At 46.2% G+C, this 67011-nt stretch overlaps 2 protein-coding genes across 5 annotated transcripts; both read right to left on the minus strand.

Annotated features, from left to right (window-relative positions):
* Nucleotides 1-10311: 10311 nt before the first annotated feature.
* Nucleotides 10312-13989, minus strand: RTP2 (receptor transporter protein 2). Its single transcript, XM_004745501.3, has 2 exons — nt 13720-13989; nt 10312-10828 (listed from the first exon to the last, which is right to left on the minus strand). The coding sequence occupies exons 1-2, from the start codon at nt 13881-13883 to the stop codon at nt 10312-10314; spliced, it is 681 nt and encodes a 226-aa protein (XP_004745558.2). The 5' UTR covers nt 13884-13989.
* Nucleotides 13990-34139: 20150 nt separating this feature from the next.
* BCL6 (BCL6 transcription repressor) lies at nt 34140-57129 on the minus strand. Of its 4 annotated transcripts, none has more exons than XM_004745234.1 (10): nt 57025-57126; nt 46327-46365; nt 45296-45467; nt 43533-43754; nt 40938-41909; nt 40197-40381; nt 38662-38829; nt 37439-37569; nt 37173-37310; nt 34140-35354 (listed from the first exon to the last, which is right to left on the minus strand). In XM_004745234.1, the coding sequence occupies exons 3-10, from the start codon at nt 45454-45456 to the stop codon at nt 35211-35213; spliced, it is 2121 nt and encodes a 706-aa protein (XP_004745291.1). In that variant the 5' UTR covers nt 45457-45467; nt 46327-46365; nt 57025-57126; the 3' UTR covers nt 34140-35210. The 4 variants fall into 4 exon arrangements, with proteins under 4 accessions (XP_004745291.1, XP_004745290.1, XP_004745289.1 ...); XM_004745233.3 differs by lacking the exon at nt 57025-57126 and adding an exon at nt 52357-54808; XM_004745232.3 differs by lacking the exon at nt 57025-57126 and adding an exon at nt 47531-52349.
* Between the last annotated feature and the right edge of the window lie 9882 nt (nt 57130-67011).

Raw genomic sequence — 67011 nt, forward strand, 5'->3', positions numbered from 1 at the left:
GATTACAAGTAGGCAAAGAGGCAGGCAGAGAGAGAGGGGACGAAGCAGGCTCCCTGCTGAGCAAAGAGCCCGATGCAGGGCTCGATCCCAGGACCCTGGGATCATGACCTGAGCCAAAGGCAGAGGCTTCAACCCACTGAGCCACCCAGGCGCCCCTGGTTTCAACTTCTTAAAGTTTGGTTTGCACCAATGTTTCACCCTCTAGAAAATACATGGGCTCACCAGTCCCTAAACTGGCCATACACTGTAGTCTCTCTTAAACTGCTCATCCTGGTCCAAGTGTCTGCAGGACCTGTGTGCACATTTCCTTCTTTCAATGTCTACTTGCTCCTCATAGAACATTTCCCATTTCATATTTTCCAAGGAAAAAATGAATCCAGAGACAGTGCCCTCTCTAAAAAAAAGTACAAAATTATGAATACAAAATTCTCTCCTATCATCAGGGAGAAAGTGAATAGAGATTCATAGAACAAAATTATTGAGCCTTATTGAGCATAAGGGATCCTGAGGTGGGTGCTCTAGAAAACTGCCAAGCAGGAAGACAATAAAGATAAATGTAAAATGCTCCTCATGATCAAGAAATTTATAAGGCAGCAGGAGATTCCAAGATATGCTAATAGCTGCCATTCGAGATAGTGTGGATTTGTTAAGTGTAGGCTCACAAAACAGGGTGTGAGAATGTGCTGGATGACATCCTTAATTCTGTCTCTAGGCATCTGAGACAGCTTCCTAAAAGATGGGCATTTTTTGTTGTTCTTGGACTTGAAGGAGGGGAGTAAACTAGTTGTTGGTGAAGAATGAGGACCAGAGAATTGCAGCCTTGGACATCAAGAATGCCAGGGATGCATGGTGAGTTTGGGAGGCAGCACTTGATGCTATGTGACTGAGGCTCCAATGTGCAGACTAATGAACTAGGGCCCTGATGTGTTCCTGGTGGTCTGGTTCAGTTCCTAGTGACCCAAAATTCAAAATAGTCATGGGTGGCTTTAAGAGCTAGGATGTTTATTTCTCTCGTGCATAAAATTTCAGGTTGATGATCCATGGCTGATAAGGTATTTGGTGGTATTAGGTACTAGGTAACTTCTGTCTCTCTGTCATGTGTGGTTTTGGCCTCATGACCACAGATAGCAGATCTGTGTTGAGGCAGCTGGCTTAACTCCCCCCCCCCCAAAAAAAATTAAAGGTGAGGAGAACAAAAGACACATGGTCATCATAGTCATCATCTGTGGGAATAACAACAGATCCCAATCCATATGTTTTGCTTTTGGTGTGCCTTTGACACACTCTTATTGAAAGGTGAGTTATTTACTCTCTCTCTGAAACTGGGAAAATTTTGTGATTGTTCTGATTGAATATGGTACGCTGACACTATGTGATTGCCAAGCTAAGTCACAAAAGAAATTTTAAACTTTGCTTTCCTCACTGGGATTCTCATTCTTGACACCTTCAGCCTGGTGGCTCAATAGCCCACATGAAGGAGACTCTGGACTCCATGAAAAAAGTTACCCAGCCAGCCCTCCATGCTTCAGCTCCAGCAACTGAGTGCAGCTGCATGAGAGACAGCCAGTCGGAAGCCCTCAGTTGAGTTCTTTCTGCCCTCAGCAGCCATGAAAGATAACAACTATTACTATTGTTTTATGCCACTAATTTTCTCTTAAACAGCCATCTGATACCTAAACACTGTCTTTTAAGGAAGTTTCCCCAATGCTTTTCATTCTGTGTAACTTACGTCCTATTGGCCAGAATTTAGTCACAAAGACATAACTTACCTGCAAAAGGTCTGAGATAAGTAGGCTTTATTCTAGGAGGTTGTATGCCCAGCTAAGAGCCTACTACTGTGGAAAATGGGACAAAGGATTTTAGGAGAGAACTAGTGGTCAGTCACACCTAAGAAAAGAACTCTTTGAAGGACCAGAGATGCATGAATACAATGTACTAATTTTTTTTAAAAAATGGTTACTTAATGTCACCTAATATGTATCTAAATCTATAAGGTTATTTATTTACTATCTTGATCTAGTGAAAATTCAAGTAAGTTTACAGGAGTAGAATTTTAAAATCCAAATTAGAAGTTATACCTTCAGGTTCAAGGTGGTACATGTCAGCCAATGTACCTATCCTCCGAAACTTTTAAACTTTCTAAATTCCCTATGGCATAATCAAATGTAAAGTAGAAAGAGAGAGATATCTGTATTCACTGGGAACCACAAATGTTACATTCCCAAAATGCTGAGAGATATATGTATGATACCATGGTAAGCCCAATGCCACTGAATGCGGACCAATCTGTGGATCTCCATATGCAAAAAAAAGTTCACCTCAGCACTAAGAGGAAAAGATCACCTCTCCTAGCAGAAGAGTACCTATTCATCTTTCCAGGCTTGGAGTGGCAAGGGCAGTGGAAGGACAGTCACAGGGGGCAAGTCTCCACCCCACTTCTGGAACTACACCAGGTCGCTACACAGGAAGCATCTAGTCACTGCTCTAATTTTGGATTAAACTTGCAGAAAAGTGAAGCAAGGGAATACCACTATTAAAGTCAACTTCTAATAAGGTATTCCTGGCAGTCAGCGAGAGAAGCAATTCTACAACAACAAATTGATTTTCCACAAAATACAGAAAAGGACAGTTTTGCCATACTCCTATGGCCATGCAGGGTAGCTACATCTAAGGGAGACTCCTTCCCTATCAGCCCCTTGATAACATGACCTCTCTTCCAGTAAACCAAACTTCTAGGAAATAAGGCATTTTTCTTCTCCTTTTGTCAGAGACCAAATAATTTGAAGAGACACGACACAGTCTATAACAGAACACTCCCTCCATCTCCCTGCTCTAAGCATCGGGGGAGAAAAGTCATTAATTATATGAAAAATTATAGTTCAAACACATAAAGACAATCTAAAAAATCAGAATAAATGTCTCCCTCTCCTCCGTGGATGACGTTACTACAAGAAATAAAACAAAACAAGCAAAACCTCAGAAACTCTCTGCACTGTATTCTCTACAAGATTTGTGAGGCTATTGTACACACACACACACACATACACACACGTTATATCAGGCAATGTAAAAGAAAGGAAAAATTAGGTTGATAACAAAATTTTTCTCTGTCTCAATAAGCTCCAGAAGACATTGAAATGATGCCACCAAGTTTTGAGACAAAATAAATAAATAAACAAAGTATTGTGATCACAGAATATAATCTTAGCCAAGCTATTCTGGGGAAATAAAAGCAACAGAAATCTTGGACAGCCAAACCAACCACAGCCCCTCTCTGAAAATACTTCTCATAAAAGTGCTTCAAATGAAAGGAAGAAAATAAATCAAAATAAAGACCTCAAAAGTTGGGTGGGCTTGCATAAAGATGGTGAGGAGAAATAAAATTTTAAATTTAAAAGTCAATTTCTAAATTAACATTATGAAACATACTGCATGTGTCTAATACAGTTCTTGAAAGAAACCATATAAGCCATAAAGGATTTTCTTAATTTAGTAATAAAATATTAGCTCATTCTAACAAAACTGGAAATCCAAGTTGGCAGGGAAGAGGGTATGTGAAATTTGTCCCTATTCTACCAAAAGAATTAATAGCTTATGTAACATTCTTGAAATAGATTCAAGAATATGGGTAAAAATACATTTTCCAAAAATGTGAATATGATCAGTACTAGAATAGACATTTGTTGTTAATTTTTTTTTTCTTTTTAGAGGGGGAGGGGGGGGGCCTGAGCAGGATGGAGGGCAGAGAGGGATGGAGAGAGAGAATCTTAAGCAGGCTCGACACCCAACATGGAGCCGATTGTGGGACTCGATTTCACAACCCTGAGACTGTGATCTGAGCCAAAATCAGGAGTCAGATACCTAATCTACTAAACCACTCAGGTGCCCCTGTTGTCTAACTTTTTATGGGAAATAAAATTGTTAAAAGTCTACCCATACTATAAAATAGTTTGTTAAAGGATTACAAAGCATGAAATAGAAATAATTTTTACATGAAGTTGCACTCCTTAACTTCTAAATAAAGACAAATACATATATTTCATTTTTATCCTAAGATTTAGAAACACCCTTTTAAAACATCTAAGTCCTTAAATTTTATTTTACTTGATTAATTGTTCGGTTTTCTGAGTTAAATATCTCAGAGTCAGAAAAAACTCTTTCTACGTATTTTTGTTTTTGAGTTCACAGAGACATCCGAACACCCCATGGATACTAGAAGAAGTGATATATAACCTCCTTGTCAATTTCCAAAGACCACAAGAAACACACGTGTTACCAGACAAAGTTGGGTTTTTTGATTGATTGCAAAGATCAAGGATGCATTTAGCAAACTTGAAGCATCTCAGTAAGAGGGCATTAGAAAAGACACACTGTAGCACTGGGGCATGTGACAGGTGGGGGAAGGTTTGTGCAAATGGGCAGCACTCTGGAATGGATATTATAAGAAAGTGGGGATAATTCTATGATGGGATATCTTAATTACTCTTATCTACAAGGCCAGGAGATATGACTGGTAAAGAAATAGTGGCCATTCATATTGGCCACGATGGGGGGTTGTTTGGTCATCTTTTGCAGTTTGAACAATGTGCATGCTTCTGTTTTTATTCAGATACAGTTACAGAGTGGTCTTATGCTTGACTCAGCATCACCCCAGAAAGATCCAGTTGAGGTTGGTGTTTTATGAAGTGTTTGTGTTCAACAGGTGAACACCACAACCAGCTGTGAATGTTAGGGCAGCTCCCAGATGCCAGAGGCTGCTTTTCTCTTTCTCACCTTTTATATAAGCACTTACTGATGTATAAACACACACACACACACACATCAAAAGTTTTGCATATTTCATTCTGTTAGAAACATTTTCTTCTGTTAGAAACATTTATTCTTGTTCAATGTATCTATAATGGATATGGACATATGTATAGTCAAATATTTAAGGAAGTAATTTGTTTGAATTATAGTTATAAAAAGGAGTAAAAAAGGAAAAATCATTTGTACCATAACTGTCCTCAGTTGAATTTAACATATGTGAACAATTGGGACCAGAAACAAATTGCCTACTTTCATTGATCATTAAAATAGTTAATTGACCTTATTTCAGTATTGAATAAACAACGTTTTCTGTTATGTCACTGAAGTTAATAGCTTTGTGATCTGCAGCCCAGATTCTCATTGCCCGCAGAGCACTTGAAGACATCCTTCATGTCTATCCCTAAAGCGGAGGCTGAGAGTCTTCTCAGCTGCTGGGGAGAGAGAGAAGTGTGGATGGAGATTGCAGTGAGGGGAGATTAAATGCTTCCTCTCATTCACAGGTGGTGTCAGGTACAGCACCTGCAGCCATTCTAATGCTTCTAGGAGGCACCAGGGTAAGATTGCTGTTCAGTATTATCTTTTCATTTTCTTTTAAAGACAAGTTCTAGGGGCACCTGTGTGGCTCAGTCTGTTAAGCATCTACCTTTGGCTTAAGTCATGATCCCAGAGTGCTGGGATCATCAAGTCCTGCATCCGGCTCCCTGCTCAATGGGGAGTCTGGTTCCCTCCCTTCCTCAACCTCTCCCCCTGCTCATGCTCTCTCTCTCTCTCTCCCTCTTTCCCTCTCTCTCTCTCTCTCTCTCTTTTGCCTTCTCAAATAAATAAATAAAATCTTAAAAAAAATTAAGACAAGTTCTAAAACTAACAATAAAATGTTTACCATAAATCAAAATATTCTTCCCTCACTCCTTACTTGAGCCAAGAAAACCATTTTTACCCAATTCCAGGCTACCTTGTTTTCCACAAGGTAGGAAAGTCAGATACTAGTTAGCCTTTTTGCTAGCCTTGTTCCCAGATTCCTCTTGTGCTCTATCCTCCTGACTTCTTCTTGGTACTTGGTTGCTTACTGCTTCCTGGATATGAAATGGGTTATTCCTGTCTCCCTCCCTGGGGCTCCCTAGTCTTGACCTCCCAACCACTTCCATACATCCTTCAAGACATACCCACTGCATGACTCCTCTTCTAAGAAACCAATCCAAGCCCCGAGCCCCTGAAACATGATTAGGTTGTCTTCTCTCCTAGCATAGCATTGATTAGCGCACATTATGGGTCCTCCAAGTCAGAAACTGTCTGATTACCTTTGTGATCGTGGAACTTAGGACAAGCAAGCAATCAAATAGAGTAGATGTATATTGACTTATGGAAGAAAATATAACTCTATAACCATAGAATATACCCCAATACCATTTTTTCTGGGTTTTTTAATGAGTTTATACTGATCCATTCCACTGTATCCTTGGACTAGTACCCAGATCTTGAGTCTTGGCATCACATACTTTTGCATGCTTTACTGTACTCTTCATCAGGGAGTCTGCAGACTGCCAACCAGCAACCAATGCATGCTATCTGTGCTTATTCAATGGTATAAAATCACCACAAAGATGTACATGGGGGTTACAGAGCATTGCCTTCCTATAACTCCTAGTACTTGTAGGATATACACAGATGTAGTTGTAGGATATACACAGACACCAAAAACTAATAATAAGAAGAAACATCTCTTTCCAGGTCACAAAGGCCACATGAGAAGTGGGGTACAAATATTCATTCCCCATAACAGCATCAGAGGCACATGATCATTGGGCTAATCTTACACTGAATGTCTACGAGAGGTCTCCTAAACTTCCTGTCATCTATTCCAGTAGACATTTTTCAGACTTCTCTGTTACCACGTTTCTAGAAATCCAGCCTCCCTTTCTGTCTTCAGTTATTGGTCTGAAGTCCAGATGGCATCCAGATGTTAGAGGGTGGCTCTGCCCTCTGGGCAAGGTGCTGGGGGTCTCAGTACCTGTCATGTTTTAAGCCATACAGGCTTATCTCGTTCTTCATTTGTTGGCCATCTGGGTTCCTCCACTAACCAGCTCCAAGCCTTGCAAAACTAAACATCTTGCTCAGACTCATTTTCCCCTCTGTAAGTGAGGATAATTACAGTGTCTATCTCAAGAGTTGCTAGTAAGGGTTTGAGATTATACATAATAGCTGGCAAAAGTTAGTATGTACTTCCCTCCCAATTTGGGGGTACCACAGTCCACAAAACATACACAGGATGGTTCTTGGTGGGAGGGAAGGTGTGGGAGATTTTACTGCATCCAAGACAAGAAATTAGTCCATCAACCTTCTGATTAAGCAGTTACTGTGTGCCAGGTACTGAGGAGAGGTAAGTGAAAAACAAGTGACTGTGGTTAGCAGACACATGTGCAGACAGCAGTGACAACACAACATGACAAGCACAGTAGCAGAGGCCGTCCCACGGGGGTGAGATGCGAATGAAGTCTTCACACAGGAGCTAAGGCTCCAGCTGACCCTGAAGAAAAGGCTCCTGAAAGGCAGATGGGGACAGGGTTCCTGGAGAGTGGACATCTCAGTTTGAGGAGCACTGGCTTGTTGGGACTGGCAGGATAACATCGTGACCGAGAACTGAAGTTCTAAATCAGAGAGACCCTGGATTTCAACCTTACCTCTGGGACCTACTCACTGGGTTCACATGAACCAGCGTCTGAGCCTCAGCCATACTAAAGATGATAATAGTGTCTGCCTCAAATGGTTGTTTTCAGAACAGATGATGTACACAAAGTACTTAGCATGGCACCTCACACACAGTAAATTATAATAACAACTGCTTATTGAGCTCCTTCTCAATGAATGTTCTTGTATTATTATTATTACCTAGAAAACGAGGCATGCCTAGCTAATGAGACTAAGTTTTGTCCATTAGCAGGAAAGATCTCTGGAAGAGTTTAAGCAGTGAGCTGACTATATCTGATTGATAGAAATCACTAGAGAGTGATAGAGGGCAGGGCAGACTGTCTGAGGGGACGTTAGAAGTTTGATGACTATTAAGGAGGCTGCAGAGTCAAGGAACACCAAAGGATGAGTCTGGGCAGCCAGAAGTGGGAAGAAAGAACGGAGACCAAGCCAGAGGAACTTGGGAAGAACAATCAACAGGTCATGTTCATTGATCCATTTGTGCAGGGACGGGTAAGGAAGGCAGCCAAGGAGGATTAGGAGATAACTCCTAGATTTCTAACAAGTGGAAGGAACAAGTTTGGATGGCAAAGTGAAGAGATCAGTCTTCGTCATGCTGAGGGAGCTCCCAGGGATCAGGCCACTTGGTCTGTGGGCCTGGAGCTCGGTGGCAGTGCTCCTAGAGCTACAAAGACTGGGAGTTCCCAGGCATGAGAACCTACCACGTGAGCATGTACATGGTACCCAGGAAGACCAACAGAGAGCCCCCAGGGGAACCCCGGTGTGTAAGGGAGGGGAGAGAGAGGGAATATCACAACAGAGAGGAAACAGAAAGGGGAGGATGAGGCACAACTGCCGTCACAGAATTTTCCAGAAGGAGGTATAAGATGCAACATCTAGAGCAGGTGAGACAGGCAGAAGTGTGGCTGACCCCCAGAAGCCACCCTGTGTCTGCAGTTGAGCAGCACCCCACGGGGCATACACTCTTCCCAGGCCCAGTTCAGCATTCTCTGTAGCTAACAGAAGTGAACACAATGTCTCGTGCCCCCAGTTCACAAATGCTCTGGTCTCCTGTACCTCTAGTGTACCCACCAAAGAGAGGTAGCTTCTTCCAGACGGCCTACCTTTCTGCGCCTACAAGTCCAGAGGGGAATTCAGACAAGACGTCAGAGCCCCCCTGCTAAAGCTGGAGAATAAAGCCAGCCTGATATCAAGTGGCCAGGTGGGACACAGTGTCCAAATCAACCCCCCTCTCCAAATGTAGCTAGCTGGACACACCAGCCTTGAACCTCATCATCACTTCTTAGAAACCACTTGGGATAGATGCTCTAAGGGTGGGCTATGGAAAGGTGTGAATGTCAGGAAAGAATGAGGAGTGTGAATAAGAGAGTTTCTGTTTCCTATTCCAGACAATAATAAACACAAGGTCATCTCACACCGAACCATGAGTCAAATTGCCCAAGTCACAGCTATGCCTAAGAAAATGGGCATAGCAAATACATTCCCCCTAATGGGGCAGTCTCATGGACTGGGAAAAGGAGAAGGTGCTAGCAGACAGGTACTGTCTGCCTCCACTACTCATGCTTCCCCTTGGTCATCACTTTCTCTAGATGGAGACACATAGGTCCACTGTACCTGAAAGATTCTAGATCTGCTTAATATGACACTTCCCAGGAACAGGATAGCCATAGAATTGGCTGAATGGTACTTTTATTCAAGATGGCAGAGGAGTATTTCCCTGCATTGTGTAATTAGTGGTAATTAGCTGTAGCTCACACACTCCTTTAAAACACAGAAATATATTCTCCAAGACACCCCCCCCCATACACCCCCCCCCACACACAGTGAAAGCAAGAGAGATTGAGTGCCATCATCTTGTAGTGGATTTCAACAGGGTCCTCCTTCCCAGGAGATAAGTTTAGACAAGACCGGGACCCACAAATCCCAATCCACTGAGAGCCAGAAACACAGAGATTACAAATTTATTTGTGTATCTCTAACACACCTCATCCCTACCTGTCCCCGTCCCTAGAAGGCTCCATGATACATCCTTTAAACCTGTGCCCCCCTCTTATTTTTATGAATTCACATACATTGAAGTGAGATTTTCAATCTCTAGACTAGTGCTGTCCTGTAGAAATTTCTGTGATGATGTTCTATGTCTACATAGCCCAATATGGTAGCCACTCACCACACATGGCTACAGAGCACTTGATATGTGGCTGGTGCAACTGAGGAAATGAATTTGTAATTTTATTTCATTTTAATTAATTGAAATGTAAATAGTCTCATAAAACTAGTGACTACCAAAGTGGAGAGTGCAGCTCTAGCACCAAAGCCGAAATCTGAAACTTTCAGAATGGTGGGAGCAGACTCTCCAAAAGAGGGACTAAATCAAGATGCACTGAGTATTGATGTATGGGAGGGATCACTGCTACTCCAAGGGGAACAGTGGCAGGTCAGAGGCTGAACATGAACCTGAGATGAGGCCAGGGCACGACAGGACCTACTAGGGTCCCAATGGGGTGTGGGAGATGGAAATGGAGCGACAGGTGGGGTAGAGATGGGGGCGGAGGAAGTGGAGGGAGAAGAGACCTCCCTGTGGGTTTACTACTACCACCAAGCCTAAATCCAACTTAGACCCCCCCTCTGTAAATTTTAATGGAAGGACCATTATATATCCCCGAGAGCAAACCTCCCATTTTGCAGAGGAATAAACTGAGGCCAAGAGAGAGCTGTCCAAAGCATATGTTGACTCTGCAGAAGAATCACAACCAGAACGGTTTCCCCCACTCCCAGCCCACATGCGCGGCTCCACTAAAAGAAGGAAGAGCCGCGGAAGGAGAATTGCAGGTAGACAATGAGCAGGCAAAGGGAGGCCCCGATGAGGCACCAGCGAAGGGAGAAGAAGTTAAAGCCCGAACCCTCCTGGGTGCTTGGCTTGGAGGCCCCTGAGAAGGTGTAGGTGGTCGCCTCCTCCTCCAGCAGCTTCTCGCTGGGCTTCCAGTGCACGATGCCCTCCTGGCAGGCCTCGCAGAACTCGCTGCGGTGCGGACCCCCGTCGGGGCGGCTGGCCACGTGGATGCGATACTGGCCGCCATCTTCATCGTAGCACTGCTCGCGCAGGCTGGTGATGAGGTTGTCCACCAGGCCCTCGATGTTCTCCTCCAGCATGCTCGACTCGTCCAGCCGCGCGGTTCCGCACTGGTGGCACAGCTGCTTGAAGACGCGCATGCGCACCGAGCCCGCCCGCTGGGCGCGGTCCAGGTACATGTGGAAGAGGATGACCACGTGGGCTGACTGCCAGGTGTGCCAGCACCAGGAGCAGTGGAACCTGCGGGGAGGGGAGGGAAGGATGGAGAGGGTCCGCCTCCCTCCCAGCGACAGCCTGCCCTGGAGGAGCCCAGAAAGAATGAGTCCTGCGTGCCTGTGCCTAGAGGTAAAGGCTGTTTGTTGGCTGTCCCTTGGGTTCCTTAGCGCTCCACACGCTCTGCCTCCTCTCAGTGAACTCACCTGGGACTCGAGCAGTGTCCTCAGGAGCCTGGTACTGGAGCCATCTGGCTTCTAGCAGTCTCTCCAGCCTGCACCCTGCACACCTTCCTGTGGCCTCAGCAACCCTTGAGCCTAATGAACTCAGGACATGCACCTGTACCTGCATAGGGCTCAACCCTCAAATCTGAGCCTTATTTTTCATCTGTGAATTGCAGGATGATGGTGTCCAATAAGCTCCTTTCACTCAGACCCCCTGTCTCTACCTGTCTCACTCATGCATCCTGCCTGCTCTGGGGAGGAAAGGAGATGCTTGAACGACTTGAGCATGGACCACCAAGGATAATTCAGAGAATAACCTCCAAGAATCCACCAAAGAACCCACCAGACGGACTGGTGGAAGGGTGATGGACCATGGATGGGTGATGGACCAACAGGGGGAGGACTAGAAAGTTTGCTCCCTGTACCTTAACAAAGAACACCCTCTTACCCATTGACAAATCATCCCTAGACCCCACACTAGCCTTGCCACAGAGACTGGAAAATGGATGCTAGTCTTCAGCCTCTTCCACACACATGCACAGGTGCACAGTTACATACACACAGGCCACACTTGAGACAAAGTGGGCCCCCTTGAGTCCCAGCTTTAAGCTTGGTGGGAGGAAGTGGTCTGGGACTCATAGCCAAGCCCCACTCCCTCAAGTGTCCCTTGCTCACCTTCAGTGATGGAACACTCGTTGCCTCCAGGACAGTCCCTTCCTTCCTGCGAGGAACCTCTTCCAGAACCTGTTAGAACTGCTTTACAGTAGAGCGTCTACTGGGTCTGCCCTCACTGACGACTCTCTCTGGGTCCCCTGTATAATGGCCCAAAGGACTTCTGATGAGGATCTCAATTCAGTGCAACAGACACCACTTAGTACCTATGTAATGCCAACCACCACACAGTCCAGGCTGTGGAGTAGAGATGAAGCCAAACCTGACCCTGAGGCCTGGATCCCATGGACAACATAAGCACAGAACACTTTCAGTATAGCCCAAGGCCAGTATAGCCCACTGGCCAGTGAAACAGCCTGATTGGTCCCCACTCATATTGGGCCAGAGCTGTGGGACACCAGGATTAAGCTTACAAGGAGACTTACAAAGAGAGTGAGCTTGTGTGTAGAGTAACATAAGAGCTGCAGTTCTGAAGGCCTGCCTGAGGCCAGCTGGGAGCCACAGGTCACCAGCCAGGAACAGGACTAGCGGAGACTTGAGGCAAGGAGCAGCCACAAGTCTGTGGAGCTCAGCCCCTAATCCCCCAGGCCCCTGGGCTCCTGGGCCCAAGTTCCCAGCCCTTTGCAACAGCCAACTCAGGAGCTTTGTGTGTTCTGTCTCCTTCTTTTACAGCTTTTTAATCAAACCAATGCAGAGTTGTTTCCTCTCCCTCAAGCTAGATCTCAGACCTTCAATTTCTAAACAGCAGATCTAGTGCAAGGGACCTTAAAGATCATCTAGTCAACCTCATTTTATTGGGATGAAACAGAAGCAGAGAGAAAGAGAGCTCTCCATGTACACACAGCCAGCCAGAGACAAAGCCAGGACCCAGTGTATAACAGGTGCACAATAATGTTTCCAGAATTGATGTGAATTGAAATAAACCAACCAACCTCTGCCTCTCTGTCTTTTGTCCCAAAGACAAGTTCATTCTAACATTGATAGGTCTTAGAACAAGAGTACAAACAGAAGCTCCCCACCCCACAGCCTGCCCCCTAGTGCCACCCCCATCAGCATGCCTCACCATAAAACATGCATGAATAACCCACTCTTTGTGTTTAAGTTCTGCGTATCCACATCCCCAAAATATAGCCACCTGTTGGCCTCCCTGAGGGCCCCGGGAACCATCTTTCCCTGAATCAGTGGACTTGGGGAAGAGGCCTGCATAGGCCCTGAAGGTGAGTTTGAAGCAGCTTGGGCAGGGAATTCTGTGGTTCTGATCCCAAATCACAGTCTAGAAGAAGGAGAGGCATGTGGGCTTCAGATGGATATGTCCCCTTAGCCTCAAGGACTCCTTGCACTATGGAAAGCATGAGATTCATATGAGGTATAGGACACTGGACTTTAAGGACCTAAGGGAAATTGTGTCCCAAGCTAAGTCTTTTTGTCGCAGGCCCATAGACAATAGAGCTGGAATGGTTTTAACTGGTCACCTAAGGCCAACTTTCTGGTTTTGTGAATGTGAAAATTGGGGGGAAGGGAAAGGGAATTTTTGCCAGTTCATAGAATTAGTTAGCCATAAAGGCAGTTTCTAGAACATAGCAGGTAGACAATAAATGTTTTTGTACTTAGGTCAAATTAGACTAAGTTGACTAAATAGACCTAGGAGCAGAGCACAGGCCACAACCCTAAGCTAAAGGTTTTCCCAGTGGACCTCATGGCCTCTTCCCCTCAGTCCCCATTATTCTTTAAGAGATTATGAAAATGTGAAAACATCTAAAATGTCAGAGATTGTAAGGACATTTTAGCTCTTTGTTTAGTAGAAAACCAAGACCCAGAGACAGAAAACAACTTGCCAAGGTCACCCAGGGAGTCAGTGGTACAGCTGGGATTAGAACCTAGGCCTCTTTGACCCCCTTGGAAGTTCCTTCTCTGTCCTCTAACTAGAGCTGACCTTAGGACCAGGCTCCATGGATCTCTCTGCCTCCCCTTGGAAGATGCCCCCAAGGCTGCCTGTAGACCCCTCCCACCTGGGCTGCTCACCTGCCCGAGGCATGCTGTTCCAGGTACTGCTTCCAGCCTGGGGCCAGCTCGTTGGGCTTGAGGTTGGGATCTATGATGAGTTCCCAGCTATCAGCTGGCTTGGCCACCTCCATCTTCTCATAGAAGACCTTCTTCCACTCACAAGTGGTCAGGCTGGTAGACATGGTCCTGGTCGTAGGAAGGGAAACTTGAATTCTGCCTGAGTGAGCACACAGAAAGAGCCTAGATTGATGCAGAGCAGTTCAGTGTTTGTGGTCTGAAAATACTCATCAGCAGGACTAGGTGGAAACAGGACCCAGCACTATCCTTTGTCACCCTGGTACCTGTTTCCATGGTAGCTGGGCTGGGAGCCAAGAGCCAGGCCTGGGGAGGAGGGAAGTCCCAGGAGAGAGCTCCAGGGACCAAAGCTGGGCTGGGAAGGCAGGGTTGGGTGGAAGGGGCAGGCTGGGAGGCTCAGACCCAGATCACAGCCACCCAGGCATTCAGGGGTCTTCCCCTCCTGCTTCCCCTACTGTTTCACCCCACTGACCTTCCAAGTATCTTATGCACTGTGTGCTATAGTGATTATGACACCCTAAGGAGCCAAAGAGAAGCAAGGGCTGAGGGAATGCAGAGCCTGCAGCTCACACGCCTCCTTATATGTGGGGACCATCATTCGCTATTTATAATTCATCAATTGCTTGACCTGTGTGCTGGCCAAAGTGGGAATTAACTCCCCTCCTTTCAGATCCGGAAACTGAGGTTTACATGGCTCTAAGAGCCTCATCCAAGACTCAGATATAGGCCTTCCAAAACCAAACTCATTTATTCATTTATCAGAGTACTACTGAGCTCTTAACACGTAGGGATTGGGATAGGAGTAAGATGCCCTTCGCTCAGAAAGATCTCAAGCAAGTTGTGAGATAGAATGCAATCTGACATGCTGTAAAAAGCACAATGATAACATTTCAGATTCCTAGAGTCTTAGAATTGTTAGAGCTTGTGTTTGGTTTCTGGTCCCAGGCCATACAGAAGAAGTTGCTGGAAGAACAAGTTTGTTCTATGCTGCAGGTTTCTGGATCTCAGCTATTGCTGAGAGATGCCAGGCCATGAAGCACCCACAGTTCCCTAATGCTTGATTTAAATACTTTAGAGACTAGGAGGGAACCTGACTCCAGATTTGCATAATCCACTTGAAGGCACAGACAACAGAGGGAGGCAGCCAGGGCAGGGAAATAACCAGGTGGTTTGACACTTGTCCAGGCTCTGAGCAAATCTGCTTGGCCTCAGAACCCAGTAGTTTCCCTCGGCGGACTTCCATCTTCCCACCTGCACAGGGAAGGCTGGCTAGAGAGTATCTAGGGTCTCTTCTAGCCATAATCCGCCCTGATTCTTTTATCTGGAAACCAGATCCCTGGAAAGATGGAGGCACACAGAGGAACAACATGCAACATGGAAGAGGTTGGTTGGAGCTGTAAGAGACTGTTCAGTGTTGAGTTCCAGTCTTGGCATTTGTCTCCAAGTGGTTTTTGCATGGGGTGAGGTCAAGGACAATACCACTGTATCATTTCTTAGAATGGGGAAATGTTCTCCACTAGCTTTATGGTGAGGATGTCAGAAAGAACAAAACTATGTCTTAGAGCCCTTGACCAAGAGCTCTAGAAGAGACGTTTTCTAAAAATATGGTTTCTTCATTGACTTCTTTATCTCTTGCCGTTGAATGAAGACACCTGAGGTTCAGAAATGGGAAACTAACTTGGCTTCTCATACTGGGCTCATGACTGGGCTGCTCATACCTCCCTGGGGTCAGCTACCAGCCCAGGTGAGATGGGGGACATGTGGGTTCCCTGGAATTGAAATGAGTTGAGGAGCTTATGGCCAAGGCTAGAGCCACATCCAGAATGAATCTGAAAACAAATGACAAAGAAGAAAAACCAAAAAGATAGAGGGTGAAAATTGTCAGGGTTTATCTGTTTGTTTTTACCCAAATGATGCAATCCCCTTAGGTGTGTAATTTACATCAGGTGTAATTTAGAGTGGGAGCCCTCTAAGCAGAGACCAATATAATTCATCTTTCTGTGCAACAGCCCTGTTTCCTTTCAAGAAAAAAATGTGCTTATGATCCAACCCAATGAACAGACTATCTCAGTTTTTTGTGATGGCACTGAGTTGTACCAGAAGCCACAAATTAGGAGCTCATAATGTAAGAATGTGTGCAGCTGTGGCCACATCACATACTGGCCATTTCATTATACATCGCTGCTGTCTTTTTAATCTAGATAGTATTTTTTAATAAAGGAAATTTTATTCATTTATAAAATAAATTACTATGCACCTGTATTGTGCAAACAAAATTAGCAAAAAGGAGAAGGATAAAATATCTAGTCTCCTCTCTAATTTGGAATATGGGTTGATAAATATTAATCAATACTTTTGAAAAATGTTCATTACTCAAATAATACAAGGGATGGCATTGTAGAGTCTGGAATTTGAAGGTAATAAAGAGTTGGGGGGGTGGGTAGTATCACTTGAAGGCTTTTGGAAACTGTATGTAACCCTTATCCCCACAGGTTTCAGTGCATGGTCTTGAGGGGGGATATATCCCCTCTACCCACTCTAGGCCCAGAGAAGAACCCCTGTCATTGGCAGCCATTGTTACTGATGGGAATGTGTTGTTCTATAGAGGTGTTTGAGGGCCCAAGAAGAAAAAAGGAAGTGAAATAAAAGTGAGTTAGTGTAATTATGTAGGATAATGGAACATAATAAAGAAAAAAAAAAAGTGACCTACTGGTTCCGGATAAGAAACAAATCCAGAGGAAATGCAAATTATGTCCCGTCTTCCCCCAGCTCTCCACAATTCAAAGATCCATGGAAGGTGCTCCAGAACAAATGCAGGGTTCCCAGGGAATCTTTTTCAAGGATGGTTAAGAAGGCCTCTCCATCCCCAGGATGCGGCACTTGGAGGCAGCCCGGCCCAGGCTCTACTCTTCAAGAGGAGGTGGACTCTGAATCCTGGGAGCGGTCACACGGTTGGAACAGCTCTCAGGACATACAGTGAAACTGCTTCTGGAAGTATTTCATGTCATGCTTTTATCAGTTGGCACCAATCAGAATAACTGCAGGCAGCCTAGATCCTTTTCCTGCTGGTATTCAAGGATCCAAATTCTATGGGCCATGCTGTAGATACCCCGAAGTCTGTATTCAAGGCAACCATATCTACTGTCACTTTTTTCAGAACCTTATTATCCTAGGCAAAATTTTCATGAAGAATTGTCACACTATGTAAGGGAAGTACATAAACAAAAAAGAGTGCTCCCTGCTAGGGGAAAAAAAAAAAAAAAAAAGAGGATGGGAGTCAACTAAGTGAGTTAGTGGTTAGGAAGGAAGAATACAGAATTCTCTGCTGAAAAGAGACAGTAGAAGTCGAAGGGTCTGGAGAGACTTTCAGTAGATAAAGCCTATGCTGAATTCTGTCCAAGAGGTTGAAGGCCTCCATCAGAGTTCCTTAGCTATTCTCAGGGAACCTGCTGGTTTCTGGTGAGCTGAGGCGCAACACACACACACACACACACACACACACGTAAATAACTAGAGCTCCTCTCTGGGATAATTCCAGGCATCATGACAGAGTGATGAGGAAGCCTGGGGAAGCTTATGTCAGCTGTTAAAGCTTCCCTTCTAAAATGACATTCATCACTTTTCCTCACATTCCATTGACCAAAGCAAGTGACACAGTCAAGCCTGCAATGGCACAGGGAAATATATCTTGCCAAAGGTGAGGTGGTAGGGGTTGCTTTATGGAGTGGCCCTGAATATTATGAACAACAATAAAATCCATCACAGGACCCTCCTGAATAATGGGCACCCTCCTAAAACAAGGGAGCTGAACTGGTTCTATGGTGCAGGGTAGTTACAGATATGACATATAATTTTTAAAGACCAAGAAAGCGATTGTCACCATGTCAAGATAGTAATTGTCTCTGTGCAGATGGGGAAAGGTGACTCTAATAGGGGATTATTATATATTGGGGATGGGAGGGTTTCTAGGGGGCTGGCAAAGATTTTTCTGACCTTGGTGTGTGCTATGCAGGTTTTCTGTGCATTATTATCCCTCAAATTGTATGTTTATGTTTTATTACTCCCCTGTATATGTGACCCATGTCACAATATAAAGAAAATGGACACTACCTCTGCCTTTCCCCTTTCCTCAGATTGTCCCAAAGTATCAGCGTCTAACAATGGCCCTTCTGAACATTTTCATGAAGATGGTCATAGATCATAAAATTGAAAGAGGCCTAGAGAAACCATCATGTCCTTACCCTGAGAGAGGTTTTAGGTAGATGAGCAAAGGAAGGTCAAAGAAAGAAATTATGAGACAGAGTATCTTGTAATAGTAAGCTCTTGGTAAATGTCCCAGGATCTCGAATGCACTTCTCAAGCCCCTGCCGCAATATCAGTACATTCCCTCCAGAAGACTGTCTTATTCATCTTGTGTGTTTTCTCCAGTGAGTATCAAAACCTGAAACTCATAGTAGGTGCTAAGTAAAATCACAGTTTAAAAAAAAAAAGATTTTATTTATTTATTTGACAGAGAGAGAGATCACAAATAGGCAGAGAGGCGGGCCAGGCAGGGGGTAGGGGAAGCAGGCTCCTGCTGAGCAGAGAGCCCAGCATGGAGCTCAGTCCCAGGACCCAGATATCATGACCTGAGCCAAAGGCAGAGGCTTAACCCACTGAGCCACCCAGGTGCCCCTAAAATCTTGTTTAATGAGTGAGTAGAGGCAAGACTTTGCTGTCTGTATCCTTTACATTGGAGGCTGAATGTGAATTCTAAAAACATAAGAACCATATAATAAGTCTCCACAGACCCAATAACACATAGGCATTGTAATTTCATTCAGTCCATAGCAGCAAAGATTTGTTTAATATTCACGACATGCTAACATGAACGTTAGTGCAGAGAGGGACACATTAACACATGATCTGTCCATGAAGGTTCCCCTCAAATTCTGGGACTGATGGGGAATTCCAGCACTTCTAGCTTCTTGGAATTCGGTTTACAGTCATAAGTCTAGTGTAGGATATCATGTTTTCTGTCACTATAATCTCGACATAATGCCAGTTATAAAAAAGAGGGGAGAAACCCTAAATCTACCCAAACTTACCCTCAAAGAGGGTATCTAATTTTTAAATAGACGTCTTACTTCCCTCAGACATATCAGACATATTGGGCACCCTTTTAAGAAATATCAGAAACCATAATCTGTATGCTGGGGCTGGAGATCAGTCATGTGCTGGGGGTGACGTTATTCATAAACCACTTAAGGAGATGAGCTTGAAAAGATATATTTCATTAAGTTGTAAGTTCATACTGATATTTTCCAATGGGGTTTTAACATTGTTGCAAAAGCATTTTTATCCCAACTATAATTTCAGCTTTTTCTTCTTATAAAATGATGCTATAAGTTACTTAAATTAATATAAATAATTGTTTTGTCTGTCAGCTAAGAGTTCATTAGCACTGGATACTACCATTAGCACTGACTGTAAAAGCACTAAATGATTAATAATTAGATTAGATCATTAATTTTTTGTATGCCCCACTGATTATATACGCTCAAATCACTTTATTTCAAGTGAGTAATGCATTATTTACACGTTGGTGATTTAATCACTTCTATGACACATTGCGTGCTCTGGTTTTATTTATTCATTCAACATTCAATAACTATTGAGTACGTACGTGCTAGGTCTCCATCCTTTTCTAGGTGCTGGGGATAACACGGTGCAAAAAAGACAGAAATCCCTTCCTTCATGGTGCTACATTCTATGGAGAGAGATAAACAATAAAATAATACTGTGGTAGTTGCTAATAGGACAGAATTTTTTAAAAAGTCAACAGGAGAGGGAGATGGAGAGTGTATGGATGGAGAGATGAGAGAGGATTACAGTTTAGACAGTGTGGGAGGGAAAGGTCTCAAAGGACTGCCATATTTGAGAAAAGCACGAAAGAGATAAGCAAGGGCGTCCTACCAGTGGGCAAACGCACTCCAGGTGGGGCAGACAGCAAGTGCCAAGTCCCTGTGCTTATTTCCTGAAGCCACTGAACAAATTTACCACAGATTTCACGGCTTAAAATAACAGAAATGTATTGTCTCACAGTTTGAGAGGCCAGAAGTCTAAAATCAGTATCACTGGGCCAGAGCCTAAGTGCAGAGCCACATTCCTTCCGGAAGCCCGAGAGAAGACTTACTCCTTAGCTTGTGGCCTTATCACTCTGGTCTTCGAGGTCAGCATCCTGGAATCTCTCTCTGGTCTGTCTTCACATTGCGTTCTCTTTGTGTCATAAAATTTCTCTCTGCCTCCCTCTTATATATGTGATTGTATTTAACCATTCCCTACCAATCATCCAGAAAAATCTCCCTGTCTCAAGATTCTTACTGTAATCACATCTGTAAAGACCATTTTGCTATGTAAAGTAACATCCACAGTTTTCAAGGATAGGATGTGACTGTCTTCGGGGGCCATGTCTCAGCCTCTCACAGTGACTCAGTGGGAGCGCCCCTGTGTGTCCAGGGGAACAGTGGGCAGGCCAGCGCGGCCCAGTGGCTTGCTCATAAGCCAGTGTAGGAGTTGGAGAGACGGACCATAGAACATCAGGCAAGAGCCGGCTGGCACACGGCCTGCTCGGTCTTCACAGGAGCTGGCAAGAAGACTTGGAGAAGCAGAGTAACAGGACAGAACTTAGATTTGAGTAGAATCACCCATACCCACTCTAGGAGTGGACTGCAGGGGACAAGCAAAGATGCAGGGGAAGAAATTAGGATACTCTTTCAATATAAGAGAAGACAGATTGACAGCCATGGGGACAGAGTGGTGGGGTTGGACTCTGGTGAGAGGGCCAGATTCTGTACATATTGTAACAGGGTGTACCAAAGATTGAATTTGGAGTATGTGAGAGAGACGGAAGGGTCAAGGACGACCTGGGCACCTGAAGGGCTATCACGGAGGGAGGAAGAAGGAGGAACAGCTTTGTGGGGAGATCAGGGGCACAGTTTGGAAGATGCTAAAATCTGAGAAAACCAAGCTGTTATGTCAAGTTGATATTCACATGTAGTTTGTTTAATTTATTGTACTATAAAGGCTTCAGAATTTTAACTTGTAATCCTTACCTGGCAAATGCTTCCGGTTACTGATTTTTTCGTTGGTCACAGCATTCCGTTACTGAGGGGAAGGAAAGATGCTCAGAAAATGTAGTGTTTCCCCTGGTGATGTACGAGGGCCTTGCCCATTCCTTGTCTGTAATGGCAAACACACACTGACACGTTCAAGGTTTATCTATGGGAGTCCTCGCTGCCTAAACCCTACCTGGTTCTCACGGTCTAGAATGGACATAGACCTTCTAGCATTGCTGTTGAGAATCTTGCAAGTGTAGCACCCAGAGCTCTTGGCTTCAAATGTGGGGCAAACTACCAACATTATAGGCCGAAGAAAAGGTAAGACAAAGACATGTGCTCTCGAAAGATGCCTTTTGGAATGTATCCGACTCGACCCCACATTTATGAAATCCTTTCTCATCTTGCCTTCATTTTAAAGATTTTACATTTATCTTTTATGGCACTACCAAGGGTTTCCTCTGAGTGCACAATGTATTTGGATAAACACGTGCACCACACATATTTAAAAGAGGTTTCCAGAAGGAATACTGCATGAATAAGGCTTGAAGAACCAGCCATTGCAGTTAAACAGAGGAGGGGAGTAAATGTATTATAAGCAGCAGGAATGGTCAGCAAAGAATTCAAGAATAAAGTAATCTAGAATCATTCTGGACACTCTGAATCATCTAGTACATGGCCATCACAGAGAGGAGTGATACAGGTTGAGGCCTGAGAGGTGTGTGGGGCTGGGATTGTGAAGGACTTTTCAAAAACATTTTATTATTTTTATTTTTTCTAGATATAATTGCTCTCCATTACTGTCGAAGTGTAGGTGTACAGCATGACACTTTGACTTGCGCATAGTGTGAAATGATTACCTCTGTAAGTTGAGTCAGCATCCATCATCTCATACAGATACGATAAAAAGAGAAAGCAAAAAAAGAAAAGGAAATTTATTTTCCTTGTAATGAGAACCCTTAGGATTTACTCTCTTCACAACTTTCCTATGCATTATCCAGTAGGGTTAGCTGTAGTCACATGCTGTCCCTTCTACCCCTAGTGCTTATTTCTTTTCTGCCTGCAAGTTTGCACCTTTTGACCATTTTTCTCCTAGTCTCCTTCCCCCTCCCCCTGCCTCTGGTAATCACACATCTGATCCCTTTTTCTGTAAGTCTGTTTTTCTGTCTCTGTTGGGAACTTTTTTATTTTTTGTTTTAAGATCTACATATAAGTGAGATTATATAATATTTGTTTTTGTCTGGCTTATTTCACTTAGCATAATGCCCTCAACATCCCTCCATGTTGTTGTAAATGGCAGGATTGCCTTACTTTTTTTTAATGGCTCAATAATATATTTACACGCCATAACTTCCTTAGCCATTCATTTATTTGATGGACCCTTGGGTTTTTTCCATGTCTTAGCTATTGTAAATAATGTCACTATAAACACAGGAACGCAGGTATCTTTTCCAGTTAGTGTCTATGAAAGATCCTTAAACACCGTGTGAAGAGTTAAGATTTTGTCTTAGAGGAGATACAGAATGACAGAATTGTTTTAAGACTGAAGTATGTGATCATATTTGCCTATTGGTAATCGGGTATTCCAAGCCCTCGAGCTCTCTCTCCCTTTTCCCCATAAATTGGCTGGTGTTTCCAGTACTGTTCTCTGGACACTCTGGCTCTGGGTTCTGATCTACTTAGCTTCTTGCAAACCCCGACCCCCCTGCAGGAGGGTGGCAAGAAGCTTCACTCCATCAGACCATAGAGTGTTCTGTTATGCCCAGCCAACTGAGACCTACTGGATTAAGAGCTAAGTAAATGGAGAAATAAACAATCTATATTGCTTATACAAGAAAGCATTGAATACTCCAAATTTGAGTATTGCATGTCTTTAATGACCTCATTTTGTCAATGAAACTTCTACGACCATTTTCCTAGATGAAATTCCTATGAACAAGGAATGAGTAACTGTTATTTCTAAGGCAGCATTTGTCAAAGGGACACAGACCCTCTCAGGAAATAGCCATCAAATTGCCTTAAGTCTTCCACTTAGTTTTAAAAAGATGATACAGAGGCACAGGAAAATCTTTTTTTTTTTTTCAAAGATTTTTTTTTTTTAATTTATTTATTTGACAGGGAGATAGAGACGGCACAGGTACACAGAGCAGCAGGCAGAGGGAGAGGGAGAAGCAGACTCCCTGCTGAGCATGGACCCTGACAGGACTCAATCCTAGGACTCTGGGATCATGACCTGAGCTGAAGGCAGACACTTAATGACTGAGCCACGCAGGTGCCCCAGCACAGGAAAATCTTAATGCGGATTCATGCTGGTAGGCAGGGGAAAGAGGGAGTTTAAAAAGAACATAACAAATAATATACTCAAGAGTACATTCTATGATACAGTAGAAACTGCCGGTGCCAGATGTATAATAGTTACTTAATCTGTCTCACTCCTTTCAAAGGCAATTAAGCAAAATCCAAGAGGGTTAAGAAACTCTAAGATTCAGTCCAGAATGGTTTCAGTGTCCAACGGGACCTACTGATGGAAACTGGTCAGAGTACGACACCAAGCTCACAGGTAGCTGCTATTTCCACATGGGAGCCCAGGTCATTCTTCCAAGAGACTGTATGATGCAAGAAGTAGCAGAAACTGCAACGCACTTCTGGAGGCCGCAGGAACTGGGCGAGGAAACGGCAGATTATTTCCTCATCTTAAAAATTCATTGGGAAGAAAATCCTAATAAAATTTTATTATAGTTAAAATGAATAGTGATAGAACACTGACTTTGCTTCATGTGTATTTCTGAATATTTTACGTATACTCATGCATTTTGACACACAAGAACCCTATGAGGTCGGGAAACGAAGCACAGAAAGGCTAAGTCATTTACTGGTGGTTGCATTGTTACTAAGTGACAGTTCTAGGATTTGAACCCAAACAACATACCTCACTGACTGGATGCATTTATCCACTGAGCTTTTCCCTGGATCCAGTTTTAAAAGTAACAAACTCATTGTAAAATTTCAAGCAATACAAAAATATAGTAACAAAGAAGCAAAAATTCCACATGCTCTTTACCCCACCTCTCCCTGCCCTTGATTTTTGTGTCAAGTTATTATGGATAAAAAATTTAGAATTTAACTTGATTGCAGAATACATTTGATTAAGAATGGATCCTAATGTTTCAGTGTCTATAATTTGTAAGACATAGCATCGGTGTCTTTCAAGGGTGGTACATGCTGATTTATGAGACAAAGAGCCTTTCGGCAAGTCTGTGTTAGTACTGGGCGCCCAGCTGAGGCCAGCAGCACACCTCCCCAGCTGCCTCCCATCAGAGTTCACCTATGTGACTGCAAGGCAGCAATCCTTCTGGGGCACCTGAGTGGTTCAGTCATTAAGCGTCTGCCTTCAGCTCAGGTTATGATCCCAGAGTCCTGGATTTGAGCCCTGGGTCCTGGGATCTGAGCCTTGGGTCCTGGGAGCCAGCCCCGGTCCTGAGATGGAGTCCCAAATCAGCCTGCTTTTCCCTCTCGCACTCCCCCCGCTTGTGTTCCCTCTCTCGCTATCTCTCTCTGTGTCAAATAAATAAACTTAAAAAAAAAAAAAAGAAGAAGAAGAAGAAGCAAAAAGCGATCCTTCATCAAAAGAAGGAGGAAAGGGGTGCCTGGTTTTCTCAGTGGGTTAAGCCTCTGCCTTCAGCTCAGGTCATGATCTCAGGGTCCTGGGATCGAGTCCCGAAGCAGGCTCTCTGCTCAGCGGGGAGCCTGCTTCCCCCCTCTCTCTCTGCCTGCCTCTGCCTACTTGTGATCTCTCTCTGTGTCAAATAAATAAGTAAAATCTTTAAAAAAAAAAAAAAAGGAGGAAACTGTTAAAAGTTGAAAAAGCAGGGAATTTGTGGTGTGAGGTCATGTTTTGGTAACCCATGATCCTCTCTAAATGTGACTCCAGTAAAAACCAGAAGGCCTTCGCAAATATTTCTGAGTTTCTGACTCAGGATTTAGGAAAATCGAGGCAGTACCCACCATTGGGACTATTTTTAAAAGGTGTCCATTACCAAACAGTCACTGACTCCACGAATGCAGTGTCAGGTGAGGCTCTGAGGCTATTGGGATGACCGGAAAACATGGCCTGCCTCCTGGACTCGGTCCAGGCCTCTCCTTTGTTTACAGTCTTGAAGCAATCACACCTTCACCTCATGGCCTCCTGTCCATGAATGCTTGCTCCCTTGCTGGGAAAACTTCTGTCTTCTTCTTCTCTGACCCACAAGTTGTTTAGAGGTAGAAGTTTAAAAATTTACAGACAAAAGAAATTTTTTAAGCCCCCATTTTATCATTGGTTTTTCCCTTAATTGCATTGTCTTGAGAGAATGTGGTCTATATGGTCGCAATCGTTTGACACTTTCTGAGGCTTCTGTTGAATTACACTTTTCTGTGTTTAGTTTTTAAAAATTTAGATTGAATCCATTTAGAAAGGGAGCATACTCTTATAAATAAAGGCTAATAGAGCAAGATATGGAATTTAATCTCAGCTCTGCCAGTTATAGTCTGAATAAAATTAGGTGACTATCTCAGACTCCACATCTGAAAGTAGGGGTATTGATAGAAATCATGGCAGTGGGTTTTTGAGGGGATCAATGAACTCATAATTGTATTGGGCTTGAAACAATTCCCAGCCCATAGTGAATGTTCAATACATGTTATTTACTATTATTATGTCATTATTTTGCTATTATTATATTCCATGTATATAACATTCTTTTTTTTATTAAAGAGTTCTTATTTGTTTTAGAGAGAGAGAGAAAGAGTGTATGAGCCAGGGGAAGGACAGAGGGAGAGAGCGAAAGGAAGTAGACTCCCCATTTAGTGGGGAGCCCTATGCAGAGCTCAATCTTAGGAACCCAAGATCATGACCAGAGCTGAAACCAAAAGTAGAATGCTTACCAGCTGAGTCAGCCAGGCACCCCCCTATGTATGTATAATGTTTTGTTGTTGTTGTTGTTGTTGTTTGCCAAGGTGTGTTCTCCAGCATTTCTCTTTATTTGTTTATTTATTTATACTAGTTTCAGAGGTAAGTGTAGCGATTCATCAGTTGCATTTAAGACCCGGTGCTCATTACATCACATGCCCTCCCTTAACACCCATGACTCAGTAACCCCATCCCCCCACCCACCTCTCCTCCAGCAACCCTCAGTCTGCTTCGTGGAGTTCAGGGTCTCTTCTGGTTTGCCTCGCTCTCAATTTTCATCTTATTTTATTTTGCCTTCCCTTCCCCATGCTCATCTGTTTTGTTTCTTAAATTCCACATATGAGTGAAATCATATGGTATTTGTCTTTCTTGGACTGACTTAGAACATTCTTAAATGACAAAATTATACAGATGAAGAACAGTGGTTGCCAGGGGGTAGGGCTGAAGGGAGGGGTAGGGCTGAAGGGACTGTGAAGGAGTAACATGCATCTGTGATCTACACATGAGATAAAATCACACACACACACACACACACACACATGTGCGCACGCGCGCACACACATGCACAGGAGGACATGCAAAAATGGTGAAATCTGAATAAGATCAGTAGATTGTAGCAACTATGTTGACTTCCTGGCTTTGATGCTGTGCTGCGGTTACCTAAGATATTACCATGGAGGGAAACAGGGACTTCTCTGTACTATTTTTGTAACTTCCTGTGAATCTATAATTTTTTAAACATAAATTTTAAAAGACTTCCTGGAACATTGTGAATGTTAAAGAAATGTTATTTAGCATTATTATTTTTGTCGTAACAGTTTTTCAAGTTTTTGTGCATTTAACATACATTAATTTTGAAATAAAATAGTGTTATTTTTAACATAAAGATTTGCAAGTTACAAATGTTAAATATATAGGAACTCGGAGTCCCTTGTGAGCTGTTAGGTAGGCTGGAGTTTGTGATAACTAGTGTTTCATCCTAAGCACCTTCTGAACTGTGAAAACGTTGGGAGGCATGCTGGAAGCCCCAGATCCTGGGTCTGTGAATGTTGATCCAGTGGATGCAGAAAACACTGGAAACAACAGATGAGAAAAGGCGGTTCTCCAGAAATTATTGCCCTCTGTGGTCTCCATGAGTGATTTCTACTCCCAGGACACCCCTATCAAGAGCAATCTCTGTCTCCCTGTTAGTTAGGCTGGAAATGTCAGGGTCATGGTTTCTAGAAGGGACCTTAGAGATTCTCCTGTGCAGTCTTCTCATGTATAGTCAGAAACTGAGGACCCAGGGGAAGCAGCTCTCTGACCAAGCCAAGTGACCTTCAGTCAAGGTCAGAGCTGCTGGCCCAGGCCAGCAGGGCTTGGATGATGTCCCTCCCCGTCAAGTACCCAGGGTCACTGAATATGATCGAGAGAGGAAAGGTCCAGGGGGCAATCCCAGGTCCTCAGCATGGAAGGGGAGAAGCAATATGCTCAGGGTGCAGCCAGTCCACACCTGGTACCAGGCATCCAGAGCTCAGGGCAACACTGTGATGCAGATATGGAGCTGCGTGACATGCCCTGGGGGCTTCCTCTCTAACATTCAGATTTTGGGATTTTGACCCAAAGAGAATTCTAGCTCTGAAATTCTTTTTTTTTTTTTTAAGATTTTTATTTATTTATTTGAGAGAGTGAGTGTGCTTGCACTAGTGGGGGAGAAGCAGAGGGAGAGGGAGCATGGAGCTGGACATGAGGCTCCATCTCCAGACCTCCAGATCATGACCGCGGCTGATGGCAGACGTTTAGCTGAGCCACCCAGGTGCCCTTCCAGTTCTGAAATTCTGAACTCTCTCCTTAAACTGTGCTGTGTAGTTGGAAAAGCCATGCACTGGGGTGCATGAAGAAAGGGGCCCCTTTTTGTAAATTCAACAGCCGACACACAGAGGTAGCCCCTGTGCTAGCTGAGGGCCTCTCTGCAAGTTGGAGGGTAAGAGCTGCATCCACAACTTTGTCACTTACTAACCCCCCGTGTGTTCTTAGGCTGTCTGCTCTGAATCTTTTCTTCCTTCATGGTCAAGGTTGTGGTGAGGATTAAGAGAGCTCTTGGCAATGACAGCCCCCCGAGATTCCTAACGTTCAGTTCTATTTATTGCTACTGTCATCTCATAAGCCCCTTCTCCCTCTCCAGTGTTCTATTAGGGATCACTTGCTTTTGCCTGAGAATGGAGACCTGAACTCTTTTTTTTCCCCAGGACAGCTGCAAACCTGAAACAAAGCAATGACTTTCAGAGTGGAAATTCACACGCCCAAGTAGATCTCTGAAGGAGAGATTTGGGGGCTACAGGACCACAAATCACATCTTAGAGGCCACCAGCCGATCCCATGGGATGGTTTCGCTGAGCTGAAGAAGGGACTAACAGAAAGTGAGCAGGCACAAAGGCCCAGGAAGGCAACTAGAAGACATAGCACTAACACCATAGACACCTTCCCACTTCCCTGGAACCAGTAAGCAGGGCATGAGCCTTCCCTGCGGTATACCCTGCCACCTTGTGGCTGTTTGCTACACTGCCTCAAACGTGTATGTCCCGAAAGAGCAATCAGACCAACTGGAACCCTAATCACCCCTCACTCTCTAGCTCCATCCCTATGACGGTTCCGGCTGAGGAAATTCCTGGATGGCTGCTCCTGAAGGGGTTCCCGGGATGGAGTGATGAGAGAGTAGGAGAAAAAGGACATGCTAAATAGAGGGCATGGTGTATACACAGACTCAGCCTGGATTGTCAGGGAGGTGATGCATTTCTCCACATGACTGGAAGACAGGGGACCCAGGTGAGACACAGTTGTACTATCAGGAAATGATGTGTGTGAAACCCCAAGTCAGGGTGGGCTGGGAAAAAGATGGACAGAAGCCACCCCTGGAATGCAGCTCAGTTCGGGGATACAGGAACTGTCTGGCTCTATACAAAATGGCCCCAGACTTGTGTGACCATGTCCTTCTTTCTTGAGGGTCATAGCAGACCCCTCCTCCTGACATCTTCCCATGACCCAAACGAGTTTCTAAATGGGATGGGACCTCAGAGCATCTCGAGCTTGAAAGGGGACCTTAGGGTCACTTAGCCCAACCCTTTCCCCACATCATTGCTGTCAACTGGTTCTCTATCTTCTGGGAACTCACCTCAGCAGTGAGTTCAGGAGCCCACTCAAAGCCCCTTTCATTCTTACACATCCGTTCAGAAATCCTTTCTTTCACCCAGTGGAGTTCTGCATTTTTATAATTCCCAGCGATGGGTCCAAGTTGTGTTCCTCTAGGGTCATACCAAGGAAGTGATAAGAAATATGAAGCTATTTGAAGAAGGCAATCATTTAGAGGCTGCACTAAGGTTTCTGGTAATAGAAAATCATGGCAGCATAAGGCAGGGGTTTTAGTGGAAAGAACACTGGCTTAGGTATTTGGGGAGCTGGGTCCTCCCCCTCATAATGTCTTTGCTTAATGTCGCTTGGCTTTCTTCTATGCATGATGAAAGGACTGGATTAGATTAGAGATTCCCAACCCTGGCTGTACATGAGTGTAACAGGGGGAGCAGTCAGCAGAACACGTAAATGCTCCTTATGGCGAGAGCTGCTGGATTAGACTCTTAGTCTCCAGTTCTTGTTAAGGGGCTTTTATCAAACCTGTAATAGTCTGGGATACACATTCTTGGCAATTCCTATTCCATAGGGACCTATGTGAAACCAGATTTTTCTTCCTTATGCTTAACCAAAGTGTGGTTACTGAGCACAATTATTGTGTCCCCTAATGTTTTTCTGATGTGAGACCCGCCAATGATATGAGAAACATGGTTGGGTGGAAGAGAAGTGCAGAAGCATTCCCTGACCTCAGCCAAGTGACCTGGTCTTTTTGCATCTCATCCTCCTCACCTGTAAGAGGTCACCCGAGCCCCACTCCATGGGCTGTGGTGGAGGTAACTGAAATTATGGGGGCAAAGCCCAATGCCTGGCCTTGAGAACATCCTCCAAATCTCGGTTCCCTATGCCTTTGGCAGCAGGGAGAACGTGAAGAGGGAAGGTGAGGATGGTGTCACTTCTGAGAGCGTCTCACTATCCCCTCTCCTACCAACAGTCCCCCATCATGGGTTGAATTGTGTCCCCTCAAAATTCATATGTTGAAATTCTAACCCCAAGAACCTCAGAATGTGACCTGATCTGGAAATAGGGTGGTTGCTGATGTAATTAGTTAAGATGAGGTTCTTAGAGTGGGCTCTACACCAGTTTGATCGATGTCCACATAAAAATGGGAAGATGAGACACAGGGACATACACGCAGGGAGCATGTGAGGGTGAAGGCAGAGACCAAGGTGATGCTTCTACCGGCAAAGGAGTGCCAAGGATTGCCAGAAAACTGCTGGGAGCTGGGGAAAAGACTGGAATAAGCTCTCAGAAGAAACCAATCCTGACAACACCTTGATCTGAAACTTCCATCCTCCCGATCTGTGAAACAATAGCATTCTGTTGTCTGGGCCACACAGTTTATGTGACAGCAGCTGTAAGAAACTGAGCCAACTCCAGAGGCGGCTCTAGGGTGGCAAAAAGGAGGACAGCTCTTTCTAGACAGGAGGCACAGCAGTCCCACAGGAAGGAGGGGGGCGTGTGAAAGCCCTGAGAATGTTCCTGTTGGATTCCAGCTTAGCAAGCTGTCTGCCTCGTTCAAGGAACAACTTGACATTCTGAGCCTCACCCTGCTCAGGACTGTCACTCATTAGCCATAATGTTGTATTCCTGGGTTTCTTTGTGATGTTACCTCCACAATTTGACCACACACTCCTTGAATGCTGGGATGATGCTATAAAGCAAAGTGAGAGTCACGGGCCCTCGTTGATAAAAATTCTTGGTGTGGGGCACCTGCATGGCTCAATCAGTTAAGTGTCTACCTTCAGCTTAGGTCATGGTCCCGGGGTCCTGAGATTGAGCCCAGAGTGGGGATCCTGCTTCTCCCTCTCCCTCTGCTACTCCCCCTGCTTGTGTTCCCTCTTTCTAATAAAATCTTAAAAAAAAAAATTCTTGGTGTGACCTTAGGGACGTCCCTTCTCCCTTCTGTACCTAGTGTCTTCATCCGAGAGATAGGTGCATACTCTTTAAGACCCCATCTAGTAGTCATATTCTGTGATTCTGACCCTTAGCATCCTTATTATTTAACCAACCTGTTTGCTTGGGATGCAAAAGGAAGGGGGACTCGGGAAAGGCATCTTGAGATGTGCTGACAAGCCATTTAACCCTTTTGGGGTTAAAAGTGTCAGACTCATTTAATGAGAGGGCTGGACCCCAAGGGCTCAGGGGTCAGTATGTACTGCAGTGGCTCCCAGCCCCACTGGGTCCCCTTCCTAGGCTCTAGGGCTTCCCACTTCAACACCCACCTCTCTATAAATCCTCTACCTTAGTGATTGCCGATGCTTTCTCCTTATACTGCGCGTGCCTGACCTCATGCCCGTGGCGGGCTAGGCTCCAGAATTCCTGTTAGAAGCTGCCTGTGGCTGCTTCGGGGTCTTGGAAAAACAATGCTACCTTTCCATGGGGCTATAGTATTTTGAGTAGCTCACTTGTTTACCTCTGAGGGATCACAGCATGCCTCAGCCTCCACTAAGAAGAAACCTGGACCTGATATAAGAGTCTCTAAGGATCCTCCTAATGGCAGATAGTCCAGAGGCTGGAGCAGCTGGGTAAATCATGCTCTTCCGGTTGCAGGAAACAGGGACTCACACAGACCAGTTCAAGTGATGGCGGTGGTCTAGCAGTGAAGGCAGAGACCCGATTGTAAAGTGCTTATAAGAGGGTTGGAATCTTTTAGAAATCGAAGACTGGACACTCAAGGACGAGCTTCATAGAACTAGGTACTAGAAGGTCACTCTACTTCCAAGCTTCCCCTGGGGACCTCACTCCAGGGCTCTGCAGCTAATGTGACCCCACTGCTCTCCAGGGATTCACTTCTGTCAGCATCTCTCTGCTTCTCTTCCCCGTTAGTGTTCTCCGAAGCATGCTTCTGGTAGAACATGAGGCAGCAAAAGTGAAGACGCGTGAGTGGACGTTTTTATTGTGAAAGCACTTAGTACTTTGTTTATTTTTACATTTATATTCCCCAAATTTATATTTGGGGAAAATGCACACCTAAGAAGTATGTCAATTTAAAGGAAATCAGTACATAAATAGTCAGGGTGGGATGCTATAGCAAAATCATGAAGGTGGGTCACACATGACCAAAGTCTGAGAAACCCTGGAGTGGCTATCCTTGGATCCAGTGTCTACCCTCAGACAAATCAGCATTCAGGGAAGTAGGGTTGCCTCATGTGCGATATGGCTGCTCAAGTTCTGGCTCTTCTCCAGAGGCTGAGGACAGAGCAGTATCTTTGGGAAAATTCTGTGGGCAGGGGCAGCTTGAGGTGTTACTATGGACCTCTAGGTTGAGTTGTAGTTCTGGGGGCCACTGTCCGGGAGTGTCTGACATGGGTGTGTGATTTCCAGCCTTCTGTGACTTTACTCTGAGGGGAGGTTGTGAGAATTGAATGTGATCATTGATACAAAGGTGCTTTGAAAATCAAAGTAAGGAGTCAGTAGGCAACCTCCCTCTGCTCTCCCGCCTCAGTCTCTTCATGGGGCAGTGACAGATTTGAGCTGACAGAGGGAGCTTCCAGCTTCTTCGTAGTTCTGCTTGGTTTGGTTCTATGTGCCCTGCCTCTCCCAGTTTAGCCCCCAACCACCAACGTGGTGTCCAGAAACTTTTCCTCTAAAATGCCAACAATATAGAGAAGAAGATCACAAGCCCCCTGTTCTCTAAGTTACGTATTTGTAAAACATGGCATTCATGCTCTGCTTTTTAAATAAAAATTCCATATTCCCTTGGCCTCGCTTATCTCTTTAGAGATGTTTGCTTTTTTACTTAGATTGTCAATTGGCTCCAGTTTCTCTTTGATCTTCCATTTTGTTTGAACGCCCTAGGCCCACCATCTCTCTATTAAACAGTAATGACACATAAACGAATTCATTTGGAGGCCCTCTGGGAGCGGAGGGGCCCTGGGGCAGCCTCCCTCAGGCCTGTGAATTGTCATTTCTGAAGCCTTCTGTTTTGTAAGTTCTTTTGCCAAGTTTCTATGGGAGCGAGGAGATCAGTTTCTCCCTTTTCAAAGAGCAGGGTGAGCTGAGGCCTCGAGCTGGGAAGTCCTCTAAAGTCATTTTTCAAAGGAAACCTGAACCAAAAGGCCATGTGGCTGGCAAAGGGTGGTGTGACTTTGTGAGGCTCTCTCTGGGGCTTTGGGTGCTCAGCCCCCACAGACCTCTCAGCACGTGCCCGGAGCCTGTTGCAAAGGCTCTGCCAGGGGCCACCTCTGTCCAACCACTGGCCAGAGGGCCCAGGGAGGGGCTCTGCTCCACAGCCCCACCCCACGGCCACCCAGGAACCAAGAGAGGGCGAGTGCAGAATTTCTCCTCTGGGCCGGGGGCCAGGACCATGCTTGTCCTCATTGCTTTTAGGTCTCATCAATCAAACTTGCTCCTTGGGGCTTTTTGAGGTGAAACAAAGCTGGATGCCAAAGCAAACTAGGGTTAACTAATGTCTGAATCAGGGACTCATAAATTATCTAGTTAATCTAATCCTCTCATGCACAGGTTGGGAAAGGGACACAAAGGGGAAATGGTTGTCCCAAGTCACGGAGGAGGAAAGGACTGCTTTCCACCAGAGTTCTCTGGACCAAGGGCACTTCTCCAGGGATGGAGGTTTGCGTGGCTGGACATGAGTCTATATGTACCTGTCAGTCATCAATCACACAGCAGGTACCGGAGACACTCCAAAGGCACCAAGGCTGAGAAATGTATGACAGGGCCAGACCTGTTCATATTGTCCCCTGAACCCTAGCAGAGAGAAAAGAACTTTTATGAAGCTGGGAGGCAAGAGGCGCTTTCACAGAACGGGCAAATTCTCCAAGACAAAAAGATGCCTATACCTTTCATGTCAGAAGGGCTAAAAGGGAAATCACAAAAGCTTAGCCTAGAGCTTTGAGCAAAAGACAGAAGCGAGAACCAGCCAGAAAGAGAGGTGAGAGGTGGTCCATCCGATATCCCCCGCCGGAGCTCCTCCTGACCAGAGTCTGAAGCCTGCAGCCTGTCCTGGTCTGGGAGCCAACAGTGGGTCCCTGCCCAGCTTCCAGGAACCAGCCCCAGTCTCAGCCTGCCCGAGACCCCAGCAGCCAGCAGCCACTCTTCTCCACCAGCCCGTCCCGCTAGGTTCAGAGCAGAGGAAAACAGACCTATTCAAGTCCTGATCCCCACAAAAGGAAATACCTCTGGAACGAGCCCACTTGACTTTTCAACATTTTATTCTTGTATTTGTACAGCTATATTTTACAACGCGGTAATGCAGTTTAGACACAGCCAAACCCTGTCTCCGGAATAGTTCTAACACAAGCATGACGCAGAATGTGATGAGACAAACATTCCCAAGGAGAGCTTAGTGAGCGACAATTTCAAGTCCCTGTGTCTGCCTACACTTCAGAAGGGATGGCGCGCTCGTCCATCACTGAAAACTTCCATGAAAAAAGGCACCGTAGGACACGTTGTACAGGTATATACAAACCGAAAACTAGAACAAAACTACACATTTTTCCTTCGGCAGCTTTTTTTGTTCTTTTTGTGTTTTTTTTTTTTAATACACACTTTGTAAATTGTAAACCTTCACTTGCAAAAAAATACAAATACACTGAGGCATTTTAGACAAAATATTTTCTTACTTATACAGATGCAATACTTAAAATATTCTCTTAAGTGCTCTTTCTCAATAAAGATTCTCAGATCCGTGTCTGCCTGCAGATACAAAATCGAGCCTTTAACGCAGTTTTATATTTTTAATATATCTTTTTTAGGTTTATATATATTTATTTTATATATATATATATTTATATATTTACAGCTCTGCCATATATTCCTTCACCTTTGGTTAAAAAAATTAAAGCCCTCTCTTTGATAACATACCGAAGTCTCTTCTTTTAAAAGAATGCACATTTACATACAAAAGAAACATCTGTCCCCGCAAAACATATACATTCCTCATTTTGCAGACCAAGTCAAGTCAAAACTTTTGCCTACTCCCCCACTTTGATATATAAAATGGTTTTGCTTTTTGCTGACATGGTTTGCCTTACACATAGGAGAAGAAGCAATATTATTTTCTTAATGTTTTATGGCAGTAGGGGAAGGGAAGCTGCCTTGGCCCCCCAACCCCATGCCCCTCCCCCCACCCCCACCCCAGCTATGATTTGCACTAGTGGATGAAAGAGGCACTACGTCATGGGATGAAAGTCGTAAAGTGTTACAGTATCCTTTGGGTAGATTCTGAGAAGGGACTCGAATGGAAAGCATCAACACTCCATGCTTCAGCAGGCTTTGGGGAGCTCCGGGGGCAGGTCGGTGGCAGACACGCGGTACTGCACCTTGGTGTTGGTGATGGCGCCATGCTTTTGGCGCAAGTGAAGACGCAGCTGGCTTTTGTGACGGAAATGCAGGTTGCACTTCTCACACTGAAGGAAAACCAGAGGCAAACTGTTAGCTGTCACCAGCCCCAGGGATGTGTCATTGCCCGAAGACCCAGAGAAGGAGATTCTCCCTCAGAGAGATCTGGGCAGCTCATCCCTCTGGGAGGCCAGGTTGAGAATTCTGGCTTCAGCTAAGCGATAAGGAAGCGTTGTGCAAATGCCCCTTCCCTCTTTTCCAAAGTGGGGAACTGTTGCTCCTGCTTTTCCCTAGCCAAGTGCCTCATTTCGCTCCATGGGCCCTGGCTTCCCCTTCAGTAAAGGACTGAGTCGACACGCTCTGAAGGTCACTCTTCACTGGACACGGGTGCATCTAAACTTCCAGCAAATACTCATTGTAGTCTTACCGTGTGCCAGGACTATCCTGACACTTGAGCAAATTTTTTATCTGAACACAACTCCATGGAGAAGGTACTATTATCAGGCTCATTTATAGCTGAGGAAATAAGGGTATCACGAGAATTTTTTTAAAATTTAAAAAATTAAAAATCAAAAAAATTTAAGAATTTTTTAAAAAATTTTTTATAAAAAGAGGAGAACTCTTTTAATTTGCCCAAGAACAAACGGCAAGAGAGAAAACATTCACTCAGGGACTGTTAAATAAGTGGATAAAAATACCTCCATTTGCAGGTTCCCATCTGTGACACAGGTTAACCATTCATTGGTTCATTCTTGTGTCCATCACTACCTACAGTGAGGCCATACACCCACCCAAGTCAATGTCATCGATCATAGTGGTTTCCACGCTGGTAAACCACGGGACTCTCTTTTCAAGTTCAACAGAAACTCAAAAGGTAAAAGAGGCGGTGGGGTTGACTGAAAGAGCACAGTCTGGACACTGTTCATTCACCTAAGGCATCTTCATCCTTCTATAGAGAAAGAAAACTGCGGTCCCCTGAGAGAGGGTCATAGCTTGCCTATGGCCCTAAAAAGGGTCCTTGTCAGAGTTAGAATAAGAAGCAGATACCCCAGCTGCCCACCAGTATCTCTCCCCTCTGTAGCAGAGATCGGCAAACTGTTTTTAACTGGGAAAGAGCTGGACAGTGAATATATCACAATGACCACTTTGCCCCTGTGGTAGGAAAGTCCTCAGGGATAATATGTAAGCAAATGAGCATGGCTGTGTCCCAATAAAACTTTGCTTAAGGTTTTAATTTTATGTAATTTGCACATGTTACAAAATGTTATTTCTCCATCTTATAGCCACTTAAAAATATTAAAACCATTCTTAGCTTATGAAATGTTCAAAAATTAGTCTGCAAGCCACATCTGGCTGAAACCCTCCTCCTGAACACTCGGATTCCAATGGCCCACTCATGGTACCCTGTCGTGTAGCTGGTCACCTGCTCCTTCTTATAATGGCCTTTTCCCTGTCTTTTTTTTTCCTTATATTACCACACTTTTCTGCATCTGCTCCCACTCTCATGGCTGCCCCTTCCCAAACACCTAGGTCCTCTTAAGGAGACATCTCGCCCGGCACAGTGGCATACTGTGAGAACACTTAGTGTGGAATGAATGGATGACTCCAGAATCGATGTATCTATAGTCCAGATCTCTTTCCTAGGGCCCAGATCACCTGGCCCAATACCACCACTTTAGAGATGAGCAAACTGAGACATAGCCAATGTCCAGCAGCATGTCTGACAACCAGTCCTAAAACAGGTCTTACGACCATTAGTTCAGTGGTCATCCCCCACTGTGTGCTTGAGATTGGAGCAAACAGTTCTGCTGCCCGCCTCTCCCCCACCAGCCCTCCCCCAACCCTGCCCCGCCCGGCCAGGTGACAACCACAAGAGGCTCACATACATGGTAAGGTTTCTCTCCTGTATGGATTCGCAGGTGGCTCTTCAGAGTCTGAAGGTGCCGGAAACGGGTGCCACAGATTTCACAGGGATAGGGCTTCTCTCCAGTGTGGATAAGCACATGGGCACGGAGGTGGGCCACCTGAATGGAAGAGCGAAGCATGAGAGGCTCTGTTGGGGTGGGTTGTGGGCCCCCTTCCCTCACCGCCCCCTGGAGTTCCTCATCAGCACATGGAGGCCGAGGGGTCTCTTCCCTGTGGCCCTGCTCACTTGTACAAATCTGGCTCCACACGTTTCGCATTTGTAGGGCTTCTCTCCAGAGTGAATTCGAGTATGGGTTTTCAGGTTGGCTGGCCGGTTGAACTGGGCTCCACAAATGTTACAACGATAGGGTTTCTCACCTATTCCCGAAAGAGAGGGAACAAAGGAAGCCATATTTGTTGGAGGTCTCCACAGTCCCGGGTCCCTGGATCTCAAAGCCACCTGCCCTTCCGGGGCCATCTCAGCTTTCTCTCCTTCGGAAGATGTCTGATAGAGGATGCAGGGGCCTGCCAGTTCCCCGCCCTCGCCAAACACACCCATACCACCACAGACTGCAGGTGGCCAGGGTCAAGGAGCAGGCTGGGGCAGAGGGGACACAACACTGGGGGTAGGACAGGGAAGCAGGGAGGGAGGTTCCAGGAGGCCTTTGAAACAGCTATGTCATTAGGATGATCTAACTGCAGACTTGGATAAGTCACTCTCCTTCTCTGGACCTCAGTTTCCCTTTTTGGAATCTGAGGGGTGAATTTAGATGACATAGTAAGGCTCTTCTAGCTCTTCCCTTGGATTAGACTGATTCAGTAATCAAGCCATTCACCAGGAAGATACAATCAGGATGCTCTAGTTTCTCTTTTAGAACAACACATGCTTTTCCACTTTGTGGCAACAACAGCTGGATTCCATTTGCAAGAAGGTTGGGCCTGAGTCACAGTAGATGTTCAGGCTGGAGAAGCCAATAGAAGGCCTGAGCCTGCCTTCGTGGAAAGTTTCTGGGATAATGGACACATTTAAAATACCAAGAGAGAGTCAACTTTGGCCAACAATCGGGTCATTAGAAGCTACCCGGTAAAGAAAGGAATGTGAGTTGATAAGGAGCGAGCCCTGAGAGGAAATCAAGAGGCTTTTAATTTTCTTCTGAGGTTACAAAAATCCAATCTGCTTCACCTTCCTGGTTCTTGCTGCTTCACATGTGTGCTGGGATTAACCCTTCTGCCCCAGCAATGGTAGAGAAGCAGGACGGAGCGTCTCCAAGAAAAGACAAAGAATAGAGGGAGTGGTTGGGTTGCGAAGCTAAACACAACAAGGTTAGGCCCACATCCAGACCGAACAGGGCTTGCTCCCTGCCTCAGCCCACCGGGGATCAAGGCTCCACGCTGATTTCTCTAGGGTCCTCCCCCCATCCCACCTGCAGGAACCCTGGCCAGCTGTGGCAGGGCGCGGTAGGGCCATACCCGTATGGACGGTCTTGTGGCTGGCGAGGTTGCCCTTGTAGCGGAACGAGGCCTGGCAGCGGTCACACTTGTAGGGTTTGTCACTGTGGGTCTGCAGTGTGTGTCTCTTGAGTGAGGCCTCCTCAGAGAAGCGGCAGTCACACTCATTGCAAAAGAAGGCCCCGTTCTCTGTTGGAGGTGTGGGGGGATGCCACCGTTAGAATGCGGAAGGGAGGTAGGGCTCCAAGGCCACTCCCCTCTGCAGCTGCCTTCAGCACCACATGGAACCCCCAAGCTCCACCCACCCGATATTCAGGGTCTGTAGGCATTTTATCTTTCTGAGCATTTAGAGTCTCCATCATGGAGGAGAAAAGAGACAGAGTTGAATACTGAGGTGCAGAGGGGAAACTCAGACCAACAGCTACCCAGGCGGCCTATGCCAGCTTCAGGGAAGCTCAGCAGGGCTCCTCCTTCTTGAGAGAGCCCTGAGAACGGACTTTTCTTCTCGGTTCACTGTTTTATTTACATCCATACACAGGAGCCCTCAAGCAAGATCCTGAGCCTTACTAAGCCTATCTCCATCTCCGTCTTCAAATCAGGATAGTCAACCCCCAGTTTGCACACCCAGAGGAGCATATTGTAGGACACAAAGCGTTCTAGGAATGTGAGCTAGAAAATCCAACAGTAGGTGGAGGCCATTAAAGGAGGAAGTAAACAGATTCACCCTGTGCCTCTCTGCATTCCACGTCCCCCAAACACTTCTATGAGACTGGGAGAGCCAACAAGAACGGAAGTAGAAATGGCCCAGAGGGAAGGGACTAGATGCAGAGAAAAGGCAAATAGCCAGGGGGACAGACGGGGACAGTCCCTGCTCTCCAACTACATGTCTACAACCCTGTGCCAAATCTCACAGTATAAGTAACTGATTTTTCCCTTCTATGAGAACGTTTTGAAAATGACAAGTCATGGTGGCTCACCCCTGATTAGGAAAGACGGGGCTATCCTACTGCAGCCAGAGGGAAAAGATGGCCTTTTTTATCTAATAAAAACTGGGGATGCCAGTCACAAAGTGTCCAAAACTTCAATTTAATCATTCAGTCCAGCTGACCTAATTCAGCTACCATTAGCTGAGCACCTACTCCATGTTAGAAACTCTCTCGGACCTAAGGGAGATGCGGGAACAAGTAAGGCTGGCTGCTTGTCCTTACAGAAGGCAGGGGGAGCCAACACGGGTCAGTCCGAGCAGCTAGGTCCTGAGCAACTAAGAAAGCTCTGGGAGTTAGAGCCAGTTCCACAGACCACCTTGGCTGGAATGCCACGGAAAAGGCTGTTTGGTCTTTCTCTGTTACCCCAGATTAACTCCAATACCTCTTTCCTTGTTCAGGTCAACCTGGTTCAAGAGGTCAAGCGTGGGGTGACAGGCTGGTGATTCTATGTGCCAGTGACCTTCTGGTCGGGGACTTCTCCCAACCAGGGACAACAGCGTAAGTGAAACAGAAATGCAAACCCCTGGGAGCAGAGGCAGGGGCCTTGCTTATCTCTGGGAAGGGACTCACCACAGCTGGAATCCGAATACTCAGATTGGGTCTCTCCTATCTCCTCGGGAAACGTGGGGCCGGCGGTATGGAGGCACATCTCTGCATGCTGGGGGGACTGAGAGCCGCAGGACGTGCACTTGGGAGGGTGCAAGTAGAGCGGGGAGTGGCTCTCGCTGCTGCTGCGGGGGGAGCCTGTCAGGGACCTGTGGGCAGGAGGAAAGAGAGCGTCAGCAGCTGGAGAGGGTAAAGCACTCCGCCTGGCCCGAAGGCTGCCCCCACCTTCCTGGGCTCAGGGGAACCCAGAGGCCAGAGCTGGGCTTGCTCCCTCTGGATCTGAGGCCACAGAGTTATCCTTAAGCCCACTTCCAAACAGTATATGCCCTGAGATCACTGGTGGGGTCGAACCAGACCAAAACCCCAACCCAGGTCAATGTCTTCCCCTCGGTACTGCAGTCTGTTGGTCCACTCAGTGCAAAGTGAGTACGAGCTCACCCTGCCACCCTAAGACCAAAGAAGCTGCCCTTGGGGTTCCTGGAACGTTCTTCTACCACAGCTGGGAGTTCTCTCTCTTGCTACGACAAAGTACACCAAAGCTTACTATGCTTCCTTACTGAGGTCAATTCCATCAATGGGTGCTTACTCCACACCCCTACTGTACCCAGTATTCAGACAAGAACAGAACATGGCCCCTGCATCCGTCAGAAGAAGTGGCCCCCGTGGAAGCCCCTGACCCCAGGCCCAGACTGCCTCTGAAAGCACCTGTTGACAATGTTATTGAGCCGGCTGGCCTGAGGGATGGTGGAGTCCTCCCCGCCAGCGCTGAGCTTGGTTGGGGACTGGAGGTCAAGGCTCTCGGGCTCCATCGGTGGCTGGCAGGCTGGTGGGGCCGTGTAGGCTCGAGGGGAGAGGCGGCCCAGCTCGGCCTGCTCAGGCCCCTCCGGTTTGGCATTCTGGTTGAGGCTGTTGAGCACGATGAACTTGTATTTCTTCCAGTTGCAGGCTTTGGGGTCGGTGGGGCTCTTGGCTGGAGGCGAACCAGAGGTCTGGAGGATGCAGGCGTTCTTGCTACTGCAGGACTCCGTGGGCGAGTTGGGCTGGCAGTCGGACTTCTGGGGGCTCTGTGGACTGACCAGACCCTTGCGGTTCAGGGGCGCGCTGGGGGGCTCGAAATGCAGGGCGATCTCATCCTCTGAGGAGGGCCTCTCTTCCTCCTTGCCAGCCTTGTCACAGGGGAAGTATGGGGCACTCCGGGCCGAGGGGGCAGCAGGCTTGGGGCCTTCGGCCACACCGTAGTGCATGTCACTGCGTGTCTCCTCTGGGGCCGCCTCCTTGGGGGAGTAGATGCTGCTGTGGCACACACCGGGAGAGATCTCCATGGCTGGACGGCTGTAGTCACCGGGGATAGGCCTGACGCTATCGCAGGGGTGGGCCCGCTCCTTAGGGAAGGGATTGGCCACCGGCATCCGGGCATCCCGCAGCTCTTCGTCAGAGAAGAGGAAGCTGCTGACAGGGAGGTGACTGTAGACGGGATAAGAGGCCGGCGGGGTGGACAGGCCGCTGTACAGGCTGGGGGCGAAGGCTCTGCTTTCACACCCGGGGGCGTTCCTCAGCGGCAGGTTACTCTCCACCACCTCCCGACCCCGATAAGCCATGATGTCCTGGGGCATCAGCATCCGGCTGTTCAGAAACTCTTCACGGGGAGGCTTGAGGGCAGGCACCATCTCTGCTTCACTGCAGGAGAAAACAGAGAGGAGACACGGGCCTCCGAGTGAGAACTGGTGGACAGAGGACCTTCCGAGAGACTCGGGCGTACGTAGCCACATTTGTGCTTGGTCAGCCAGACATGAGGGCTGTGGCTTGGGAAGAGGGAAATTCTTGCAGTCACAAGGCTTTTATGCTAGAAATCTAACAAGCTGGGACACAGCGCGGGAGACTGGGCCCAGACAAGAGCAGCGAGTCAGCCACACAACATGTGCCCGCTTAGACCTATGATCCCATGTTTAAGCCACATTCTGTGTATATGTGCGTGAATCTGTCATTCTTCAGATATTAGACAATGTAAAGCTTTCAGAGCCCTTATTTCATCCATGCAAAATCCTGCAAGGGAAGAAAGGCATTACTGTCTTCACTTTACACCCATGGAAATGGAGGCTCAGGGAAGGAAGAAGTTACACAATGCATGTTCAGAGGGTCACCGACGAACCGGTGCCCAGTGGGAGAAAGGACTCACCCTGCAAGCTGCCTAGAGGCTTGGAGGCAGCTTTCTTTGGAGGACAGGCAGCAGCCAGACCTGCTTTCCAATCCCAGCTGCGCCACTTAGTGGCAACAGGACCTGGAGCAAGTTACTTAACTGCTCTAAGCACCAGGCCTGACCCAGAGAAAGTACTCGAAAATGACTGCGATGATGACCTCGCTACCATTATCACCCATAGGAGACAACAAGCTCTCGCTACACAGACTTGAAGGGACATTATGCGGGCGAAAAGTAGGTCAGCTCAACATGATCACAGTTAACAGAGCTAGAACCAATGAGTGAAGGTTAAGGGAGCCAGATTTCAACTCGCCATAAAGAGGAGCTTTCTAACAGTCTGAGGTAGACAGCAAGGCTCTGGGAACACTGGGTTCCTGGCTCCTGGAGGTGATCAAACAGAGGCTGGAAACACTTCTGTTTCAGAAGGGAGGGAATCATCTTAGAGCAGCTGAATCAAACACGCTAAAAAAGTCAAGTCCCGAGTTTCTGCTCCACTTAGCAAAGCGTTTTGGTTTTTGGGCTCTCAGGTCCCCCTCCCCACCCTCTGCCTGCCTTAAACGATGGGCATGTCTGACCAGCCCTCAAAGAGGGGATCAGACCCAGTGAACTCAATTTAAGTCCATAAATGTCCTCTCTCGGAGGAGCAGGGCAACACGAAAGATGAGGAAAGCAGCGCACAGTCTGGAAGGGGAACTAAGGCGCATATGTAAATCATTAGAATAGAAGTCGAAAGAACTGAAACACACATGCAAATAGTTAAAATGGGAGGAAGCTCTAACGGACAGGCAGGCGGCTCAGGGATACAGAGGAAGAGCTGAGGGAGGAAGACTGGCAATCGTAAAAACATCCACAGAGGAGCCCGCTTCCAAGCTTGGCCTGGCAGGATGGGTGGGAGGAAAGGGCCCATCCAAGGAATGGAAGAAAGCAAGAGGGGATTGAATGCATAGGGCATATCTGGATAGCAGTGCAAGAATTAAGAAGGCAGAAGTGTGCAAAAGCTAGGGGAACTGTAGCCTGTGGCATATTGTAGAGGATACGTATGCATTACCAAGGATTTCAGGTGCCTTCCACTTCCAAGGGCTCTGCCCTCAGCAGCACCTCACCTGGCTTTGATGAACTTCCGGCAAGTGTCCACAACATGCTCCATCTGCAGATACATGGCCGTGGCCATGACGGCCATGATGTTGCCCTCCCGCAGGTTGAGGCGGGAAGTGTACATGAAGTCCAAGAGAATACAGAACCCCTCAGGGTTGATCTCGGGATCCAGGTTGATCACACTCAGGTTACATTTGAGCTGGTCCGTGAAGATGCTATAAAACAGGCCACTGTAACACAAACACACGTGTCACAAGAACGGAGGAGACTGGCGGTCAATTACAGTCAGTGTCAAGGCTTGTCTCCTCTCCCCTGGGCCTCGCTCCAGAATTTCCACGGCCATTAATAATAACTGCCATTTACAGACGGCTTACTAAACGCCAAAGAGTCATTAAGCACTTTACATACATTATCCTGTGTTCCTCACAACCTTGCAAGGTAGACATTACCATTCTTCCCCTCTACACATGGGGGAACCCAGATCAGAAGGCAAATGATGTACTAAAAGTCACAGAAGCTATTTTCCTTATCATCTTAACTGCATGGATTACCAGAGTGAAATGTGCACTCATTTGCAGTAACCATTTTTAGTCTATAACTTTGAGATAAGCATTTCTCTTCCTATTCCAACACACAATCCTTATTTTTAAAATGCTATTGTCTGTTTTTAGAAACAACTTGGGTATCGACGACAAATAAATAAAATGGTGCCTATGTCTACAGTCTACTGATTTTCTGCAAGTCTGGAGACCTTCTCAAGGTCAATATTCCTGGGAGACAAAAGTTAATCCTCAGGCTGTACCTCCAGGGACCTTGTTGTCTGGTAGAGGAAAGAGGGCTCAATTACAAGTCAGGATTCAGGCTGGCCTCTCAATTCTGCTTGTTCTGAATGGGTTGCCAGAAGTGAGCCTGGCTTTAACCAGTAAGGAGCTGTGCAACCTTAGGTGAGATACTTAACCTCTCTGAACCCTGGTTTCTTTCCCTGCAAAGCAGGAACAACAGCGTCCATCCGACAGGGTCGTGCATGCCTGGCCCAGAGGAAGCACTAGGTTAGCATCTTCTATTACTTTTACATCTCCATAAACCTCTGTTCTTGCCACTGTTAAAACACAGGTGTTTGCTGTAGATGTTGGGTAAGCTCTCTCCTGGCAAAACTGATCCCCGACTTTACATCAGCTCACCTATCTGTACCTTCGTTTTATTGTCTGTAAAAGGGAAGTAATTATGCCTCTGTAACACGGAAGGCTACTGCAGAGATCCAGGGAGATGAGGTAATATGAACCAGCTCCAAAAACTCGAAATACTCGACCAATAGGAAGAATCGGCTGGCTCTTTCTCCCTAACTCTCTCTCACACACACATAGCCTGAAACACCCGTGGAAAGAGAGCCACGGGATAAAATACATGTGGTTCAGAATCAAAGGACAAAAGACTTCAAATTCCTTTGCTTCAAATACTGTAAAACCCCCTTTCACATCTCCTTTCTTCACTGGTTGACTGAAGTTATTCTCTGTGTTTGTCCCAAACACATCCTTTCTTGAGACAGTATACCATTTCTGCTCCCTCTCTTCCCACAGAACAAAACTCTTCTCTACCATGTGTTCATTCACTCGCTTCCTGGGAGCCTACTCCTCCAGGCCACACGCTGGCAGTCTGGAGACAAACGCGACGTAATCCCAAACACAGCAAAAGGCCCACACGACCTGCCTGGCCGCCTGCCCACACCACCGCTGCCCTCTTATACGTCCATCTTTCCTCTCCCCCCCCTTACCTGCAGGCCATGAGGACTGTCTTATGGGCTCTGAACTGCTCACGGCTCACCACGATGACAACATCAGTCAAGATGTCACGGCTACGGAGGCGATTAAGGTTGAGGAGAACGTCACTGGCATGGCGGGTGAACTGGATACAGCTGTCAGCCGGGGAGGCCATTTTGTCTTCACCTGGAAAGAAAGGGGTCAAAATCTCATGAGTTCTCCAGAACCCGATTCCTGCTTACCGGGGACGGGTGGGGGGGGTGGGGGAGGTGAAGACAGACAGCGCAGCCTGCTAACACATGGGCTGCACACCGAGGTGCTTGTGCTTGGTCTTGGACCAATTTGTGGGCCCATCCCTGTGCATTACTGTTCACATCTGTAAGATGGGAAAAAAAAAATCTTTCTCTAACAAGTTGGACTAGAAAGCCCTTTTGGGGACAGCAGTAGTGAATGAATATCTGTAGAGTGCTTTTCCCACATACCAAATACTCTGCCAAGCACGGAGAAGCAGTGAGTGTGTGACAGGGAGAGAAACCACGATTTAAAGGTTAGCCCGCCAGCTTTATCTTTTGCTAGCTGCGTGACTTGGGGCAGACTGTTCACTGTTTCTGGGCTTTGGTTTCCCTAAATGGGAGAAGTACTACCTATGTGGTTGTAAAATTTAGAGATCTGTGCCTGGTCCCTAGTAGGTTCTCAAAAATCGCAGTTATTCTCGTCAGGATCTCATTTCATTATCCCAGTCACCATCTGTTCTTCCTCCTTTAGGCTCTCGCATTGTCTGAATGTACTCCAAGCTCCTAGCACACTGCTGGTGCATAGTAGGTGACTACATTGGCTCTGAACTCCAAAATGAGTGAGGGAAGGAATGATCGTACAACAGTTAAGATAGTCTTACACAGGGGTAAATGGGTGAGGGAAAGGGAATCGGCTATCCTTTATCTCCACTAACGAAAAGTGACCAACTTCACGGCAACACATGTATCAGCAAAGTCAAAAGAAACAGTTTGTCCACAAAAGTTTAAAGCATATAATTAGATTTACTTACCCAACGCCTTGATTCACAGTCCAAAATTTTGCTTAAAATCTGCAAGGAAGGGAAAAAAGCAAACAGAAATTGATTCCATGAATGTTAGATTGTCCACTATGGTCTTATTTTAGGACACACGTACTTAGTTTTACTTTGATAGCTGCAGCCTGCCAGCTGGAGCGGTTTTACCACAAGCTAGCAAACATTTTTCCAGCTCTACTCTTACGGAAACAACAGGCACCCGAAGCTATGCGATAACCATATTTTTGCCCTGAGCACTGGGAACACAACTGCATACACTAATCATATGTACATATACACATAGAGTTCCTTTGTCAAAGTAGAAGATGTATGCCGTCCAAAGGCCACTTGTGTTCATGGGACAGAAAAATATAAGAAAAGTGGTTCTTTCAGTAGTAATGAGAATGATCCTTTGGGGGCCCAAGAACTCTGAAAAATTTCCAAAACCTGCTAAAATATTATCTTTAGAGTTTAAAAATGATTTCTCAAGGTCTATTGGAGTCAATACACTTATCCCTATTTCACTGGTGATGAAACGGAAGCTCAGCGATTTAAGTGGCTTGGGTAGGACAAAAAGTCAGTAATTCCTGACTGTCTGATCTTTTAAGACTAAATACAGGATCTGCAGAATACACCCAGAGATGGCGTGACTATGCTTTCCTTGAGTCTTTGTCTTAAAGTTTCCTCTTCTTTCCCTCTGGGGTTGAAGACCAGATATAGGGCTACACACTTCCAAGCTTGTGCTCCCCCTACTGGTAAAAGAGTTAGCTGCGTGCTTTAGCTAAGAACTGGCCCAGTAGCACTCATGACATATGTACTTGTTCCAAATTGGTTTCTCTAAAGCATAATGATTTTAAAGCACAGGTGTAAGACTCTCACTTATGATCACATGTGGGTTACAAAACAAAACAGTATCTGAATCCTCTTCCACTCCCCCCATCCTTTTTTTTTTCCCCCTAAGCATAGCCCTTAAGAGCTATTTTCCGAGTAAAGGGGCCTGAGGCCAGGGAGGTCACGTTGGGCCACATAGATGGTTAGTGGCCTGGCCCAAGGTGTTCTGGCTCAAATTCCTGTCCCTTCTCCAAATCAGCCTACGTGCTGTAGAACATGCAAGACAGCACCCTAATGTGGGTGAATCTCATTTTTAAGTTCCTTCCCCCACACAAACACTTTGCCCCCATTCCAGGCTGCTGAATCTTACCAAAGGAGCTCTCTAAAATGAGAGGTTTCCTTGAGTCTGTAACCAAACATTCTGACATTTCTCTGTGGTCCCAAGTGCCAGTCACTCAATCCCATCGGCTTCAAGGTTAGTGTGTGCATGTGAGTGAGTGAGGATGAGGGAAGGGAATGGGGGAAGGGAGAGGACAGGAGGAGATGAAAGAACCTATTTCCTCCTCTCCCATCCTAACTCAAGATGGGCAAAGAGAGATACATTAGATCGGTCCTAACCAAAGTTCAGTGATTGTTGCCGTTGAAAAAGAAGGCTAAAGACACACTTGAGTTTCATTTATAAACCATCTCCTCCTCCCCCATGAAAGACGTCCCTGAACACTTCTGAAACACCTAAAGCTGTCCTTTAGCCAGCTTCAACCACCAGCTTGCTTGTGAATTCCCAGTCACAGACTTTGGAATCACTGGAAGCCCAGATTTGCAATTTCACCTTGGCAAGTGGCAAAATGACTCACTCCATATGTAGATTGAAACAAACAAACAAACAAAACATTCGCCATTCCCAGGGGTCTACTTGTCAGCCTGGCCCTGGGGATGGGCCATCTCCATCCTCTGCCTCTGCCCAGCTTGGTCAAAAACAAGTGCACACACACTGAGGCCCACATCCCTATTAAATCCACTCTTTCTTCCACCAGCTCTAGCTTAGGATGCCTCACAGCTAGTGAACCTGTGTTATGGTGGATGTGGGAAGCTGTGTCTCCCTCCGGATGCTCCAAGTGTGGAAGCACCTAGCAGCCGCTTTTCTTCTTACCGGCCACCTGGCCCTTTCCCATCTGTTACTGTATGGGATCCTTGTAACAGCCCTGATTAACTGAAAAGGTCACTGAGGCTCCACCCGACAAGCCTCGTCCAATACTGGAAGCTAATCTTCTGCAAAGTCCTGGACAAACTCTGTGGCCTAGCTCCAGCCATCCCACTGATGCTACACGCAATACTCGTAACACAAAACAACTGCCAAGAGAGCAGGGCTGTCGAAGAGAAAACTGAACTGCAAGGACCCGGACTGAACTCTCTGGACCCCAGTCCTGCCCCCAGCCGCAGTGACCACCAAGCCAGACCTCAACTTTGTCTTTCCACCCACACACTTTCTCTCTTCTGCCTTTTCAAACTCTCTGGACTTGCAATTTGGCACCTTGAGGAGAAGGCAGATTTTTTTTTTTTTTAAAGAAGTTGGAGAATAAAGAAAGAGGGACCCTTTCCTTTAAAAAAAAAAAATTAAAAAGAAAGGAAAAAGGGCAGAGAGAGAAGACAGCAGAAGGGGAAGACGGAGAGACAAGAGAGGAGGTGAGAGAAGGACAAGAGGCGAGGTTAAGAGCGAGAGCGAGAGGGAGCCACTACCAAAGGCTTCATCCATTCTTTCCCCAGTCCCCGGCTTCTCCACTCTGCGGCCACTAAGCAGCCCTTTCCTGGCGCGCGCACACAGGGACACAAACCCGAATCCTGCGCTCCGCCGCAAGCCCGGGCTACATTGCCCACCCCGACCTTACCGTACCTGCCCGCCAGGGACCGCCCACCCCCGGGCGTTCTGCGGGCACCGCTGCCCATCTGCCGCGAAGACCCCCGCGGGCGCGTCGGAGGCCCCGTGGTGAGATCGTGTCAGCCCTTAATTTGGTTACATTCAAATAAAACGTTTCGTGCACTTTGGTAGCTAACATTGTGTGTGCTTTTTTTTTTTTTTTTTTTTTTTCCTGTTACGCCGTCAAGGCAGGGGGTAGTGAGGGGAATGGCACAGCCCTCTCATTCCCGGAATGTAGTCGATCTCAGCTCAACGGATTTCACAGAACACTGCCTATCGCCGGCTCCAACGAGAAGTAACTTTCCAGGAAGCTGCCGGCCCCCGACGGCCGCCAGGATCGCCGCCTGCGCCGCCAGGGCCGCCGGGGATTCACCCGGGGAGGGGGGGCCGCCCCGGGAGGCTCGCGGGGAATAGGCGCACTTTCCTCTAAATCCCTCGCCCGCGCCCTCCAGGACTCTGAGTTCACCCGGTCCAGCCCTTCCTCATAAGTTTTATAAATGGGGAAAGTCGCACAAGTTAGTAGCAGAGTCAGTCTAGAACCCAGGAATTCGAGTCCAATCGGAGATTTTATAACTTCAAATTGCCCAATTCTGGCCTTTGTTTGCCCGGTGCGTCATTTATTTATTTTTGCTTTTTGCTTGCCTCCGCCCCCTTTAAGAGGATGGTTACGCCAGGCATCAAGGTCAAAGAGGTGGGAGTCCATAGGACTGAGGGTCTCCATCCTGCGCGCGCCAGACGACTTGTAGGAAAACCAAACAGAAAGCCCCTTCCGCCTACGTTGGCAAATAGGGGAACCCTGCTAGGCTCGGTTTCCGCCCAAGTCTTTAGAATAGGAGCTGCAAGGCCGAACCTTGCCAGATTTCGGGATTTCGGAATCGGATTTCTCCGAAACCGTAGAGACGCGGTTAGGATTCCGCAGAGACCGGGGCACTGACCCCAGCGCGCGCAAGAGAGCCCTCCAAGGTTGGCTTGCGTTCTCTTGGGCCTTCCTCAGAATTATAAACCCTGGGCGAGTTCTCCTGATTGATCCTAGTAGTGGGCTCCGAGAGGGCTTTTTCGGGGCTGGGGTTTCGAAAGACGCAGTACGTAAGGCCGCAGTCCAGTCCTAAAACTGGCGGGTGGCGTCACACTGCGCCGCGCTTCACATCAGCAGCGGAGGCGGGGTCAGGGCGGTTGGTAAAGACTGGGCCTCCTCCGCCTCATAAAGCCCTACCTTGAAACTTTCTTATCCCTTCGCCCGGTGGAATTAAGGGGAAAGCGAAGGTTGAAATTTAATATGGAATGGAGTGAGTATCTAGGAAGGGAAGTGAAAATTAAGTACATGCGCTTATTGGAAATTAGGATTCCCGTGGTTCCGGGAGCTCAAACCTAATCATGTCCTACCGCTGCTAAACACTAGAGAGAGCCCTCCATCAAGGCTTGAAACCGACAACCCCCATGTAGCTCCGCCTCTCCTTCCCATTGACCTACTTTAGACACTGTCTCCAGATTTGGAGAATGCCTCTCGCACCACCACCACCACCCCGCCCCTTCTCTAATCCCGCCGGCCCCTGGATTATTGGTAATCTAATAACTCCAATAACTCGCCGAGAAATCCGAAGGAGAATCTTGAAGCGCAAAGCACTGTTCAGGGGCAGGATCTAGGAATTTTGATAAGGCTGGAGCTGCCCTAGTGAAACCAGCATCAGGGCTCCTGCAGGAGCGCTCCCGTTCTGCGCAGCGGCTCAGCTAACTAGCCGCTCCAGTTTAGCTGCGGTGGTCCAGCAGTAGGGGGTGGGGTTAAACCGCGCCTCTGTTTTTGCTTTAAGAGTGAAACACTCTTCGCTCTCTTGACGGGGAGAGGGGCGGGAGGGCCGAGGAGACGACAATAAATGAAAGCGAATTTGATAACACGGTAGGCTCGGCAGTCGCTTTGGGTGACCGAGGTGTTCGGGGACATTATGTCCTGACTTTATTTCTATCACGTTTCCTGCCAACAGAGCTCTTTCAAGCCTGCAAGCTTCTAGGAAATGCAATAAAATAGAGGGATGTGTTTTATCATCAAGATCTGAAGAGGAGCTGCTGAAGGGACGCTCCCCATGCGCCCAGCTCGCGACAGCCTTCCAGAAAGAGCCGGCAGACAATGCCAGCAAACCGCGTCCCCGAGCAAAGATATCTCGGCCATCCAGGCTGGACTGGGCTCAGCCTTTGCAAAAAGGCTGCCGGGGGAGGGGAGCGGCATGATGTCCCCAAGCAAACAATGCCTTTAAAAATCCGATCTGGACAAAAGTCAGCCAAGGTCTTTATTCACGTTAATGAAGATGGAAGGCACTAACTGTCCTTGGAAAGCGATGAGTCAAACTTGACCGCTCTTCAAACACATCCCCAGATTCGTTTCCAACCCGAACAGAGGCGCGTTTCTCCAACGCGGCCTCCGATTGCTCCCGCTGTGGGAGAGGCTGAACTCGATTCCCTCAGAGCAGGGCGGTGGAGACGGCATCTCCCGCGAGTGGGCGCGCCGGCGGCCGTCGCTAGGGGTCGCCGGTACCCCTACGCGCCTTTGCCACCTTAAGTTTTGAACTCCGAGAAAATAAAACTTTGCTTGATAAGCAGCTATTGTGGCCCAAATTCTATTAGGACTACACCCTGCCTGTCCACATGAACCCCCCATCCCCGACACACACACACACACACACACACACACACACACACACACACACGATCTCTGCCCAAGCCACTAAGCAGTCTGGAAGAAAGGGGAAGATGGTGATTCAGAATCCAAATGCGAGCCTCGGGTGCAGCAAGGTGTATCTCTGCAAGTGTAGGGACTGGGACTTAGTCACCCACTAACACAGGCACACTCCTCAAGATCTGGGACCCCCCCACCCCTGAGCACTGCGGTAGGCTTCCCTTATCTGTCACTGAAAATCTTATGCTGTACTTTCTAAAACTCCTCCAAGACATCTGGGGTACTGTTTCCAGCTATGATGACCTGAGACATTAAAGTCATGGGTCTCTCTTACTGCTGCTCCTTTCTCTTAGATACTTCAAAGGAGCAGAGATAAACTTGCCTTTGACTTTAAGTCACTGACTTGGAATTCAGAAGGTAAAACTCTGGTCCCGGTTAGGGTTCTAACTCACCAGCAACAGGCGCCCCGCCCCTCATGAGGCCGCTTGTTTTCTCAACTGTCCGAGAGTTTTATGTCCTAGAGCCTCCATGCGTCTCTCCACTACCCACTTCACCCAGGGAGACGCCACAGCGACAGAAAGCGTGTTCAAAACGGGTTATCTTATTATCTTACTCTCTTAGTGGAGGCAGATTCCACTCGCTGAGCGACGGTAGGCCGGGCAAACATATGAAGACTTCCGAATTGTCATCTACCTTTCCAAAATGTTGGAGGTCAGATGTCATCTTCATTGGATGTTGCCCTCTTCTGTCAGTCCTAGCACCTGGTAGGGATACTTGGAGACCTGAAGGTGACAGAGTCGGTCCGCCGCCCTAGGCGGGGGGGACTCCGCTACGATTTACCACTAGGTGGCAGACTCGGTCCGTTCGAAAATCACCGCGCAGCCACAGCCTTCCACAACCGACTGCCCCCCACACCCACTTTTTTTTTTTTCTTTAATCTGTTAGCGGGAGGAGGTTGCTTCTATAAGCAACGCTGCAAAGCATTTAATTTAGTGGATGTAATTCCGTTCTTCCCGATGCTCACTCCTCTAGCAACCAACCACAACGCGGTCTCTGGAGCTGCGTTCACGTATTATACGTTGGTTTTTCCAGTCCCAAAGGCTGAATATATTAGAAGGGAAGGAAAGGGTGCGCTTGTCTTCAAAAAGCAGAACGGAACTCGAAGGTATTAGGCGAGCTTCTTGCCAAACACTGGTCCAACAGCAAAGAAAGTCGGGAATAAACTCCTGATCCCCATGGAGAAGAGGGGTCCTGGAGGCCAAGGGCAGGGTTCTACCCAAGCTTACAGCGCTCAGTAAAGGCGGGGGGTGGGGGGGTGGGAGGGGGTGAGTTTGGTCTTTTGGCGGGGCTGCTGCTCACAGACCCGGAGGCGGGGAGGACTGGGAAGAGCCATTCCTGGCTTCCAACGGGGCGAAGAGAAAGGGGCCGGCTTCGCCACAACACAGCACCCTCGTTCGGATCACTGCGGCGGCATTCCCACTTGTTGCGCAGTGCAGAAAGCCGGCACGCGCCACAGTACTTCGACTCCCAGAAGGCTCCAAAGCCAGCTACAGACCAGCTTACATTGCCCTTCGCCATCCACAAACCTCCGTCCCCAACCCAGCTGCCATAGACGCGACCATCACCGCCGGCAAAACTACAGGACTTCCAATCACTGGTTGGTTTTTACACCAAGACATTCTTCCTTATCTCAGTGTCAGAATGGCAACAGAATTCAGGTGCTCTGAGAAGTCAAGTCCAAGGGGGAAGGAGGCTACCTCCATCTGGAGAACTCACCTACTTAAAGCCTACTAGGCAGCCCCCCCCCCCCGCGCCCCGCGCGCGCGCGCGCGCGCACACACACACACACACACACACACACAACCACACACACAGGAACTTCTTTGCCTCTTAGGACACTATCCTAGCTGGAAAGCAACACTTTTCCACCCCATTTGAGAAATCAACTACAAAGTCCTGTTTTAAAAGTTGGCTTTATCTCCCCTTTCTAAAGAAAAAAAAAAAATCCTCCTAAGGTCATTTCACAATGTTTTTCAAATATTTGACTTTTGCAAACAGAGAGTTTCACCCACCAAGGGGTGGCGCTGCCGCACTACCTCCTCTGAATCTCTTCAAGTTTTTCACAATAAAGTGGGTTGTGAGTGTGGCTACCGGGCAGGGGAGAGAGAGGGAAGGAAGGATTTTGACATCTAGTCCTGGCTACCATTTACTCAACCAATAACTGGAACTCTTTAAGGCTCAGGAAACGACAGCTTAAGAGTTAGAGTCCCATCCCTGTCCAGCAAACCCAGAATAAACTGGAGAATCTTTTCAAGAAAGCATGGGGTAAAACCCTGCACAAGTGAGCGCAGAAGAAAAGGCCAACTGGAGAATTCCCACTTCTGGCTTCCTTCTCTTCAGGCTCCCCAGTTTACCAACAGCTTCTGGCCTTACCAACAGCAGACCCTTAAGATAAGCCAATGCTTGGGCCTGAAGTATTGGAAAGTCTTCCAAATAGGATATTGGAAACTTCTATTTATAAGTGGGGGGAGGAGGAAATATTTCCCATCTACAGGTTTCTATTTCAGCCTGAGGACCCAACTGGAGTCATTTTAGCAAGGGAATGCCCATCTCCTGGCGCCCTTCCTTCCATTTCCTTCTGCCCCAGAGACAATATTCTTTCTCCTTAACCAAAAAAAAGGTATATATTTTAAAGCAAGAATGTGATTTCACCTCATTCCTTTGAGCTCATGTTTGCTACCTCCAGGAATAGCGTGTGGACTAGGGCCAGATGAACTTCAACTTGGGCTGAAGATTTACGAGGTTCTGTTCCAGTGCCAAAGGCTCTTGGTAGTAAATAGTGAGCAAAATAGATACCTGTCTCCTGACAGATCTTGCCGGCCCCCCTCTTATTTTTTTAAGTTATTTATTAAAACCACACACACCTTGCAAAGAAAAAGGGAAACTGGCAGTCTCTGTAGAGGAAGCCAGTGGCATCGCTCAGAGCCACAAACTGTATTTCTAAACAGCCTTTTCCCTGGTTCCCTCTGTCCTGCCCCAGTTTTTTTGGCTTTTTTTTTTTTTTTTTGACAGGAAAAAAAAAAAAGCATCTATTGATACTTTTCTTAAAAAAAAAAAAAAAAAAAAGTTAAGAGCCATAACATTTTCCTCCTGGAAACTATAAACTGAATGGAAAAAAAAAAAATCCACAGAAGATTAAATCAGTTTCCTGTGGCTGCTGGTGGTGGGGGGATAGATGACCAGCTCTCTCTCTCTGTGATGGACAGGGACCCAGTAACAGCTCTGTACTTTCCGTACCCTATTTGGGGTTCTTCTCCAGGTTCAGTTGCTGGACCCCTACCACCAACTCTTAACCACTGCAAAAAGGGGCACCCCATTAAAGGGGTATTTTCATTCCTTTTTTTTTTTTTAAATCTATTGGGTTGTGTTTTTGTTTTCCGTGGAGTAGCTTCGAAACTCATTATTGTAACACTAGATCCATTTTTCTCCAGAGTTCCAATAACACGGCATCATAAAGGCAATGCAATCCACAGTTCTCAAGACACTGACCACGGTCACTACCTTTCGCAGCGGGGTGACCCCTAGCTCCCGCTGCCCAAGAGCGAAGCCCATTTCCGAGGATCCAACTCCCCACCCGCTCCCGCCCCGGGCCGCCGCCGCCGCCGCCTTCCCCCATTCTTACTCCCTCGAGGAGAGCCACAGGTTGCAAATCCAACCAACCTCGCAAAACGTTTTTGCAAAATCACTCACAAAGATCTCCCTTTCTCGCCCGCGCCCCCTCCTCCCTTGCCGGGTCCCTCATCCAGGGCTACAGCGTGCCCTTCTCTCCTCCCGGGTCTTGCACGTAGGAACGCGGGCTGGGGCTGTTTGTTTTTCCCCTCGCCCCTAGCAAGGACCTCGGGAACCTGAAGCCTGACGTCGTCTACTCTCCGGTCTGCAGTTGTCTTTTTACAAAGCTCGCACCATGGGAAAAAATAAAACAAAATTAGGAGAGGCGGGGGAACAGCCATTGGGAGCTAACACCGAGTCACGCAGCGCCCAAAACACAAACACCGCGACCGCCAGAAATCCCGCCACCTTCCCGCTCGGCTGGGCCGTCCTGTGAAGGTTCCCAGAGTCCCCGCACGCTAAACAGCACCGCAGGTGCAAACGCGCACCCCTTTGCCACCCACCCCCCAAATCCCTGTCCCGCCACCAGTCTCTCCCCTCAGGATGAGGAGAGGGAGCGCGCGGGGGTTCCCGACTCCCTCGACTGCAACCAAGAAAGAATAATTTTCAAAGTATTCAACATCCCCGCCCCCAGGCAAGCTAAACCTCCCCCAAACACAGGGTAAGGGGACACCAAAGGGGTCCACCAAAGGGGACACCAGAACACTCGGATCTCGTTAGGAAGACCGCGGATCTAAAAGGAAATAGTAGAAACGATACTTCAACTGGGCTTAAGGGGGGGGGGGGGGAGAAAAACAAAACCGGAGGAGTTCGCTTGCATTTTTCCTCCCAAATCTCGGCTCGGAGGCAGGGAATCTAGAGGAGCGAGGCCGGTGGAAGGGAGCCAGCGGGGCGAGCGAGCGGGCAGCCTCCCTCCTCGCCTCCCGGAGTCACCGAGAAGGACGGGAGAGGAGAAGGAAGGAGAGGCGAGGGAAAGGAGGAGGGAGGGAGGGAAGAGGAGGCAGGAGCGAGGGAGCGAGGAAGGCAGTTTGCAAGCGAGAAAAGAGGGAAAAAACACAGCCGCCCGAATCCAGCGAGATCACAAGCCGTACGCAAGCAGCAGCAGAAAGAGCGAGAGCGCGAGCGCGCGTCCTCTCCGTCGTCTGGGGCCAGACAGCCCCCAGACTTGCCCGGAGCACCCCCCAAACACTGTCTCGTCCTCTCGGCTCCGGCCGCCCCCTAATTCCCCTCCTTCCTCTCCTCCACCTCCTTTTCCAAAACCAAAACAACACAAGGGAGGGTGGCAAAAGCCTCCCCAAACCGGCCGATTCACTCAAAGACAACAAGAATAAAATAACAAATATATAAAAAATCTATATCCTAGAGTGGGAGAGACGTGGGACTAATCTTCGGCATTTATTTTAACACCTGACAGCTAGAATAAATAAATATATACATTTATATCAATAGATACACATAGGAAACTTGGAGCCAAAGCATTTGGCAAGAGCGGAAAAAAAAAGAATTAAAAGGTAAAATAATGATCATGAGCAGCGGCGGCGGCAGCGGCACCAGCGGCACCAGCGGCGGCGGCGGCAGCAGCAGCAGCGGCAGCAGCAACAGCAATAATCACCTGGTGTCCGGCCTTTCCTAGAAACTTCTTGCATCACCACTTCTAAGAACCCCAGTTCTAAGAATCAACAGAGCTCAATTCTCGGAATTTGAGCTGCGGACTTTACCACTGCTACGAGGCAGGGGAGGACTTGGTGTCAGCTCTCCGGGACTTTTGCCTCTCTTAGCCCATGGAAAGCCCTCAAAGCCACAATATTTTTCCAGTTCCCGGAAGATTTCGAGGTCCTCAGCTGCGGAGCGTCTCGGATTCGGAGGTTCCGGTTCGAGGCTCGAGGGGCCAGACGGCGTCCCTCCCTCCCGGGGCCCCGCACGATGGTACAGTCTGCTCCGCCAGCATCACGTGGGCACCCCCTCTGTGACGTCGGCGTCTTCGCTGTAGCAAAGCTCGGCCTCTGGAATTCTGAGAACTAATTTGCTATTCGGTGACATAAGAGGGGGAGTGCGCTTTGCTTTCCCGGGGTCTGGGGCTAATTCCTCCTCTCTTACCCATAAACTCAGCTACTCGAGCTAAATACACAAAAGGGAGAGAGAGGTTCGACCCGTTGGAAAAAGTCTGTTATATATAGTAGCTTTAGAGGCGAGTAAGAGAAAAAAACAATAAACACCACAGCTCTTTCCAGCTAGAATATTAGGCACCACGAGAAAAATATTTGCCAAGCAGTTTTCGGTGGGTTCATTTGCTTTATTTTATTTGGGACGTCTTTCGGTTTTGTTTTGTTGGTTTTTTTTCCTTGTTGATGTGGTGGCTTGGGATTTTTTTTTTTCTTTTTTTGGTGGTTGTATTTTGATGATTTTCGGATTTTTTTCTTCTGATTTTTGCCTTTTGCAAGTTTGTGGTGTTACGTAAATACTAGGATCCCGCGTCGGTTGGATTTTGTTTTGTGTGTGTGTGCTCCCCCCCCCCCACACTCTCTAATCGCTCAAGCGCTTTAAAGAAGATGTGTTATTTTAATATTGAGACTATTGAGAGCGGCTTCAATTTTTGATCGCATGTAACAATCCCAACCCCCACTTTTTTTTTGGGGGGGGCGCAATTTTCTTTTTCCCTTGGACTTTTTTTTTTACTGAGAGGAGGCTCTCCTGCACTTGAGGGACATGTTCAAAGGATTTGTTTTGGTTTGGTTTGTTTCTTTCCAGGACAGCAAGTGGTGGGTTTACTCTTTCTGTTATTGTTGACTGTTAGGACATTTCTTGTTGAAAGAAACGTGTGTGTATTTGGGTATGTGTACGCGTGTGTTCTACCGAATTAGGTGAACCAAATACATGTTTGTGTTTTGCTTTTTCTTAAGATCTCGATCCCCCGCGCTCCCCCCAACTCCCGGCTCGTTTCAAGGTCGTTGTAAAAAAATCTCTTCTGTCTGTGTTTAAGAGATCAGCCGGAGGGAATTCTAAAGGCCTGCCGTGCCAGTATCACAGATACTGCGTGTGTTTAGAACAGCCTGTGCTACAACTACAGCGCGCGGCACGCAGCACAGGCTCCTTAGCTCCGGAGCTCACTTGGGAGGAGGAGGAGGAGAAGTGGGGGGGAACTCTTTCTTTTCTTTCTTTCTTCCTTCTTTCCTTTCTTTTTAAAGGCAAATGCAGTGCGGAATCATTTCACTGTGGGCCTTGGTTTGTTTATTCAGAACTGCCAGTTTCCCTATTTAAATGTTGGTTGGGGTTTTTTCCCCTCCTACTCATCCCCGAATGAGGGAGACTCTTGTTTCTTTTATGTCTCTCTCTTAAAAAAAGGGTGTGAGGGGAAAATAATATTTCAGATTCCTCAAGAATTAACCCAAAATGTTTGGACCAGAAGCAGCTTTCAAAGGTCATGCTGTTCTGAGCCTTGGCTTTGAGAGTCCTTCAGGCGACTCATTAAATTACAGATGAGTTCTTAAAGGTTCCACAAAATTTCTGCACTTGTTAATTTCCAAAAAAGATATGTCCCAAAATACTCTACCTCTCCCAACCTCAAATTTGGGTTTAAAATGGAGAGTTGAGCAGAGCTACGAAAGATTACGGGCTGTTTCTTGGGATATTTGGGATCTCTTTCCCTGGAAAAGTCCGTAAGAAGTTCAGATCTGTTGCTGAAAATGTTATTGTCAGTGCACCCCTCCCGCCGCCACCACCTTTAAAAGGCGGTGTAGGGAATTTTAGATCCAGAAGAGGTCCAAAGGGGTTGATTATTTTCCACAAGTTCTGGAGCTTAGAAAATATGCCTAAGTGTCTGTTCCTATGAAATCTGAATATTTTAATACTTATTGACAGATGGATTACTGCAGCCTCTGCAGAAAAGCCTGTCTTGTAAAGGATTTTTGAAAAATATACATAGGCCTAATCCTGTCACTGTTGTTGAAATGAACATTTTACCCCCAAAGACACATGATATTGTCAAGTGCAGATTCATTCTGCCAGAAGGCGGACTATCTGCTTTTTTATTGTCTCCTTCCCCTCCCTTTTCAGAGTTTTAAATGAATTCCACTGGATTCAAAACGATACCCCGATTTTGCCAAAGCGATTTTCTCTGTGCATTTACATGTGTGATATTTTTTCTGTCTTTGAGAGTAGGAAGAACTTCAAGGTTTCTCAGGTGTATCTGTATAGGGTTTGGAATGTGAAATATATGGCTCTGCTCTGTTATTGATCCTATGATGGAGTTACTTTTATGATTTTTAGTCACTTTTCTAATCAAAGTTGCCACCGTGCCTCATTGGTCTCTTGCCATCGCCCCCCACCACCCCAACCTTAAACACGGTTTGTCCCTCCTGCGTTCTCTTTGCCACTCCAATCTTAGCCCCATGGGGGCGCTGCAGAGCAGAGGGAAATCTGCTCCCACTGGCAGTAGAACTAGCCAGAATGGGGGCTGGGAAGGAATTCACCCTTCTTGCACCTCAGACCTTTTTAATTCTTTGCAGGCAGCCCTTGGAAGGAAAACCCACCAGGTCTAGTTTATAGATAATTAACCCCACCACCACGGAACTCAAACCTTCTCAACACATTATTTCTGGAACCAAGTGCCAGAGTCCCACATTTCTATGATGGTGGTTTTTTGGTTTTGTTGTTTTAACCAAATCAGTGTTTACATTGAAAGAAATTGATCAGAAGGGCACTGTTAAAAGGAAAAAAAATTGAAAATATTCGAAAGATAGAGACTTTAGGTAGATCCCTTTCTCTCTACCGAATGAACAGTGAGGAAAATTGTGCACCCGTCTCTCAATCTCCTTTCAAATCCTGGGAACATAACTGTCGGATTTTATATCAGTTGAATTTCTTCCACATTGTCCTCCTTTCTCTCATTCTTGATCTCTCCCCATCAGTAGCCAATTGGCATCACTGTGTGGGCTCCTTTACTCCAGCAGTGCTATGTTACAGGATTAAAGAAAGGATTGACTTGAATATATTCAAATTCTTTTAAATCAACCTTAAGAAGCTCTAAAGAGTGATTCTGTGTCTGGGGTCTTATGAGTGATTTCTGCAGACTCAGAGGGACCATGTATCACCCAGTCCTGTTATTGAATGATCACTGGCTAGTAATACTCAGAACAGAGGACCAGGCCATTCCCTTTGCCCAGTGGACTGGGCATAGTACTAGGTTCCTGAACGCAGCTGCTGGGTAAATATAAGCTTTGTTACAAATAAAATAGCCTGGTCCTAATACTACATCTATTTAAGGAAAGGGACAGATTTTGCATCCAGTTCCCCACAATTCAGTCATAGATGAAAAGGAAGCTGTCCTTGGAATAAATACTGTCTTGTCCTCTTTTCAAGGGGGCTCCAAACAGGAAGTCGGTTTCACCTGTCAGGAACTTCTGGTACTTTGGTAGATCTTTCAACTATCACATCTCAGAATTATAGATTTTAGAATGGGAAAGAACCTTGTAATCAATTATACAACTCCCCCAGGCTTCTCCCTTTCAAGAGGACAGGCTGGCCCTGTGTGTGTGAGCATGTATGACCCCAGGCATGTGTGACCCCAGGACACACCTGAAAATGGGTCCTCGTTTGATGGTCCTGCGTCATTTCACAGAATGAGGGTGATCTGACAGCCTGGCTTTAGAGGAGGGTGTCCTGTTTTTCTGGCAGAATTGGGGAAAGCGAGGCTGCTTTGGCTTCCTAGTTAACTGTAAATTGGTCTTCAAAACGAACTCCTGGTCATGATGCTACTATTGAGTTTTGATGGACATTTGGGTTTGGTTATGTTTGTCACCTAAGCTGTGGTACTCGACACTACTTCTGTTGGGTGTGGGTGGTGCTGTCCACCTGCTGCAGAAAATTTTACCTATTCCTTTTCTCTCAAATGCTTCATTTAGAGTTATTGTAGACACGCTCCCTATATTATCCTTGGAGAAAGGAGATTTCTTGGTATATTTTACAGAAATTGAGCAGAAAGTTTCGAGACAATAAAAGAAAAAAACAGAAGATGATTTCCAGCTACTACCTTCTGAAAAAGAAGTGTCAACGTTTAATTTTGATCCATATGCTGCCTGCTTTCAGCCTGTTTTATTCTGAGACTTTTTTTTTTCTTTAGAAACCTTTTCTAGCCTAGCTCAGACTTTCCCCCCAAAACACTCATTTTCCACACTTTTCTCACTTTTTAAAAATGGAAATAAATATCAGGAGCTTAAAATAGAGAAGTGGGGGGGGCGTGCCTAATCATTTGTTTATTGCATTGGATCACTGTTTTGAATAGCAGGGTTTTCACTTCCTATGAAACTCTAGCATGAAGAAAAGCAGCAGCTGGACCAGGAAGGGATGAAGAGAGGAAAGCACTTGAGTGTTTGTAAACTCTGGGTAGCTGGCCCACCCTCCCTGCGGCTGCCTGCCTGTACTTAGCTGTCTTTACTACCTAAGGCTAGAAGTGGAAAAACTTGATTTGCGTGTTGTGCCTGCATTTTTTCCCCCTTCTTCTCCACACCGCCCTCTGTACACCTGACCCTGAAGAAGCCTATCTGAAGCCAGCTCGCTGGCAGGCAGAGCTGGAGAGCGGAAGAATGTGCGGAGGGAGGGAGCGCTTCGGTACTTTTCCATTCACATCTCCACAGTGGCTTTTCTTGTTTATTTCACCCTCCACCCGCAGAAACCTTTCAGCTGCCTGAAATTCGAGTCATTACACCGCTCCCTGAGGTCAGACTACAGATGCTCGGTGCATGTTTCCTACATGTCCGTGTCTATGTAACATAGGTACATACAGAAACCCACACACTTGCACACAAACACGAAACTCCACAGGGGCATGGTGTGAGGTAGGAAGAAAAAAAAAACAAACCTGGATTTGTTGCCAAAAAAACCTTGGCTTCTAATTACAGTCCTGCCTGTAACTCCCTTATGGAGAGCAAAACCACTTGTCAGGACTCAGTTTCCTCAGCCTTGCAAAGAAATAACTCCGATGATTTGCACGACGTGTCTCTGTTCTAAATTCTATACCTTTATATCCAAATACATATTTATATAACTTTAAGATGGGGGGGCAATGGAAAGGAGCTGTATCATATGTGTACCTGGCATGGGGGAAGGGGTTAAAATTTAAACTTCTAAGTAAAGAAGGCAGTCCCAGAATCCTCACCTCTATCAATTTTTAACCAATTGTAGACCAAAGTCTGGGGTTTTGCTGAGTGGGTCCAAAAACCAATTGAAGATTTTTGATGTTGAGTTGGAAGAGACAGGTTCTAAGACCTTGTACCTTTGCTCTCCAGCATTCATAATCAGTTGTGACAGTTCCCAAGTGTCTTTTCAGCACTATCGTTCTTTTTTTTTTTTTTTTTTTTTTTTGCCTTCTGTTTGTTTTTGGAAACTGTCCCAGTCAATGATAGGAAAGAGATGACACTTGTAAGCTGGGCAGTCTTTAAACCACTGGGCCCCATGTGGATATGAAAAATATGTCCTAACATTCATACACACACAAAGGAAGGAAAGAAAAAAAAAAAACCTAGAGAGAGATTCCTAGTAAGAAACTTAGAGGTAATTCAGCCATAACTGCCTTAAAAGTAATGATTTGAAGTTAGAGGAAATAACAGATGAGGAGTTTGCCCTTACCAAAAAAAAAAAAAAAACTAAAAACAAACAAACAAACAAAAAACCATTGATCTTCCAGAACAAACTTGAAGACAATGAAAGAGATACTTCCAATCAGTATTTCCTATATTTTTTTGATCTCTGTTCTTTAAGACAAAGGTCTAAACTTCTCAGACCCAACTGTCTAGATGAAATAAGGTCTTTGTCAGACCTTGGCATCCTCAGGAAGTAATAAAACAGCCCTTAATCATTAGCAGTCACATCCTACCACCACCGTTTCTCCTTTGGCTTAGGCCCTCTGAAATATTGCTGTCCATGTACACGGAGACATGGAGTCAATTACACTCTCAGTATAGAACTCCTGAGTTATAATGTGCTAGAAGTGGGAGGGTCCTTAGCAAACATCCAATCCAATGTTAATGATAGTATGCAATTGGACACTGAGGCCCAGACAGAAGGCATTTCCACATCCACTGAATCGCTGGCAGAGCCAATCTAGAATTCTGATGCCCTGGTTCTATAATCATTGTGGTTTGTTGTTGTTGTTGTTGTTGTTTTCCATAGCTCATCATGGAAAGAGGATATAGGGTGTGCAACCCTGCAAAAGAGCCATTTGGTGTGGCCTTACATTCAGAGCAGGCCTCAGAGTTGGACTTCTGATATGTTCTCCACTGAGGTTCTGCTTCAGTTCTAGTGGTGCACAAGAAGACCTTCACATGTAAGTTTTGTGTGCGGATCCTGCTGCAGGACCCAGTGTAGGAGCCCTCCCAGTCTCTCATGGTGCCGAGATTTCATACTATTACTAAATCTAGAGTTGTCCTGAATCATGTGATTATATTGGAACCTGTGTATGTTGTTGTTTAAAATGTAAATTTTAAAATATATTTGGACTAGAAGCAATGAAGCCACAGTAGCAATGAACACACCTAATACCCAGATTGTACCATAAAATAAGGATTTGCTAAAAAAAAAAAAAAGGGGGGGGGAGGGGGAGAAAAAGACACCAAACAAGTACACAAAAGTCCATACATTGCTGGGGAATATTTCAGAGACACTGGCACCACCTGAAGAGCTTCCAAGGGGCAAAGCTGCAAAATTTGAGTGACAAGATAGAATAATATTAGATGATAACCTGAAGTATAAAATAAATGCCTACACATTTACACAGATATAAATAAATTATGGGAAAAATTAATAAATGGAAGAGAAGAGACAAATTTCCCATGCCAAAGAATTCCAAATAATTTATGTAGATGCTCTCCCCTGAAGGAAGGAGAGTATAATTCCCCTCTCCTTATGTGTGAGCTGGGCATAGTGACTTGCTTCCAAAGAGCATAGTATAATAAGGGGAGAGGGGGAGGTAATTTTATATGGAGAAACCAGACTAACACTACAGCGGCCAGGACATCAAGGTCAATATCAACAACGATAAACCATGAACAACCAACCAAACAAATAATGATAAACCATGTTGATTGTATGTACCTTTGATATAAGGTGGTGAAATGGGTCATAACCTCTGTGGTCTTCCATATACCCCAGTCTGTTTATGAAAAAACATCAGACATATTGTAGTAGAGGGGCGTCGGACAAAATGCTTGACCAGTACTCCTCAAAACTGTCAAGGTCATCAAAAACAAGGAAATGCTGATAAGTTGCCATAGCCTAGAGTAGCCTAAGGAGACATGATAACTTCATGTAAAGTGGTACTTAATGGAAAAAGACAGAAGGTAAATCTAAACAAATCTGAATACATGATGGACTTTAGTTAATCATATTGTGTGAATATCAATTGTCACAAAAGTACCTTACTAAGGTGAAATGTTAGTAATGGGGGAAACTGGGTACAGGATTGTTCTCTGTACTATCTTCACAGTTTTTATGTTACAAAACCACAAATATGTGTATGTGTGTGTATATATATATATGTGTGTGTGTGTGTATATATATGTGTGTGTATGTGTATATACACATGCACATATATATAACCCCTCTCTCTCTTTCTCTCCCCCCCCCCCATACTAGAAGCCTCCAAAAAGTGCCCCAGGATTCTCTTGAAATCTGAGAGGTCCTGCCTGCAAAACAGAGTCCGGACAATGAGGGAACTTGCCTTTATTCTTTCAGTTGACTAAATTGAAAGCAGTATGGCTAATTTTTGTGTGTCATCATCTGGATGGAGAGCACTAGGGAGGCACCAAAGGCCAAATGTCGTTATGGTGGTCGATGACTCAAGCCACCTCCCTGATCTGCTTATTCAACATTTTCCTGTGGAGATTCTCTTGAAAACAAGGCCCTGAAGAATCTTTACCATCAGTCCAAATGGGGCATACAGAACTTCAGATTCATAACTGAGGTTGGGAGGAGCCCCAAGAGCTTCCCGGGATGTCTGCCATTTCATTGTACAGCTCTGATAGAACTGTTGATCTCATCAGAGTTGTAACTCTGGGTGTCAAGGGGAAATAACTGACTGGACCCATGACTCTGTGACTTTTTTCTTCATCATCTGGATTTGACACTATAATCTAAACTCTCCTCAGCCTTCAGCCTATTAGTTCTGTAGTTGAAAGGTCCAGAGAGACAAATGGTTTGCAAAGACAACCCCCAAAATTAGTGGTAGAGTTGATTCCCATCAACAAGTCCACCCTGAATCACTTATTTTGCAGCTGTATCCACTCTGGAAAGCTGAAAGCTGCTATTACATTGATGTACATTACTTCAGTAATGCCTCATTAATTTCTAACCAGTTGTCAGTTACCAATGGTGTCTAGTTCCCATGCACTACTTGAGTTTTAAGTGTCTCTTCCTTTTTTTCCTATCTTTTCCCACATCTATCAACCTCTCTGCTAAGTGGCTATAAAATCTTTGGACCAATACTTATGTCCACTGTGGAGGCTGACATTTAAATAATTCTTGGTGAAATTCAGTGAGATTGAATCCTGTCGTACTATATTTTGGTTAGCATGACTCTTTCAGTGATCCATTGGGTCACATGTCTCAAGAATCAAAGTTCAGCCCTTTGAATTAGTAATTCTACTTCTAGGAACCCATCTTTGAGGTGCATACAACATACAGGAAAAAACTCAAACATATAGGGTCAAAGTCGTTATATGAATATAGGTATCTAAGTGTTATATCTAACAACAACAAATACGCACAGCCTCCATGTCCCATTGTGACTGACTTGAGAGAAAAGGTGTTGGGTGGAGAATGATGAAGTGTAATCTAATTTTTAAAAATTGGAATTGGAAGATACTTATGGTAATAAATAAAGTGAAAAGTAGGATATATATATATATATGGCATATTATAACTATGTTTAAAAATACTCTTCATAGAAAATAAATGGGATATAAACAAGAATACACAATAAACAAATAGTTTGGTTGTCTTAGGGTAGTAGGATTTTGAATGCTTTTCTCCTCCCTTATTTTTTTATCTTCTAAATTATGTAATGTTTATATATTAGTTTGATATCCATCTTCTTCCTATCTATCTATCTCCCTATCTCACAAGCACACACCTATGACACTGAAAAGCCCTAAGTGAATTCTTTTAAATGCAATTAGTTGCTTAATTCACAGGTCTTCAATGTTTGGCCTAAAGTTAATGCTGTCCACATCTTTAGGACCTATAGCAAAAGTGAGAACAGAGCATTCACTCTTAGAGAAGACCTTTCACTCTGGGAGACACTTGTCTCCGCAACAACAAACAGCACCCATGCGGAGCACGTTAACCTAAATGAGATGAGGTGATCTGTAAATCTCTTATCTATCCCTGCCCCCTGGGTCTTAGTGTGCTTCTCCTGTTTGCTGGTGTTTCAGAGCATCAGCAAATGTCAAGAGGTTTTCTTGTTACTTTGGTGTCTCTCTGAGGCCACCCCCAGAGTTTTCCTGGTGGACAAACTGCCTTTTGGAGTTCTCTGGGGGCTACTGGCCATTTATTTTTGATTTTTATAACAGGTTTGACTAGTGAATGCTAAAGCAAAACATTTTTTTTT

This window comes from Mustela putorius, unplaced genomic scaffold (genome assembly GCF_011764305.1).
Source record: "Mustela putorius furo isolate JIRA1106 unplaced genomic scaffold, ASM1176430v1.1 tig00003834_pilon_pilon_pilon, whole genome shotgun sequence".
NCBI classification, from domain to species: domain Eukaryota; kingdom Metazoa; phylum Chordata; class Mammalia; order Carnivora; family Mustelidae; genus Mustela; species Mustela putorius.

What these genes read in the sequence shown, in the direction of transcription:
- RTP2 (XM_004745501.3), bottom strand. Translation starts at nt 13,883, where the DNA reads ATGTCTACCAGCCTGACCACTTGTGAGTGGAAGAAGGTCTTCTATGAG. An exon ending in GAACAGCATGCCTCGGGCAG is followed by an intron (nt 10,829 to 13,719) that starts GTGAGCAGCCCA and finishes CCCTCCCCGCAG; the next exon opens with GTTCCACTGCTCCTGGTGCT.
- BCL6 (XM_004745234.1), bottom strand. Translation starts at nt 45,456, where the DNA reads ATGGCCTCCCCGGCTGACAGCTGTATCCAGTTCACCCGCCATGCCAGT. An exon ending in CTCAATAACATTGTCAACAG is followed by an intron (nt 40,382 to 40,937) that starts GTGCTTTCAGAG and finishes TCCTGCCCACAG; the next exon opens with GTCCCTGACAGGCTCCCCCC. An exon ending in GTATTCGGATTCCAGCTGTG is followed by an intron (nt 38,830 to 40,196) that starts GTGAGTCCCTTC and finishes CACCTCCAACAG; the next exon opens with AGAACGGGGCCTTCTTTTGC.